This window comes from Rhyacophila brunnea, unplaced genomic scaffold, assembly GCF_057557595.1.
Source record: "Rhyacophila brunnea isolate RB1 unplaced genomic scaffold, BYU_Rbru_1.0 scaffold_201, whole genome shotgun sequence".
In the NCBI taxonomy this organism is placed as follows: Eukaryota; Metazoa; Arthropoda; class Insecta; order Trichoptera; family Rhyacophilidae; genus Rhyacophila; species Rhyacophila brunnea.
This window is the reverse complement of record NW_028232862.1, coordinates 142,209-214,297: the sequence shown is the minus strand read 5'-3', so window position 1 is coordinate 214,297 and position 72,089 is coordinate 142,209. Positions and strand designations below refer to the sequence as shown.

General features: G+C 33.9%; 1 protein-coding gene and 3 long non-coding RNA genes across 4 annotated transcripts; 3 read left to right on the top strand and 1 right to left on the bottom strand.

Annotated features, from left to right (window-relative positions):
* Window positions 1-4,120: 4,120 nt before the first annotated feature.
* On the top strand, window positions 4,121-9,302 carry LOC147071014 (uncharacterized). Its single transcript, XR_015070860.1, has 4 exons — window positions 4,121-4,229; window positions 4,630-4,761; window positions 6,730-6,882; window positions 9,182-9,302. It is a non-coding gene; the product is annotated as an uncharacterized LOC147071014 (long non-coding RNA).
* Window positions 9,303-41,245: 31,943 nt separating this feature from the next.
* LOC147071013 (uncharacterized) lies at window positions 41,246-48,671 on the bottom strand. Its single transcript, XR_015070858.1, has 5 exons — window positions 48,408-48,671; window positions 48,092-48,277; window positions 46,589-46,720; window positions 45,245-45,397; window positions 41,246-43,815 (listed from the first exon to the last, which is right to left on the bottom strand). It is a non-coding gene; the product is annotated as an uncharacterized LOC147071013 (long non-coding RNA).
* A 293-nt stretch (window positions 48,672-48,964) lies between these two features.
* LOC147071012 (uncharacterized) lies at window positions 48,965-54,308 on the top strand. Its single transcript, XR_015070859.1, has 3 exons — window positions 48,965-49,183; window positions 51,331-51,483; window positions 52,496-54,308. It is a non-coding gene; the product is annotated as an uncharacterized LOC147071012 (long non-coding RNA).
* Window positions 54,309-61,648: 7,340 nt separating this feature from the next.
* Window positions 61,649-62,068, top strand: LOC147071011 (uncharacterized). Its single transcript, XM_085948689.1, has one exon. The coding sequence runs from the start codon at window positions 61,649-61,651 to the stop codon at window positions 62,066-62,068; it is 420 nt and encodes a 139-aa protein (XP_085804815.1).
* Window positions 62,069-72,089: the final 10,021 nt, after the last annotated feature.

The following is a 72,089-nucleotide window of genomic DNA, read 5'->3' as shown; positions in this document are numbered from 1 at the left end:
AACAAAGTGTCTGAAGACGTCACCCGAATCCTTTGTGGAAAGCGGGCAGAGTTAGTTCAGACGAGGCGGAAGAAAATCCTCTCCGGTATAAGAGACACCTTCACCCGAGAGGCTCTTAACAAGATCCCACCTACCGCCGAACACATCTTCAATAAAGATAAACTGGCGGTATTCCTAGTGAGAGGTGGGGGTCGTGAGAAGGTCTTCGATCAGACCACCAAAGTGGTTGACCAGGTCAGGGAGAGTCAACCTAGCACTTCGTCAGGTGGACGCAAGGACACCTTTCGGAGGCAGGGATATACGAGAAGGATACCAGACCAGGTTAGGGGTGGCCTGCCGAGAGGCCCACGCCCATCCAACTGAGGTTTTCCCAGAGATAACCGAGGTGGTGCAAGGGGCACTTACCCAAGACGCAGGTGACCGGGTCTCCCTCACCACGTTCAAAGGGGGACGCCTCCAGCATTTCCAGGAAATCTGGCAGGCCAAGGGTGCACCACCACCATTATTAAAAATAATAACGGGAACCCGTATTCCGTTTATAAAGAAACCCCCTCTAATAATGCCTTCCGTGCAATTCCAGAAGGATTTCCAAACGCGACAATCGCCGGAGATCACTTCACAAATCGCGGAACTGAAGAAATCGGGAGTATTGGAATTGGCAGAACCATCTCCAAGCTTCCTCTCAACCCTGTTCCTAGTAAGGAAGCAAGACGGCAGTCAACGACCCGTCTTCAACCTAAAACGCCTAAACGGTTTCCTACAACCAAGGCCGTTCAAACTGTTCCACCACTTCAAGGTCCCAACATTCCTGCAAAGACTGACTGGAGAAGACTGGTTAGTAAAAATAGACCTAAGCCAAGCGTACCTACATGTACCTTTAGCTATACAACATCGTCGATTTCTTCGGCTAGTTTACCAAGGAGAACTCCTTCAATTCACGTGCCTTCCATTTGGACTGTCGGCAGCACCAAGACTGTTTGCCTCGTTAACAAACTGGGTGGCCGAACACCTCCGGGGAAAGGGTATGAGAATCGTCACTTACTTAGACGACTTTCTGATGGCAAATCAGTCCAGAGAGATTCTCCTGTCGCAACTGACTTATATGATAGATTTCATGCAAGCTCTAGGCTGGATAATCAACAAGAAAAAATCTTGTCTGATTCCAAGCCAACAGCGGGAGTTCTTGGGTATCACGTGGGATACTCACAACAATCGGAAATATCTATCAACAGAGAAGTGCACATCACTTCGTCACCACCTGCAATTGCAGATCCAAAAAGGCAGTTGGTCGCTCAGGCAGGCCCAACGCCTCCTCGGGCGACTCAACTTTGCAACCTTCGTCACTCCACAGGGGAGGTTGCATTGCCGACGTCTACAACGTACGAGCGCTCAATTATCGAGGAGCCACCCTCACAAATCAGCATCGATTCCTCCACAAGCTCGAGAGGACATCATGTGGTGGATTCGAGCGGTGGGCTCCTCAGGAAAGATTCACAGGGCAACCTACAATCACTTCCTCACCACAGACGCAGCCGATTCAGGCTGGGGAGCGCAGTTAGACGAGTACCACCTATCAGGTACATGGACAAAACGCCAATCCACGTGGCACTCCAACCGAAAAGAGCTGTTTGCGGTACTTTCAGCCATACAACTCCGGGAACAAACGCTCAGGGGATCAGAATTACTCCTACAAACCGACAACAAAACAGTGGTGGCCTACATCAACAACGAAGGGGGCACAAAGTCCGCAAGCCTACTAAGTCTTTGCCGACAGATCCTGGAAATCGCCAACCAGGCCAGTATATCATTGACTGCACAATACCTTCCAGGAAAATACAACTGCGTGGCAGACCATCTCTCACGCAGCAAAATTATCCCAGAATGGCACCTAGTTATGGCGGCTACAGCTCCCCTACTTCAAAGATGAGGACTCCCAGACGTAGACCTGTTCGCGTCCAACACAGCCCATGTTGTCGCAACGTATGTCTCACGAAATCCGAACGATGCTCTTGCACTGTTCCACGATGCCTTCAGTCGACAGTGGGACTTCAAACTAGCCTGGATATTCCCGCCACCGAATCTAATTCCACAAGTATTGGCACACCTGAACATGGCAAGGGGAAAATATTTACTAGTGGCCCCATGGTGGAAGAAGTGTTCTTGGAGCGCAGACCTACAGCAGAGATCACTGGAACCCCCCTACCCGATCCCGCACTTGGAGTCATTTCTAGTGGATACAGTGACAAACCATCCACCTCCACAAGTCCGGGACCTATCACTCCAGTTATGGATAATTTTGGGTGGGCAGAGTTAGTTTCTAGCTGGTCGGTAGAGGACAGATCACTTCTCACTTCTGGCTGGCGACCATCCACTTTGAAGACTTATAGACCGGCATGGGACAAATGGAAGACATGGTGCATGGCCAACACGATAAGCTATAATACCCCCGAGCCGATTGAAGTGGCTAGATACCTGGGTCACTTATACAATAAGGAAGGTCTTTCGTATAACACTATTCTTGTACATAAGTCAGCCATAGCTACCTTTTGCAAACCTATGATCAGTAAAGACATCAGCAGTAACATAGTTGTGCGTCATATGTTAAAAGCCATATCCACCCGCAAGACTAGACCTACAAAACCACCGATTTGGGATCCTAGAATAATCGTGGACTACCTCAAGAAAACAACACCACTAGTATACAACCTATATGAGGTTTCACGCAGAACAGCTATACTATTATTACTCGCATCGGGACGACCGGTTCATGACCTTACCCTACTCAGTATAGCGGATAATGGCCTAGTCGATAATGGCGACCATATAATTCTATGGCCAGTGTTTGGTTCCAAGACGGACACATCAAGGCACCGCCAATCTGGATGGTAATTAAGCGCTTCCAGTTGCCAAAACATCGATCCAGTTTTTTGGCTACGAAAACTTATCTGCGTTTCCAATGAGAGAAGAGAAGAGGGTGGTAATATTCCGGCATTATTTATCTCGTCAAGAGGCCCCCCAAAACCTGCGACTCGAGCAGTCATTGGAAATTGGGTGAAGTCAGTACTCGCTGAAGCAGGGTACAGGAATCACCAGGCAGTACTCGATCAGCAGTCACCTCTCTAAATTGGTTAAAGAACTACCCCATAGATGACATCCTGCAGAGAGGTAATTGGCGCCAAGAAGCTACTTTTAAGACATTTTACCAGAGACCGATAGACACACAGACTTCTACAGCGGGGGAACAAAATATGTTGACCTCTCTATTCAGCCCGGTACACTGAGCCTAAAAGCAAGGAGATGTTATACCTAATTCTCATGTTAGGTTCATCCACCTTATCTTGCAGGATCTATCTTGCTTTACCAGGTGATAACAAACAGATATCTCAAGGGACTTCAGAGTCAATAGCGAATAATGAAAGGAGTTTTACCTACCATTAAAACTCTTATTATTCTTGTTGACTCTGAAGTCCAGAGAACACCTACCTGGTTTCCTTGAGACATATCAAATTGAATACCAAAGACAAAGCACGCCACGATACAAGCGTCAGTCCTGCCAGCCGGTAAAAAACAAGATGAACAACCAGAGAGGTAAACAATCGAGAAGAAAAGGGGGTAAAAAGGGGCCAGCGCAGAAGAACACAAGGCAAAAATACGATCAACATCTCAAGGGACTTCAGAGTCAACAAGAATAATAAGAGTTTTAATGGTAGGTAAAACTCCTTTCATTATCTATGATGTAGTTTTAGGTAGGTAATGATTTTTTCATAATTACATCAACAGCATTCAGACCTACAAACTTATCTGAAAAATGGGATGGGAGAGACATTGTCAAAACAACCCAACCAAGACTCGTAACTGGGCAAAATCTGACATTCGAATGGAATTTTCAGAGTTGCGTCCTATTAATTGTTTGTAGTTCCATTTTTGGCCATTCAATAGATAAGTACGTACGTCTGTAAAATTGTCGCAGTGACAGTGCAGACGTTTTGTCTATGGCCGAGAGATGAATTAACTTTAGTCAACTGTCTATTGTCACGTCTGTCAATCTACTTACCGAGTCTTGTGAAATTTTTGCTTCAATTAAACTTCGTAAAATGGATATAAAACGTGAACTAGATGATGGGGAAGTGCAGCATTGTTTTGGTTTTCCCATTATCCATCCAAACAATCCGCTTACAAACATTTCTATAAAGCAGGAGAATGCGTACGATGTCAACAGGACTATTGAGGTTAGGTTTTCCAAACTTATTAATCATTGTAAAAAAATGTTTATTCTAAGTTGAAGTGGTTCCTTACTGATGCAAATAAAACAGTTGCGTGACATACCTATTGGACTTTACTAACTGAAACATCCAATAAAACTTATACACCGTTGTGTTGACACTTAAGTAATAACGATTGTTTTACCAAGTAGGTACCTACCTACCTATAGGTCCTGCGTCCCTATGGCTGCAGGCTAACTACTTTCATTCATCTGAAGACAGCTGTTGCACGTTTATTAATAATAGATAAACAGTATCAAACCGTGATAATACCTATGTCACATACAGAAACCGTGTGTGTGTGCTCAACGCATAATAATATGGGTGTAAACACGTATTATAAAATACCTTATGTCTTGTGTTTCAGAGCCCTGTAACCAGCCTTGTCAATGTTAAAACTGAGATTGATCCTCTGCGAGTTGATTTCAAAGAAGAATTTGTAGAAGACAGTGATCCGCAACCTAGCTGCTCATATTCAAAATGCGAGCCAATAAATCAGGTGCTTACATACTTATACAATATTGTGTAATATACATACATCGTGCTTGTAAGTGATCATGTCTTTTTGGCTCGGTTATTATGATAACATTGAATACAGCGTATTTTGTAAGAATATGTTGTATATAAATTTATCGTAACCAACAAAACGGTACATAATATATTATCAATGTTTAGATTTTAGCTTCATCGGTGCTTTGTTTTAGGTTAGGCAATGACATATTAATGTCATTGAGGATAGGTACTAGATTTGCGAAAAGGACTCCTGTTATTTAGTATATTTTGTATTCTGTTATTGACATTCATTAAGTGCGTCTCATAAATGTGTTGCATATTAAACCCGGTGTTGTGCGTATCTACAGCGATGTTTTGTTCTGCATATTTATTATTTAGGAGCAATGTTTCATGTCAGGTATTTAGTATTATTGTTTACTGTGTGGAAAGCAGCGAATTGCAAAATAAAGTCAGGTCTTGTGTTCAATACGAAGGTACCTATCGAAACATTTTATATTTTTTATTTTTATTTAAAGCTCCTTTTCCTATGCCACGAAGCGCATAAAAAGTAAACAAACAAACATGATACACAAATAAACAACTAAAGTCGTAAAAACATCATTTATTTGAATAAAGTATATAGTGATTTCCATGGCCCCCACATCCTTAAGCGGGCCCCCAGTCCAAGCTCTTTGGTGGCCCCCCTACACATCACTAAGATTTAAGACAGTGTGGCGTTCTATAGTAGCGTTTTTTAAATGGTGTTAGAGGTAAAATTAAGGGTATTCAGTGTATCAACAAATATGCAATTTCACAACCACATATTTTAAAACGTTAATACGCCTGAAGGAATTTAGCCCCGCAGGCGATTTCTTTTTATGATTAGAGCAAATTTGTGATGTGCGTTCTTCTCACGTATCTTGTCAATTCCCAGGCTAGAGCCCTGTCAGTCCGCCCTTTGTGGGGGCCATGGTGATTTCCAAAGGTCAGTTCAATTTTCGTCTGGCAAATCGTCTTAATTCCTTTTCTTAGTGTTAGATTATGGCCAAATGTCTTCCACTGAGTAACCACCGATAAATGTATTTTGAAGGACCAACAAGTGTCAAAGGTGGTCCGACGAGTTTGATGACCCGAGACTGTTTTGGTCTTCAACGAAACTCTTATTGGTGTAATAATTAGATTCATTTGCGAACATTTGCGTTCACATTCACTTGAAGAAATGGTAATAGAATTCAATGCGTACATCAAACGCGATAGTTTTCCAGATATATTTGTCTTTTCGTATGAGATGATTCAGGAAAATTAACTTGTACTATGTGAGCGCGAACATTGTTTTGTCTAATTGCTTTTGAAACTCTAAAAATGGGTATCATTGTCACCAATTAAATTTTATTGTAGATGCGCTAGAGACTTTCAATGTGTAATACGCAAACAGGTGTTTGTGTGCTGTGCTGTTGCCATGCGTTACAGACAGATGACACATAACATAATATAAGTATAATATATTATTTAGTATTTGAAAATGTCAGTGATTAATTTATTCATGCTCATAAAGTGTTGTGAGTTATATTGTGGAGTACAAATTAAAATAAGCACATGTAATGGTACGCAGGGTAGCGAAAATTCGGTTAGTCGATATATCTAGTTAATATCACTGTGTAAGGATTATGACAATATATTTCTGTACTAACTAAATGACTATGCGATCACAGATTTTTCTGGTTTGATTTCTTTCTTGACTATCTTTATGGTAGGTATGTTTTTGTCGATTTTTGTTTAACAAAAGTATTAATTGGTCGAAAACAGTTGATTTTTTGACATCTCTATTGAGGTGTAACTTTTTAATAGAAGGCAAAAATATTTTGATACACTATGTCACTATTCTACATACACAATTTTTCGATACACTATATTATATTTTCAGAAGAAGACACTGATATGCTTTTATATTTATAAAATTAATGAATTTTTTTAGATCGCTTCAAAATACCCTTCCGATTTAAAATCGGAGACTGATTTCGAGCTAATTGACTCAGAGAATGAGATTGTTCAAGAGGATGTAAGGCAAAGCAATGATGCTCACCCTCAACCTAGTTGCTCTTATTCCGAATGCAACGCAGGAAATGAGGTATATAGAAATCTATTAATTTAAAATAATCTACTAATACTGATAACACTTAACAACTTATATCATATTGTACACTTATTTCTTTTAAATTCGATCCTCCCAGATGGTCAAAATTCCTACATAATATATTATTTAATAAATCCTTCACTCTGGTCAATTTTTTTCAAAACGTATTAGCTTCTCTGATCAAAATTCTGGACTTTCTTGTAGATGTTTAAAGTAGAAAACTTGCGATGTTTATATTAAATAATAACTTAATACTTATCCAGCGAGTGAAAAATGTCAATAAATTTGTTTGTTGTACCTGAATATACAAGAAAAACTCATTTTTCTAAATTTGATATTTTAAAAAAAAAACTTCATTAGATTTAGAACACCGTGTTTGACAATTCGTATAACTATTACAGACTGACGAAATGGTTTTTGTTACGATTTGCAAAAAAATGCTTTATAGGATTTAAATTTACTAAAAGTAATACGTATGCATTTAATATATTATTGTATAGTATTATATATTACCCATATATTATGTGAATAGTTCAGAACACAGGTAACATAACCGTAAATGGTACTTCAATTCTTGGAGCGGTTTCTTTTTAATTATCCTGCGACTCATTGCAATTTCGTTCGCATGCAGACTCTTAATTGGCTGTAATATTCAAGATGACGTCTGGTATTAATTTGTGTATAGGCTACTTATGTAAAAGGGGCGTACCTTTGGGTCGAATGTATAAACAAGCGATTCCACTAGTTTTGATCACTGTACATGGTGTTTAACACATAATATTTACAATGTACTTAATAAATGATATTTGTTTTAAATTTTGTTATAACAATAAAAATAGTTTGCGATTTAAACCTTTAAACCAATGGTAACGTGCGTTAATCAGAATATATTTTGAAAGTATGAATTTTTTTAAAGCATCCGCCCACATGAAGTGCCGGCTTGTTTACCCAACTGAAAATAGTCTATGGGGTCCAAACAATTTGTTGGTATATTTGCCCCAACTATTCTATTCTTTGAGGTGAAATGGTGGTAGACAATGAGTACCTACCATGTTTTCGATGAGTTACATGATGTGGTAGGATTAATGGGTGTTGAAGGTCTTATATCTTCTTCATCACTATCATCGCTGAGATATGCACTTCTCCTTATTTTGGGCGGGATGATATCGCTTTCACTATCTGTATCATTATGATAATTAACGGCCCTCCCGATCAAACTATTTTCTTCACTTTTTTCGCTCAAAATCAATTCTATCAAATGTATACAATTAATATTCGTCGGCACTTGTATCGAAATGATCATTGACATTTTTGGTGTTTTCCATGGTGATTGTTATTTAATTATTTTCTAATCACGTCAATTACTGTAGTTATTTTTAATTATTAATAGATACTGCTATGGAACGGCGAGATGAACTTCATTAAACACAAATTTATATTAATTTAACTGGCTTTATTAGAATGTAATATAATTATAATAGATTATATTGTGTTGGACATTGATTTCTTAACCATTACTAGATGCACTTATTTACGGTCGAGACAATACTGAAGTTGAAAGGGTACTAAGATTATATTAAATAATCATATTATTCAGTGCATTGTTAGATATTTACATTAATAAGAGAAGTGTAACTCAACAGAATATACTTAATTCATACAAAAATAATGAGGCGTTCAAAGGACATTGTAAATAACAATAAAACAATTAAGATAAGCAATCAAAAGCGTTCTTATAGCCCGTTATACATTGATTGTTTGATTACACATTCGATATTAGCTAATTTAATTTAAGTTCAAATTATTAAATGTATTAAAAATATCATATATATTAGAAAAATACTAGTTCTATAATACAATCAAATATGGTCACTGTCAGTGGGAAAAGCATTGTAATTCCGCCCCTTATACGATGGACTATCTCAAAATTATTTGAAAATTAAAAATATTTATTCAGTTGGATAGATAGGTACATCAATTTTTCCAAGAATTTATTCAACCCAACGGTGGATACTAACGTAAATTTGATGATTTATCCTGCATGTTACAATGTAGTTAAATTTGTCGGCAATAACATTTTGTAGAATTCGTTTTCGATTTTGATAAATCGGGGAGTAAATGTATACCTGCTCTGCAGCTGAGCTTCTTACTAGAATCGTTCGGGCCAGAATGTCTGGCCAAGAGAGTGCAAAGAGTTGATTTGAAAGATTTTTGATTTTTTAAATATTATTCTCTCATATACCTATATCGCGTCTGCCTGTGTTAATGCGATACTTCACCTTACCTATTTTAGTTGATTTCTACAACCACTGCAGTGACCTATTTCGATAGTCTCGACGTGTCAGAGAGGATCATAGAGGTACAAGAGCCATACGATGAAATACAGATTGACTATCAATACAATAAAAAAGAATTGGGGTTATATGAAACCAATACAAGTACAGTCAGTCGCACTGCCAAACGTAAGCATATCCAATCTTACGTCACAGATAAAAAACTATTAGTAGCTGTCATAAAGTTGGAGAAAAAAACCTTCAATGACATAAATTTTGCGTGCAGTTTTTGTTTTGATTTTTTCGCATCGTTATCTCTATTGAAGCTTCACAAAGCTTGTCATAAAAAATCAATAGCGCATAAAATGGAAAAGTACAAAAGCAGTCTATCTGATTCCAAAAATGAAAACATAGTAAATCATTCTGGTAAAAAGTCATTTCAATGCGACCAATGTAATTACTCATGTATAAAATCTAGTGTGTTGAAAACACACAAAATGACTCATTCTGGCGAAAAGCCATTGAAATGTGACCAATGTAATTACTCATGTATAAGATCTAATAATATGAAAATACACAAAATGACTCATTCTTGTGAAAAGCCATTTAAATGCGACCAATGTAATTAATCGTGTATAGGATCTAGTGGGATGAAAACACACAAAATGACTCATTCAGGCGAAAAGCCATTTAATTGTGACCAGTGTTATTATGCATGTATTACATCAAGTACTCTGAAAATACACAAAATGACACATTCTGGTGAAAAACCATTCATATGTGCCCAATGTGACTATTCATGTAAAACATCTAGTTATATGAAAATACACAAAATGATTCATTCTTGTGAAAAACCATTTAAATGTGACCAATGTAATTACTCTTGTACAATATCTCGTAATTTGAAAATACACAAAATGACTCATTCAGGTGAAAAACCATTTAAATGTGACCTGTGTGATTACTCTAGTAAAACATCTGGTAATCTAAAATTACACAAAAAGACTCATTCTGGTGAAATACGATTTCAATGTGACCGATGTAATTACTCTTGTATAACATTTTCTAATATGAAAAAACACGAAATCACACATTCTGGTGAAAAGCTATTTCATTGTTAACAATAAAATTACTGTTGTATTCGATCTAGCGATATAAAATTAGACAAAATAATTCATTCTGGTAAAAAGCTATTTAAATGTGACCACTGTTATTACCTTTGTATAACATCTCGTAACATGAAGAAATACAAATAGTTTTTAATATGATCAATATAATTACTCGTGTATTGTTGCATTATAAAGTACACAAATTTACTCATTCTGGTAAAAAGCCTTTTAAATGTGATCAATTTAGTTACTCTTGTATCACATCTCGAAATATGAAATTACACAAAATGCCTCATCCTGTTGAAAAGTATTAACGACTATTTCTGGTGAACAGCCTCTTAAATGTAACCAACATAATTTATTGTGTGGGTATATCATCTGATGCGATAAATCAATAATAATTCATAATATATTACATCCGGTGCGATGAAAATAAACAAAATGACTCACTGGTGAAAAGTGGTTTAAAACTGATATTATTAGTTTTTCGTGTATAACGTTCGGGCGAAAGTTTTAAATGTAACAACTGTAATTTCACATGTATATCAACTGTTGGATGAAGGCACACAATCAAATTCATATTGGCTCATATAAGATATTATGATAATTTTGTTGTTATCTTATATATAGAAACTGTATCATTCATGTATCTTAAATTAGTCCAGAACTAGAGTCCAGATCAACCGATTGAGTCAATTTTAATTCTGTACGCATGGCATCAACATTACATGAAAATTGAGATGTTACTGCATTGTTGTATTATCAGAATTTTTCGTAAAATTTAATAATAAATAAATATAACTAAACTGGTAGATTTAATATTCATATAAACAACAGGTTTAATAAGGGAAATATACCATCAATTTTATAATTCATTACTAAACCATGATCGAGCTACTCTATGAAGAAGTTGTAACATTATTTTGTCTTTTTATCTTTATTTTTATATATTTTTTTTGTTTTAGAAGGATTTTAGTATAATACAATAAAGATAATAAAGAAAAATGTTATAATAAAATAATTCAACAATTAGTTTGTACAATTATAAATTCTTTCTAATTTTGTCAATCTGTTCATCAATATGTTATCATGTCTAGGATATTTTTTTGACAATAAAATTTAGTTGTATAGTTTTTTGTTTTATTTGTAGTGTACTTTTGTACTTGCCATAATTTTTTTCATAAAAATAATGCTATGATACTCGCATCCGGAATAATTAATATAATATTAACCTAGCTAAGTATCTAATTTTATGTGTATCTTATAAAAATAAGTGTGTCAGTTTTTGTTATAGGTAGTAATATGGCATATTTATCTCAGACGGTCAAGTATTTTTTCATGAGATGACGGAGCGATAATTTTGGGGACCTTATGAACCGGGACAGAGCTCTCTTGCGCTCCGGTCCATTTCAAGCCGTGTCTGGGTTCGATTCACACAGGACAAAACTCATAGCCTGTGTGTTTGTGATTGGCTGCGTTTGGCGCTGTTCGGGTTGCCAGTCGTAGGATTTCAGGTATACTCAGTGGGTCAAGTATCATAACAATCTTGATGAACCCTTTTGCGCATATCGGAGAAAGCACTATAATCATTCGGGCACTTCCATCATTAATGATAGATGGTTTTCAAGCCGATGGATTTAATAATGTCATGAGTGGAGCATTACCAGTAAGTACTTTATTATAAAGCATTCCAATCAATACTCTACCTTAGAATAAATTCCATTTATTAAAAAAGGAAGTCTCCGAGTTAACAGAATAGAAAATATTGCTGTTTCTAAGATGACTATTGGAAAAATTGTGATAATCGACTGGCAACTCAACTAATAGAGCAGGATGCTAAGCATCTTCCTGAACAATGAGATCAACGCAAGCATTCACCTGTGCGTTACAATCTGCATCTGCCAAGACCAAGTCCAATATGCGTAATTTCAAATTTTTAATTTGAGAAAACTGTTAACAGTGCACAGAGATAGCGCGCAGTCTTGTGGCCAGGCTCTGCGTTATGATGAGAGATCCATCTAATTTTTGCGAGTCGCGTCATTGCTGTCAAAAATATGGTTGATTGTCGAGTATACCTAGTCATTTATGGTATTATTATTGGTTCTGTAGCCAGTGAGACTTGGCAGGTTGTTGGGCTAGGTAGGTACCTCACTTTAGCCTCAGATCAAAAATGTTGAGGAACAGGAGTCCGGAGTAGGTGGCACAAGTTTTAAAAAGGCACAGATAATAAAACACTGAAATTAAACTCGAGGATTAATTTGTATATTATTTTTATTTGTTTATTTATTTAGAAAAGAGTATTACGGCATTACAGCGATTGGGCAATGCGCCATAATACAAAATTATAAAAATGGTTTAATTACAAAATAACAACCAGTATAACAATAAAGTAGAAAAGACAGAATATGCTTATGTAGATATTAGAGTAAAATAATAAATATAATTATAAATTTACCCTATTTAACACGTCCAAAAACATGATTGTAATTAATTAAAAACAAACCAACCTTAATGGTGCCATCAAATAAGACAAGTTAATCGCACGATACACAGCATCATGAAAAAGCACATCAGTTTTGCGACGAGGTATCATGAAGACCGTAGTGTTACGAGTAATATTGGTGGGAACATGAAAATTAATATTTGCAAGTATATACGGATTGTAAACGAACCCACGAAGAAGTAAAGAGAAATGCTTTAATAGAGCAATCACTCTTCGGGTGGACAGAGATTGCATTGATAGCATACCCAAAAGAAAACTATTATCTCTGTCATAAGGAAAGAATCAGTATGTTTTTAAGTAGAGAAATCTAAGAAATCTATTGTGGACTCGATCCAACTTAATTGTGTGGACGAATCTGTTAGGTCTCCAAATAATGCTGGCATGTTCAAGAATACTCAACACAATTGATACGTATAATATACGAGGGTGGGTCAATAATTCCTTAGAAAAAAGCATTAAAACAGGTTTTATTTTTGTATTTTTTTTTTATTTCTCAACATAATTTCCTTGGAGCTCAATAGACTTGGTTAGACGTTTCTCAATTTTTTTTAAACCGTCAGAAAAATAAGTTTTCGGAAGGTCCTCAAAATAAGCATTTGTCCGATCGATGACTTCTTCATTTGAAAAAAAAACGTTGTCCACTTAGCCATTTTTTTAAGTTTGGGAAAAGGAAAAAGTCACTGGGGGCTAAATCTGGCGAATACGGTGGGTGGTCGACCAATTCGAACTTCAATTCTTCAATTTTAGCCATTGATCGTAAACATGTGTGAACACGGGCATTGTCCTGATGAAAGAGGATTTTTTTCCTGTTTAAATGAGGCCGTTTTTCTTCAATTTTGTTTTTTAGCTGGTCCAATAAAGATGCATAATAATCCCCTGTTATTGTTTTTCCTTTTTCCAAATAGTCAACGAAAATAATTTCACGCGCATCCCAAAATACAGTAGCCATAACCTTACCAGCTGATTTTACGGTTTTCGCCTTCTTTGGACATGGTTTGCCTTCGCAATCCACTGCTTTGACTGTTCTTTCGTCTCGGGAGTATAGTGGTGTATCCATGTTTCATCTACAGTCACAAAGCGACGAAAAAATTCATCCGGATTGCGTTGCATGAGCGACAACAGAGCTTTAGAGGCCACCACCCTACTGCGTTTATTGTCGACTGTGAGAAAACGCGGCACCCATCTTGCAGAAATATTTTTCATGCCCAATTTGTCATGTAAAATAGAAATGACGCTACCTTTTGAGATCCCTGTAACCTCAATTATCTCACTCAACTTTAATCTTCGGTCACTTAACACCATATCGTGGATTTTATTGATCATTTCTAGTGTAGTCACCTCTACAGGACGTCCTGAGCGTGGTTTATCCTTTGTTGATGTACGACCACGTTTAAATTCATTTAACCAGTTATAAATAGTTGCAAGTGAAGGAGCAGATATGCCGTGAACTAAATCCAACTCATTTTTTATTTCCTTTGCTGTTAACCCTTTTATATTAAAATGTTTAATAACAACTCTAAACTCAATTTTCTCCATTTTCCATTTTTCCATTTTCCACAAGCAAATTTTTTTTTAAAATGTACGAGAAACACACAACAACCCGACCAATCTGATTGAAACTTCGCAGCATACTGAATCGGTAGTGCCGCTGCATGAAAACAAACCGCTTGCAGTACTAGTCGCGCCACCTGTCGGCTTTTCTAAGGACTTATTGACCCACCCTCGTACCTACGTAGCACTCGGACGTTTGCAAATGATTTTGAAACCTTCATAACAAAACCAAGCATTTTGCTAGATCTAGTACTGATGTGAAGAAGAAGCTGATTTAAAGTAAACTTTGCATCATATAATACACCTAAATCATTTACCTCCATTACCCTACTCACTATTATACCAGACAATGTATATGGGAACAATAAGGTGTGCCTTGAACGACTGTATGAAATAACATGACATTGGAGGTAGCAAATTCAAGTTTATTCAAAATAGACCATTGCGCGTTAGCATCTAGATCAGACTGCAGAATGCTAGTAATTTTTGAAATATCAGTGTATGAAGTTATTGGGTTTAATATTAATATTTATTTATTATAACTAAGTTACAGAGATCGTATCGTGAAATAGACATAAAAAAGAAAGGAAATGATCAATATCATTTACATCGATACAAACAATCAAAACCTAATAATGGCGCATCTGGACTCTAGGGAATTCCGCCAGATGACGGTGGTTTGAGAACCAAAGTCGCGAAATACAAAACGGAAGATAAAAAAGGAAATTAACGATATAGTACAATAGAGATAATATCTATGTTATAAATTATCGAGATAATATTAAAAGACTTAATCCTTGGTCAGACTAACAAGGAATCTTGTTCTTAAACACACAAATTAATATTAAATAATTACCAACACACTTTACAGTTATATTGCATGAGAAAAACACTATTATAATATTCAATAAAGCTATGAGAGAATGTTCGTTTTATAGAGATTACTTTAAAAAGAATCGCAGGTTATACAGAATACAACGACAATAGGTTGTAAATTCTTAATAGATATGGAAATGGGAGAAATATTTGAAATAGTAATATTAAGATTAATTAAAAGATGATGTGGATGATAATGGTACTCAATGTTTTTGGCGGGCGGGTAGCTGAGTTCGGGGCCTTCGGGCGGTGGTGCAGAGGGAGACCGGCAGGTCATGCAGATCGTCAGGGAGAAAAAGAAGCCTTCTCCTCCTCGTGGAAGCTTATTTAATGCCTCCTTGGCGTGTGTCATAGGGGTGGGGGGTTCGGTCAACACCTGTGGGGACTCTATTCGCCGCTTGGGGGCGAATGTCGGCGGGTTTTATATTCAAAGTTTATGGATTGGCTTTAGGTGATAGTCAGATCATCGTAGTGTTTATCAGTTTTCTATTAATACGTTGATTGGGGTGGTTATTTGATCGACGAGGTCGGGTTTGTTCTTTCCGCTGGGGTATGGTTGTTGCTCGGGGTACGTACAACTTTTATGCAGGGGGCGCTTTGTTTTCCGAACTAACGCAACATGCCAGGTACCTGTCGTTTAGGGTGCTTTGGCCTTGGGAGGCCGGACCTTGGTGCGTCGCGCTGTCTATATGACTGCATCGGACGCATCCCGTTGGTCAAGGGGTTACCATTCGTACTGTGGTTTGTTAGGTTGGTAAATTTTGATTTGGTAATCGTACATAGTGGTTTACAATAAATTATAAATCGACAATCTAACTTTTTGTCATTTGAAAGGTGTTTTCAAGGTATGTATGTTCATTATATGGAATATTACATTATCAAATCTTGTTAAAAGAAATCGTTTATTAAATATATACATGTCCTTAATTTCTTAAACATTAGATTGCATGTAAAAAATAATTGACACTCTTGCTATTGTGTATCTTATGGATTGTTCTAACTCTTTATGAAACAATTGATAAACCCTTTAGGTGAAAAATGAGACCAATCGCTTAACACAATTTTGACACAAACTGGTTCGCGTATTCGCAATTGAACGAATCGACGACTGATATTAAAAGTAACGTTTTATAATTTTTCAGTTCGCTATGAACACATTTAAATAGCTTTTCACCAGAATGAGTGATTTTGTTGTAATTTTATGAAACCAGATGTAAATGAGTATTACATTGATCACTTCTAATTGGCGTTTCAACATAATGAGTCATTTTGTGTTGTTTCATATATTCCGAATGTGCACAATATAAATAACACTTTGACAATATCGAAATAACTTTACATCAGAATGAGTCATTGCGTTCTTTCTTTGAATCAGATTTTATAGATGCATTGCTACATTAGGTACACTTGCATGGTTTACAACAGAATGAGAAATTTTGTGTTTGTCATATAACTAAACCGCATACAAGTGTAATTAAATTTATCACATTAAAATGGCTTTCCACCAGAATGAGACAGTTTATGTAATTTAATCTTACCTGATGTTGCAGAGCAGTAATTACATTGGTCAAATTTAAATGGCTTTATAACAGTGTACCATTTTGTGCAAATTCATGCATCACATTTAATGCATGAGTAATTACAGTGATCACATTTTTAATGTTTTTCATCTGAATGTTTAATTTTGTATATTTTCGTATCACCAGATTGTATGCAAGAGTAATCACATTGTTAATAGTCATTTAAATGGCGTTTCACGAGAATAAGTCCTTTTATGTGTTTTTAAACCACGTGATACACATACAAGTGACATTCGTGAAAGACATTCGTCACATTAAAAAGGATATTCAATGTGTAATATCAGATCTAATACATGTGTAATTAGTACTGATCACATTTAAAAGGCTTGTGTAAAAAACTGGTGTTATTTAAACGGCCTTTCACAAGAATGAGACATTTTATGTGATTTCAAATTAGTAGATGTTATAGAACAGTAATTACATTGGTCACATTTAAATGGCTTTTCACCAGAATGAGTCATTTTGTGGTTTTTCATCGTACAGGATGTAATACACGAGTAATCACATTGATCACATATATATGGCTTTTCACCAGAATGAGTCATTATGTGTTTTTTCATACCACCAGAATGTATACAAGAGTAATCACATTGTTCACATTTAAAAGGCTTTTCGCCAGATTGAGTCATTTTGTGGTTTTTCATCGAATAGGATGTAATACAGGAGTAATCACATTGATCACATATATGTGGCTTTTCACCAGAATGAGTCCTTTTGTGCCTTTTCATCGCACTGGATGAAATACACGAATAGTCACATTGATCACATTTTGATAGCTTTTCACCAGAATGAGTCATTTTGTGCCTTTTTATCGACGAATATGAAATACACGAATAGTCACATTGATCACATTTTAATGGCTTTTCACCAGAATGGATCATTTTGTGACGTTTCATGAAATCGCGTCTCTTGCATGAATGATTACATTGATCACATTTAAATTACCTTACATCAGTACTAGTCATTTCATGTAGTTTCAATGAATCAGATCGACTGCTATAATTAACCATCTTTTCCGGTTTTAATTTTTTCTGACAAGCTGTGTGAAGCCGTAATAGAGATAGCGATGCAAAAAAATCAAAACAAATACTGCATACAAAATTTTCCTTATGAAACTGTTTCTTTTCAATCTTTATAAAAGCTACTAATAATTCTTGATCTGTGACTGTAGATTGCATTTGATTACATTTGACAGTGTAATTGACGGCGTCTGTATTAGTACTGTGTTCATAATATTTCCCGAGTTCTCTCTTAATTTCTTGTTCGTCAATCTGTATTTCATCGTATGGCTCTTGTAATTCTGAGATTTTCTTTGACAATGTGACACTAGCGGTATCGGTCAATGCAGAAGTTGCAGGAATCAACTAAAAGAATATCAAAGTGAATAGTAAAAAATGTATTTAAAAAAAACAATTAAATAACAACCACTGAATACGCATGAACCTTAAATATATTATTTCAGACGATTGCTAAATGTAACCACAGGATTTGATCATGATGTATTTTGTACGCATGTGGCTTAAATATAAAAGAAATGCGAACCCAGCTACAGATACACTCATATTGCGTCAATTACATTGAGCTACTTTACGAGCTGTTTGTTGGCGAATGTACAATCTGCCTGAAAAGTCGCCAAGTGTCATCATTGAACAAGCTAACAAGCAGATTGTAAACAATATACCGAGAAAAAATAAAAGCCGGTCAACTTTACACGCTACATGCCAGCGTGTAGGCCTACTGCATCTGCGCAGGAGAGCGTAATAGCAACCACCCGGTAAAAAAACGAACTACGTTTTGTCAAAATAGTCGCTGGCTTGTGTCTTCTCAGCGAGTGAAAAGTTTTGTGTGTCATCATCATTATCACAGTAGCTGAATCGCCCGCTTTTAAATTCGCCAACAAACAGCTCTTAAAGTACCTAGCTCAATGTAATTGATGCCTAACACTGTGAGGATACCTAATGCGCAAGTCTGGAATTCATTTCTATCAGAATTGTTTAATCCAAATTAAACATATTCGTTGACGACCTCTATATCTTTGAGCAGCAGATTAGTGGGTAATATCATACCTATATGAATTTTTCTTTTAACAATGTAGACTTTGAATGAATTTAAGTTTCGTATGATTGCATTTGAGTCGTTTTTTGCGACCTAGATTCGCCTTTCGGCATCTTCAAGCACCACGTGCACTCGCCAATAAGTAAATACACATTGTGATATTTGGTATCAGTACATACTATGAAACTATTTATATAAAGCATGTATTTTATTCATTTATACACTAACACTTTCTTAATAAATTTGAAAAAATATCACCAATTATTATCTTCACAGTAAATGCTGCGTACGTTAAAATCATACACTATGACAGCATATACACGAATTGTTGAAGTTTTATAGAGTATTGTGTTGGACATACCTGATTTACTGGTTTGCATTTTACATAACAGCAACTCGGCTGAGGATCCTCGTGAACGGTCTGGTTTATCGTGTCTTCAACATTGTCAGCATTTAAATCTACTCCCTGAAAATAAGTATTCAATTTTGTAGTGGACAGTAATTATTCTTTTAAAGAGTTCTGAAAAAGAATGATTATTAACGAAACTTTAAAATAAAGCAAATGGAATGTGTTAACAGCGTGAACCCTTACATCATTACATCGGTAATGATAAGATAAATGACAACTAATAATAACCACAGCAAGTAAAACGTGTATACACTGAGGACATTTGACGGAAGTCAAGCAGTTCGTTTTGTTTTGACTATAAAACAAATCAACTTTCATTTATTCACGTTATACAATCGGGTCAGTAGGTTAATCGATAGAATATTTCGTTTTTTTGATGTTTTAACCTCATGCGTTAAAATAAGCATATTACATTGCATTTTTTTATTCTCTAGTGCCTGTACATTGTTAAATTTCCTCGAACACCATTTGTAAATTCACCATAAAGGTGCTGTAGTCGAAATTTGCACTAAAGATAGACAACCATGACGTTAAATGCGGATTCTTTGAGATTAAATTGGTAGCACGAGACTGACAAGATATTATATTCGTTTTACTATGCATTTTGAATTAGGAAAGTGAAGTGACATAATAATCAATTTTTGAATGGGCATAATAATTAATAATAAGCCCCGCCTGCAGCCGCGAGGTCACGAAGTTACAGCCTCACAACTATGAATTGATGTCCGACCGTTTGACGGACCTATTGTTCAAAATTTTCTGCAAACATTCGCTACGTATGTATTACCATTCTTCGAACAAAACCTCAGATAACCGCTAAAGAGAAAATTGCCTGGGAAGCGAATAGGTAGTGTCCAAATATACCATCCCCCCTCAAAGAACGTTTCAAATTCAAAATCAGCAACTTAAGCACAAATTTAAAAACAACATAAACATATTCCTGATAAATATCACTAAATAAATATTACGCAAACGAACACGCATTTGGACAGCGTTCCTGCACACAGGGCTACGTACCTGGACGCCTTTCTTACAAAATGCATTCAAATTTGAATGCTTCGGCCGAATTTACCGTTCAGAGTTTCAAAAATTTGTAAGTTTCCCCTCACGCACTTCCGAGCGTGAAAGTACCCCTTGCCTTAAGGATTTTCAGATATTTGAAAGTAAGTATCGATACGACATCGAAGACGAGATATACGACCTCTCGTCCGCCCACGGCACGGCGGACGCTCAAAACTTGTTTCAGTCTAGAATTCCCGTGTTAACAAATATTTGTATAACCCCTACCACGCAAGATCATAATAAATAAAAGATGTCCAGTGAAACAACAAGTGAATACTGTGAAATGTGACAATAATAAGCTCACCTTAAAAATGCCAGCGTCGTGCGAAGTGAAAGTTTTTGGCAAACCGTTTTAAAAATCAATGTTTATCCTTATGTATTATTACCAATGCTTGTCTATGCTTCAGTGTAAATAAATCCAGCTCTGTGCGGTGGTTTCAAATTGAAAATCTGTGTTATCAATATAACTAATTGTGCCCGTTATGATGTCCCTCACTCTCCAAACATAAATAAATGCCCGAAGGAGGACTACACAACACACACGTGAGTTCTATAAGATATTATTAGGCATGTGAATAATAAAATGACATAATATTGGATACGTTTAGTCTGCTAGGTATTATCTCACAATTACCAGTACACAATCCACCCCAGTGTGAGTTCTATTGGCATTATAGGTACCTACCTAAGTAAGGTAAATTGTTTTATCGCTGTCAAATAGTACCTATAGGTGGTTAGAGGTAGTTACTGGTGACTTCATTCCGTCACCAAATCATTCCAACGCTTCACACGAATAGTATTAATATAAATAAAAGTACTTACCCGAATCATTTGTTCCGAATAAGAACAAACCTGTTGCGGATCTTCATAATTGAATGGGGGGATTGTGTCTTCAATAAGCTCAGTCTTGATATCAATTAGCTGAGTATCTGTCTTCAAAGTAATTATTGTCAGGTCTGAAACAATATGCTGAAAAACAAAACATTATGTTATGAAATCAATAATATTTTTTAACAAGACCGACAATAGCGGCCTTTACACGCGCGTTCTTTACCGCATGCTCAGGGGAGTACACGTCAGATGTCTGCTGCTGCAATGATTTACATGTCAACTATATCCTGCGCAGCACAACGTTTTGAGGAGCGCGCCGGGATTGAGCGTCTGAAGGCATTTCGTGCGTTCATTACCGCGTGATCATAGAAGTCGCTGGAGCGTAGAACAATTCAACGGTTTTAGCTGTCAACTCATATGAAGAAATACAAAATTACAGCTAAAACAACTATTGGTAAAATGATGGCATTATTATTTGTTGATTCTCTGGAAAATGTTTATCCCAAGAAGGTAATACATTTTTAAAAACTAACCTCGTCAGCGTGGCATTGATCATCAGCATACTCTTGTTTGATGCAAGTATTTAACTCTGGGTTATTTCCTTCTAAGGACACATCGAACCGACGTTGCTCATCTGCATCAGGCTCGAAGTGACCCGTTTCACGTTTAACGTCCATTTTACGTTTTGAAAGCGTTTGTTCTCAACGATTATCGAGTCACACTAATGAACTACTGACACACCGGTATATTCTGGCGGCCGTGATAGTAGACAATGATTGCTTGTGCCATAGACAAAAGATAGAACAGTATAATATGATTGCCACATTACGAAACTTATTATTTTGATACTGTACATTACTAATCTAAACTAAATATTATTATAGTAATAAATTAACGCTTTCGCTGCTGAATAGATAATGAGATTTTAATTGCCCCCTTTAAAATGCACGTTAATTACATCGATCGGCCGCCTGGTCATTACGCACCGTGTGCGTCTTCCGCGTCCTAAGTATTAATATGCATTCTATCAATTCTATTATAAAGTGCAAAAATATTATGAAACATTTGACTGGACATTTTGTCTGGTCGGGTGTGAGTTATATTAATTAGTGTGTTATATTGAATTTTATCAATACACGGTACATATTTTATTATTTCGCTTCGATTCTTGGAAATACTTAAAATAGGTAGCTCTTCGGTTCGGGAATAATTATTAAAATCTATAAGCAGATACTAGGTATATTAATAGTATTTACATTGTTTTTATCCGACCATGTCCGATCCTAATAAGATCATAATATTATTGTCTTCGGGCTTGACGTTTTGTATTAACAGATTTTTGGTTTACGAGAAAATGGATATCGGATATATTTTCAAACACCAACTGAAGGTCGGCGTTTTTGTCTGTGTCAACTACTATTATAGTCTGAAGACGCCACCTGATGTTAAGATGACGTCAGAATTCAGTAGGTATATTTTTAATTTATTTTAAAGCATATTCACGGTCATTACGTGACACATCAGAATCAGCTAAGGATTCAATTTCAATGTCACTGTACACACGTATGTACTATAATATTGTGGCACCAATTTATTAGGATTACGGAAGTGTTAAATTAAAGGTCCAATTAATTAACGTTTAATTATTTATTTAAATTTTATAATTAAAATAATTTTTATACATAATTTTATTTGGTAAACTTATTCACAAATATTTTATTTACAATTAATTCGAAAGTATTTATTTTATTACATACGTCACACAAATTCATGAGGTGAGAGTCTATGTCCTCGTAAGATTGAGGACTATTGGTTTGAGTAATTGGGTCCTCGTAGAGGTACTGGAAACCGGCTGCTATGCGCGGCTGATAATGAATGACGTCTTCGTAAGATGATGCAATTGTTTACATCGAACGAATAACGAATCAAAATTTTAAACTTAGTAACCTGGACGCTGTCCGGTAGAGGGGGGTACGGAGGGAAAAATGACAACATTTCTGGCGAAACACACTATAGATATAATATGTCGAAATCTACGTTCGATTATATATACTAATCGCCCATTGATCGGAAATGTTTTCATATTTAGCCAATCGTATGCTAACCAAATGTCTTCATTTCTAATCAATTGTACATTGTTCAAAAATAGATCTTTTATTTTCTTACGAAAGAACCAGAGTTTATTTCATATAATAATCCTTACCTACTCATGAATTCTTGCGCGTATATTTATTTTGCAAAAATAATATGTAAAGTAGATAATCTTATAATTCTCTTTCTAATACATTATATATGTGTCCTTCTTTCATTGAAGCCTTAATATAAACCAAACATCACATTATTTAAGGACATCGTTCAACTAGTTAAAATATTTATGAGGAAAAAAAAAATAAAAAAAATATTCGTAATTATTTATGATATTAGCAAAAAATTATTTCTATGCATTACATTCGCTTGATTCTATTCAAAAGTTAGTTTATTTGAATTAGTTATGAATTTACAACATTTGGATGATAATGATAACACACAAATTGTTTACATAGAAGTACTTATTTAACCTTATAATCTAGAGTAGACCCATGGTATGTTTACAATAACATGACTCTTACGATTGTACGTCATATTATTATATTACTAGGTATATAAGTATTAAACATATATAGTAATCCGCAGTTTAAAATAAGTTACGAGGGTGGATCAATAATTCCTTAGAAAAAAGCATTAAAACAGTTTTTATTTTTGTATTTTTTTTTTATTTCTCAACATAATCTTTTTGGAGCTCAATACACTTGGTAAGACGTTTCTCAATTTTTTTTAAACCGTCAGAAAAATAAGTTTTCGGAAGGTCCTCAAAATAAGCATTTGTCCGATCGATGACTTCTTCATTTGAAAAAAAACCTTGTCCACTTAGCCATTTTTTTAAGTTTGGGAAAAGGAAAAAGTTACTGGGGGCTAAATCTGGCGAATACGGTAGGTGGTCGACCAATTCGAACTTCAATTCTTCAATTTTAGCCATTGATCGTAAACATGTGTGAACACGGGCATTGTCCTGATGAAAGAGGATTTTTTTCCTGTTTAAATGAGGCCGTTTTTCTTCAATTTTGTTTTTTAGCTGGTCCAATAAAGATGCATAATAATCCCCTGTTATTGTTTTTCCTTTTTCCAAATAGTCAACGAAAATAATTTCACGTGCATCCCAAAATACAGTAGCCATAACCTTACCAGCTGATTTTACGGTTTTCGCCTTCTTTGGTCATGGTTTGCCTTCGCAATCCACTGCTTTGACTGTTTTTTCGTCTCGGGACTATAGTGGTGTATCCATGTTTCATTTACAGTCACAAAGCGACGAAAAAATTCATCCGGATTGCGTTGCATGAGCGACAACAGGGCTTTAGAGGCCACCAACCTATTGCGTTTATTGTCGACTGTGAGCAAACGCGGCACCCATCTTGCAGAAATATTTTTCATGCCCAATTTGTCATGTAAATTAGAAATGATGCTACCTTTTGAGATCCCTGTAACCTCAATTATCTCACTCAACTTTAATCTTCGGTCACTCAACACCATATCGTGGATTTTATTGATCATTTCTGGTGTAGTCACCTCTACAGGACGTCCTGAGCGTGGTTCATCCTTTGTTGATGTACGACCACGTTTAAATTCATTTAACCAGTTATAAATAGTTGCAAGTGAAGGAGCAGATATGCCGTGAACTAAATCCAACTCATTTTTTATTTCCTTTGCTGTTAACCCTTTTATATTAAAATGTTTAATAACAGCTCTAAACTCAATTTTCTCCATTTTCCATTTTTCCATTTTCCACAAGCAAATTTTTTTTTTAAATGTACGAGAAACACACAACAACCCGACCAATCTGATTGAAACTTCGCAGCATACTGAATCGGTAGTGCCGCTGCATGAAAACAAACCGCTTACAGTACTAGTCGCGCCACCTGTCGGCTTTTCTAAGGACTTATTGACCCACCCTCGTATATTAAAAAAAAAACAATAAAGAATTTATTTAATATTAGCTATATAAATTATGTATGACTATTTTTAATACTAACATATACTATATACTTATAATATTACTAACTTTAATACTTACTTTAATTTTTTACTTGATTGATTCTATACAAGAATATTCACATTGGTCACATCTAAATAACTTTTCACTGGAAGGGGTAATTTCTGCCAATATCGTACTGGATTTAATACAAGACTAAGCACACTGATTACATTTATATTTTTTTTTACCAGAATGAGTTGATCTGTGTAATTTCAACGAATAATTTGATTTACTGGAGTATTTTCATTAGTCACATTTAAATGGCTGTTCACCGGATTGAGATAATTTGTGTATTTTCATGGTGGTAGATAGAATACACGAGTATTCACAGTGTGCACATTAAAATGGTTTCTCACCAGAATGAGTCATCATGAGTAATACACGTGTATTCACATTGGTCACAACTAAATGGCTTTTCACCAGTATGAGTTAATTTGTGTACTTTCATGGTGGTTGATCGAATACATGAGTATTCACAGTGGGCACATATAAATGGCTTTGTATCAGAATAAGTAATTTTGTGTATTTTCATATAATATGTTGTTGTACTTGAATAAACACATTGATCACATTAAAATGGCTTTTCACCAGAATGAGTCATTTTGTGTATTTTCATGGTGCTTGATGAAAAACAAGAGAAACCACATTGATCACATTTAAATGGTTTTTTTTTACCAGAATGAGACATTTTGTGTAACTTCAACTGACTAGATGTTCTACAAGAGTAGGCACATTGGTCACATTTAAATAGCTTTTCGCCAGAATGAGTCATTTTGTGAATTTTCATATTACTTGATTGTATACAAGAGTAATTACAATGGTCACATGTTAATGGTTTTTCACCAGAATGGGTCATTTTGTGTAATTTCATCTTATTTGATGTTATACAAGAGTAATTACATTGATCACATTTAAATGGCCTTTCCCAAGAATGAGTCATTTTGTGTATTTTTATATCACCAGAATGTATACAAGAGTATTCACATTGGTTACATTTAAATGGATTTTCACCAGAATGAGTCATTTTGTGTATTTTCAAAATACCAGATGTTCTACAAGAGTATTCGCATTGTTCACATTTAAATGGCTTTTCACCAGAATGAGTCATTTTGTGTATTTTCATATTACCAGATAATATACAAGAGTAATTACATTGATCACATTTAAATGGCTTTTCACAAGAATGTGTCATTTTGTGTTTTTTCATGGTGCCCGATGAAATACAAGAGTAACCACACTGGTCACATGTAAATGGTTTTTCACCAGAATGTGACATTTTGTGTATTTTCATACCACCAGATTGTATACAAGAGTATTCACATTGGTTACATTTAAATGGCTTTTCACCAGAATGAGTCATTTTGTGTATTTTCAAAACACCAGATGTTCTACAAGAGTATTCACATTGGTTACATTTAAATGGCTTTTCACCAGAATGAGTCATTTTGTGTATTTTCATATTACCAGATATTATGCAAGAGTAATAACATTGATCACATTTAAATGGCCTTTCACAAGAATGAGTCTTTTTGTGTATTTTCATATCACCAGATCTTATACATGAGTAATTACATTGGTCACATTTAAATGGCCTTTCACCGGAATGAGTCATTTTGTGTATTTTCATATCACCAGATCTTATACATGAGTAATTACATTGGTCACATCTAAATGGCTTTTCACCAGAATGAGCCATTCTGTGTATTTTCATATCACCAGATTGTATACAAGAGTATTCACAGTAGACACATTTAAATGGTTTTTCACCAGAATGAGTCATTTTGTGTAATTTCATCTTATTTGATGTTATACAAGAGTAATTACATTGGTCACATCTAAATGGCTTTTCACCAGAATGTGACATTTTGTGTATTTTCATACCACCAGATTGTATACAAGAGTATTCACATTGGTTACATTTAAATGGCTTTTCACCAGAATGAGTCATTTTGTGTATTTTCAAAACACCAGATGTTCTACAAGAGTATTCACATTGGTTACATTTAAATGGCTTTTCACCAGAATGAGTCATTTTGTGTATTTTCATATTACCAGATATTATGCAAGAGTAATAACATTGATCACATTTAAATGGCCTTTCACAAGAATGAGTCTTTTTGTGTATTTTCATATCACCAGATCTTATACATGAGTAATTACATTGGTCACATTTAAATGGCCTTTCACCGGAATGAGTCATTTTGTGTATTTTCATATCACCAGATCTTATACATGAGTAATTACATTGGTCACATTTAAATGGCCTTTCACCGGAATGAGTCATTTTGTGTATTTTCATATCACCAGATCTTATACATGAGTAATTACATTGGTCACATCTAAATGGCTTTTCACCAGAATGAGCCATTCTGTGTATTTTCATATCACCAGATTGTATACAACAGTATTCACAGTAGACACATTTAAATGGTTTTTCACCAGAATGAGTCATTTTGTGTAATTTCATCTTATTTGATGTTATACAAGAGTAATTACATTGGTCACATCTAAATGGCTTTTCACCAGAATGTGACATTTTGTGTATTTTCATACCACCAGATTGTATACAAGAGTATTCACATTGGTTACATTTAAATGGCTTTTCACCAGAATGAGTCATTTTGTGTATTTTCATATTACCAGATATTATGCAAGAGTAATAACATTGATCACATTTAAATGGCCTTTCACAAGAATGAGTGTTTTTGAGTATTTTCATATCACCAGATCTTATTCATGAGTAATTACATTGGTCACATTTAAATGGCCTTTCACCGGAATGAGTCATTTTGTGTATTTTCATATCACCAGATCTTATACATGAGTAATTACATTGGTCACATCTAAATGGCTTTTCACCAGAATGAGCCATTCTGTGTATTTTCATATCACCAGATTGTATACAACAGTATTCACAGTAGACACATTTAAATGGTTTTTCACCAGAATGAGTCATTTTGTGTAATTTCATCTTATTTGATGTTATACAAGAGTAATTACATTGGTCACATCTAAATGGCTTTTCACCAGAATGTGACATTTTGTGTATTTTCATACCACCAGATTGTATACAAGAGTATTCACATTGGTTACATTTAAATGGCTTTTCACCAGAATGAGTCATTTTGTGTATTTTCAAAACACCAGATGTTCTACAAGAGTATTCACATTGGTTACATTTAAATGGCTTTTAACCAGAATGAGTCATTTTGTGTATTTTCATATTACCAGATATTATGCAAGAGTAATTACATTGATCACATTTAAATGGCCTTTCACAAGAATGAGTCTTTTTGTGTATTTTCATATCACCAGATCTTATACATGAGTAATTACATTGGTCACATTTAAATGGCCTTTCACCGGAATGAGTCATTTTGTGTATTTTCATATCACCAGATCTTATACATGAGTAATTACATTGGTCACATCTAAATGGCTTTTCACCAGAATGAGCCATTCTGTGTATTTTCATATCACCAGATTGTATACATCAGTATTCACAGTAGACACATTTATATAGCCTTTCAGCAGAATGAGTCATTTTGTGTATTTTCATTCCACCAGATGTTTTAGATGAGTGGTGCCATTGGTCACATTTAAATGGCCTTACACGAGAGTGATTCATTTTGTGTAGTTTTAAATTTCCAGAATGAATGCTGTAGTAGTCACATTGATTACATTTAAATGCTTTTTTACCAGATTGAGTCATTTTGTTTTGATTCTTGAACTTGGATCGCATTCTTAAATAATTGACGGTCTCCGCTATTGATTTTTTATGACACGTTTTGTGAAGCTTTAATTGAGATAGCGAGGCAAAGAAATCAAAACAAAAACTGCACACAAAATTTTCCTTATTAAATGATTTTTTCTCCAACTTTATAACAGCTACTAATAATTCGGGATCTGTGAGGGTAGATTGTATATGCTTACGTTTAGCAGTGTGACTGACTATATTATTAATAGATTCATATACGCCTAATTCTTTTTGAATGTCTTGATAGTCAATCTGTATTTCATCGTATGGCTCTTCTTCTTCTCTCTCTGTCAATCCAAGACTACCAGAATAGGTCACGGCGGTGGTTGCAGAAATCATCTAAAAGAAGGTGAAATATCGCGTTACCATGTAAGCAAGCGACTTAGCTATATGAGAGAATAATATATAAAAAATCAAACATCTTAATAACACACATAGGAATCTTGACAAGCATGGTGGATTAAATTTAAAGGAAAATGGGTACTTATGTTGATCATTATTTTTATTTGAAGTCAATTCACATGGGAGTCAGTATTTAAGCAGTAGACTAGTAGATACTTTTCTTGAGTGGAAGTCACACTATCTTATTTAAATTTATGGAATATAATATGTTATTTTTTATATAATAATAATGAGATTCGATTGGGTGAGGTAATTATTAACAATAATTAATCGTTCCTTCAAAACTTACCTTATCAACATCAGTAGCTCTTGACATTTTTGGCGACTTGTTTATACTCGTAATAATCGGTGAAAGTATTAAATAGTTTTCTTTGACGGTCATTGAAAAATTCCCAATTCGAGTTCCGAAATGAATGCACTCTTCTTTTGGAAATACACTTTTTTCTTTATTACTCTTATCGTCGGTGTCATTTGTTGGTTGCCGCTGAGAATGATAATCATAAGAAATATTACAATATAATTTATTACATAGTACATAACTGTTATCGATTAAAAAAACAAACACTTACATCAGGGAACTCATAAATAATGGGAACTGAAATACATAACGGGTAAGGCGATAGCAGGTAACCGACTCAAGTAAGGAAGAATCCGGGTTAAGCTTACACACGTTTCAAGAATACGTTTTACATCGAATACTGAAAACTGCTCTCGGTTTATGCATTTACGCTCATTTAATGTTGGTGTTTTACACACACTATTGCACATGCATAATGCGTGCTTCATTTTCGAAGGACACTCACACATTAAAAACCCTGCATCAAGTAGCGGTGTATTGAATATACCCTATCGGCAATCTATTTATTATCTGTTCTGTGACTAACATAATAATAATATGTTGAGTAGAATCTAAAAAACTAGCCTCAAAAGCGTGGTTGGGATCACTAGCATTCTCTTGTTTGTTGAAAGTATTAGATTCTGAGATATTTCTTCGTAATGCCATGTCAAACCAATAATTCTTTCATGACCAGATTCAAATTTCGCGTTTTTTTTAGATTATCATTAATAAATTCGTGTCCGACGTGACAATAGACTTTTGCCATAGATAAAGGATATTGATAGTATTACCATATTAGAATTATCATAGAAGAGGTTTCGATTATTCGATAAATTAATGTTAACACTAAAACTATCCTATAAAATAGGCACCTTGTAAGTTTAATAGCGAAATCGTTTTAATGAATAAATGAAAACGACATCTACAACCACTGCGTTGATACAAAGCCTTGTCTATCTTTTTGTACAAGCGCAATTAGTAGTGGTCCCACTGTTCAGTTGTAAAAATCAGATCGATCACTTGACATATCGTCGTCATACAAGAGAAAGTGACCAAGTGTAAAATAGTAAATTGTTCAGGAGAGCCATTTTAACATTCGTCATCTGTCTAAAAAATCCTTATATTGCATTCACATTTCTGATTATTTTTGTGGGTGTAGATATGATATTTCCTTTTAAAATGAAATTATAATATTATAAAAAATCACTTTTGTTCTAGCTTTTAAAAATACAAAACGAAGTTGGTCAGTTTTACCACCCATGAATTAATGGAAAAATTGCAGATGGTCAGTTTTCATTCTTGGAATAAAGGTGAAACAAAAATGAAGTATAGGTATTTTTCTTTCAAATTGACTTGGTATTGAGCTGCTCTGAAGATGTTTATGTTTATACAATGGATAAGAAAAAATAGATTCCAACTCACCTCTGTCTTGGTTTTGATACATTTCCACCATTAATTTACTTCTACAACTCATTTTATGAACGAATTTTATCACTTTACAATGAGAAAAAATTGAAAAATCAAACGTTTCGTAAGAAATATATGACTAACTTCGCGGCGTTGAAAATAACTACTACAAGGAAAACTGCCCAACTGTCACTTGGTCATTTTTTATTGTAAAAGATTACAAAGAGAAATGACCATGTGTCCAATAGTCAATTTTGCTTGTCAACAAAATGTGTTTTAATGCAGATAGTCATTTTGATAAATTCGAGATAGTATGTTTCCAGGGTGAAATTCAGTTGGTCATTTTTTCCAGACAACCATTATGTTAGTAAGATGTCAAATAGTCAATAAAACCAATTTCGTAAAAAATGCACTTGGTCACTTTCTCTTGTATGACGACGATATTGATTTGCAAAATCACTTTACCATAAGCCTTTTTTCGTTTAGTGTATTCTATAATATTGTAGAGTAAATAAATAATTATTGTCGTTTTGAACTACACTGAAATTTAACCCATCGATGGCTCAGTTCTATAGTGGTACAACTAGGAGTTAGTTGTTTTGAGCAGTGACGTCCCGTGGGGGTAGGCAGATTGAGCGTCGCTTGGGGGCGGCAGTTAGTCAAAGGGCGGAATGAATGATTAGGTATATACACCCGATCCTCTTTTTGCACGAGGGATACGTTCCAAAGAATACCGTGCAAAACAAAACCATGTAAAAAAAGATAAGGTTCCCATACAAAAATGGTATATAGGTTCCATTACCTTAAATCAGCTCATAATACGAAATTCTTGAACTCAAAAATAAATCGAATTTATTTAAGTATTATTTATACATAATATACATAATTTTCGATTTAAAATAAATTTAGCATGATAAATATATTCATTCAGTGTCGGTACTCGACAGTAAACGAGTTCGTTTACTGTTTTTTTTTTGCTGGTGAAAAGGCACTTACATCGCTGGAAATATTTAATGACGCTCTCTTATCGAACCCGAAGTGACTGACTAGTGGCGCCATGTATGCACGCATGTATATCTGGGCGGCATCCGGTGATAACATATGTATGCACCAGTGGCGTGCGGTCCATTGCAACGCAATTTTATGATAAATATGTACATACGTAAGTACGTATTTGTATTCTTTTAAGTTTTTAATATAAATAAAAAATAATCGCTTCTTTTTTTAAACCGTGTTATTTCGAAACCGTGCAAAAAGAGGATCGAGTGTATAGCAATAGGTAAGTACCTAAACTTAGTAACGGAAATATCTTTCCATTAAAAAATTCACCTCACTGGTTGGAAACAAAATGTATTAATTAACATAAAAAGTTTATGTTTGTATGTATCCAGTTAATGTATGTATTTTTTGTCGGGTTCACGATGTCTAGTTTACGTCCGTTGTCATTAGACGTCATGATCTTGATGGCCAGCAATTAAACGGGCAGATTTTCAAATTATAGGTAGGTACATATTTACCTAATTAATTTATCCAAATATTTTTGCCAGCCACTCACGAGTTTTCAAAGTTGTCAGGTGTATTTTTGAATGTATGTATCTGAAACCGTGGACTCGCAATATTGTCTATTGAAGTAGAGATGGCGTTTTTGTAATGTATCCATACAACACATTTCTTAGATATTGGAGTCATGAAAGGATGATAAAAAATACTGTATAGAAAATGGGGTGGCATTTAGTCTAGGGACGTCACTGGTTTTGAGTGATGGCTCAGTTCTTTATTAGACGGTCCTGTACTGGCTGACCATAGTCGAACACAACCGAACCTCAAAAGGTTCAGTTTTATGTTGTCAGACTATAGTTCATAGATTGTTCTTCTTATTTACATTAATGCAGTACATTATATTACTATATAACCTGGGTTTCGCCATTTGGCATCTTCAGGCATTATCTGCAGTCACCAAAAGATATATACACACTGACAATGAATACAATTAATTCTAACTTATATAATAAACAAACACAGTAAAGTAGGTACAAACTTTATCAACCAACTATTGAGTCAAGGATAACATGTAACCCACCCCAACATCCACATCTACCATCATAATCATTCCACCAATCAATTACAGTCATCTATGAAAAGCGCAAATATTATATTTCGTACAATTCCGAAGTGTTTGAATTAACAAAATTAATATACTTAATATAGGTAGCAATGATACAATGACAATGGAACGTACCTGTGAATCGTTATTGAACATTGATGAATCCGAGCATTCACCAAACTCTTGGAAGGTTTGTGGTCGAAGAGCATCTTCATTATTAGCCAGAGATACGTCATGCATACACTTGTGATTGATCAGAATCTTTTTTGAAGAGAAAAATGCATAACATACATCGCATACAAAATTGTTGTGATAAAAGGAAGCTCTTGTCAATTTTAAACATATTTCTTTTTCGGAAGCATTCACTATTTCCTGCTTAATGTCATGTTCGTGTATTGTAATTGCATCGTACGGCATTGCGGCTTGCATATCAGGAAAGTCGTGTGATCCGTGCTAAAAAAAATGAAAAGAATGCTCCTTCAATCATTTTCTTATGAATATTGTGGATATAAATTCTCCATTATTACTTTTAAAATATTAAACTATGACCGTAAATAGGTATATTGTTGAAATTTCCTGCAATATTGTGTACCTACCTGATTTACTGATTCACGGTCCAAATACGAGCAGCCAGGCTGCGGGACTTCGTATTTGTTTTGGCGTATTGTTTCGTCAACAAACTCGTTGAAGTCAATTTCCTGAAAATTAGTACCCGACTTTATAATATGCAGGTCTTTCAAGGTGTCTGATAAACAATATAGCATTATGTTTTAAAACATAATAAATCGGTTATTTAATAAGGGTGCACCCTACCACTAGCATTGGTAAGATAAGGCAGAAAAGTGAGAGACGGACCCCCACCTAACAGTTCCAGATAGATTTTTGCATCCTTTCGATCGCCATTAAAGAAATATTATCTGGACCTGCCAAGGATTTCGGGTATAGTCTAGAAACCATAATTTCATAGCTGACTATTCCAAAGAACCAATGAGCCACCTAGAGTCATTTTTTTGTTAAATGGGTATAAGTACCAATGGGTATTTTCTTTACTTATCGACCGCTAAATGATAAAGTGATTCATTTTATCAAACTTAGGTTAGGTTTGTATCAAAGTATTAGCACAAGTTGGTTGTGATTGATGCAATAAGTGCTATATGTGCTGAGGGCCTATAACGTTTGGATCACAGGTTCGAATTATTGTGGGTCTGGCAAATAAATGTTTTTCATTTTGTGTTTGAGTCAGAGTTTGGACCTAATAATTTGAGCAAGTGGCTAACTTTCATTTCTTGTAAAAATAGTAAATAGTAAAATAATAATACTCTGTGAAGGTCCATAAAATCTGGTTAGGATCTGACATGGTCAGTAGTCTTTCATTGTATGCTATTACGAAAATGGCCCCGGGGTTTTCGCGGCCCGATTGGGAATCACTGCTATAATGCCTATGTAATTCTGCTCTCTATTTGCAATGACAACGTGTTTGCAGCATCAACTAGGAACTCCTAGGTACTGTAAGATATGCGTTGCCGTATGTTTTTTAGGTTAGGTACAAATAAAAGCTATTTTTATACCTAATGATAATGAGACACGCAGGATGTCGCAGATTAGTGGAGTGGTGTCTTGTTGTCTTATTTTGATTTCTTTTATTTTGTTAACTGTCAATTCATGGTGGAACTGCATTGTATTGTTGTTTTTATTTAATAAAACGCAATTTTTTTGTAGTACTTATTCCACTTTTAAACAATAAATTAGGACCGATTTCGTCTGCCTCAGAGGGACATTTTTGACGTTGTATAAAGCGTTTTTTGGTTTGATTTTGTACCTAATAGATTTCTTCATCGGTAGTAAATCTATTAATACGATGCACTGTGTTAACGAATAAAATATTTTATAAAATATGAATTCGTTGCAACACTAAGCCTTTGACTAACACTAATAAAACTGGTCGTCAATAATCTTTAATCGACACCACTGAACATGTAGGCATTACAAGTCTTTTGACTTTCACAGCACGGATTATTAAAAGTGAACTAAATTGATAGGTTATGAAAAACTACAAACTAACCTCGATGTTGATGTCAGGATCATCGACTGTCTCTTGCTTTATACAAATTTTGACATTCTGGGTATTTGGATGCAATAATGGCACATCGCACGCTTTGTGCTCGTCCGCATGAGAATCGAATTTGCCCGGTTCACGTTTTACATTCATTTTATACATTATTTAAAGCAAGACTTCTCTACGGAACGGCGTGGCAAAATAATATCATGTAGGTAGTTTGACAGCTGAGTCAACAGAAATAGATATTCGAGACCATAGACAAAATAAAGAGCCTTTATTGCGTTTAGTAATCTAAAGGACCAAAATACACTATATGACGATCAGATAAGTACATTTAATATGTGTCAAGAGCGTCTTAGTGTCTATGAGCGGAATGCAGAAACATTTGTCATAACTAAAATTTCGTTAGCAGAAAACACTATGCAGATACATTGTCCTTAGTTAAGATCTTTTCTGTTGAAAATAATACCATATTTAAAAATTCTCGTTAGGTAAATTATTTTATAATTGTTAAACGATGACAAAAATATGACAACTGCATTTTATAAATGTAATAACTATAAATACATATTAATATTTAATTATAATACTCTTATGTTTCCGTTATAAGTCATTATACGTGATTCGACAGGCACCGCAAGATATTTTTTTAACATGGTAACACTAGCTTCAAGTGTCATTCTTCACCTGGTATTTTGTATTTCTGTGGTTGGCGTATAAAAGTAAAATAATATTCTGCAAGTACATGCCAAACGAATTAACACTATCAATATCCTTATTGAGATACATTGTTAAATGAATTTGAGTGTATGGACTGTGTTATAGACATGCGAATTTATTTTGACAGCAGCTGTCAGTGGTAAATGGTAATACAGAAGGGGGCGTGTCCATAACAAAAGTAGTCTATGGTTAAGGATTCCTTAACCTATACTCAGGATTGTCTATAGTTAGGTCATGCTTTTCGGCGACTTATCCTTAGGAACGAAATCTTAGATTGTGCATTCCGCTCTATCATCATAATAATATCTATGGGCTTCTAATTATTTGGTAAGTATAAATATTAAAAAATAGGAAGTATCTTAATAAAAGTATTTTATTAATCTTTGGAAACAAGTTAAAATCAACAGCAAGTAAAAAATGCTCAATGGTAAGTATTCAAATAATATATGAGAAAGTATTTAAATAAGCACAGGGAATTATTAAAATGTTTATTGTCAAGTATAAATATTTGTGTGTCAGAAATTATTTAATTGGCCGCTTTTTTAAATTTAATAGAATAGTATTCTTCTCTGTCATTCCAACCAGGGTTATACCATAGACTAATATTCAAGTTAGTTGTATCATAGACTTATACCATAATCGTCTATGCCCTATGATTATGTTTTACTTTGACAGATGACAGTGGACTTCCTGAGCACTAGAAATCTAGAATAGTATTTTTTCTTTCTATTATAATGAATGTAGGTATCTAAAAAAATGACTCCACAATTCAATGTGGATCTTCTGAGCAGGTTTCTTAAGAAATTCGTTCTAGCCATCAGCTGTAACTGTTGGTTCTATGCTCTGGGTACAGCAGAATTAGTTTTCAAACAGAAACTGTTTTCAGTAGCTGGTATCTTCACTGGGCTAATGACCATTGAAAATACACGCTCCATTATAAAATTATATTGTATGCCTAGTGTGTATTATAATATATTTTTAACAAAAAAAAAAAAAAAAGACAGATAGGTAGGTACCTACACCAGATGTGTCTATTATAGGCTTATTTTTTCCACAAAAATAAAGAATAAGACAGACTTCAATTGTTTACAAAAAAAATACATGACAACTTGAAGGGTCGCTTGGCTTGTCATGTGAACGGTGTGACCAGGTTATTGTAAATTTTATAAAAATATATCAATATTTTCACCACAGTAAAAAATGCCTAGTCAATCAATAAACATTACTTGTATTATGTAGGTAAAAAAAATTGTTTAGTATAATTTATCGATATCCGTAATTTTGATATATGGAATAGGTAATCGGTATGTCTCAATTGTCTCGACATTAATAGGTTCGTTACCTATCTAAAAGATTTATACTACGAGGGTGGGTCAATAATTCCTTAGAAAAAAGCATTAAAACAGTTTTTATTTTTGTATTTCTTTTTTATTTCTCAACATAATCTCCTTGGAGCTCAATACACTTGGTTAGACGTTTCTCAATTTTTTTTAAACCGTCAGAAAAATAAGTTTTCGGAAGGTCCTCAAAATAAGCATTTGTCCGATCGATGACTTCTTCATTTGAAAAAAAACGTTGTCCACTTAGCCATTTTTTTAAGTTTGGGAAAAGGAAAAAGTCACTGGGGGCTAAATCTGACGAATACGGTGGGTGGTCGACCATTTCGAACTTCAATTCTTCAATTTTAGCCATTGATCGTAAACATGTGTGAACACGGGCATTGTCCTGATGAAAGAGGATTTTTTTCCTGTTTAAATGAGGCCGTTTTTCTTCAATTTCGTTTTTTAGCTGGTCCAATAAAAATGCATAATAATCCCCTGTTATTGTTTTTCCTTTTTCCAAATAGTCAACGAAAATAATTCCACGTGCATCCCAAAATACAGTAGCCATAACCTTACCAGCTGATTTTACGGTTTTCGCCTTCTTTGGACATGGTTCGCCTTTCGCAATCCACTGCTTTGACTGTTCTTTCGTCTCGGGAGTATAGTGGTGTATCCATGTTTCATCTACAGTCACAAAGCGACGAAAAAATTCATCCGGATTGCGTTGCATGAGCGACAACAGGGCTTTAGAGGCCACCACCCTATTGCGTTTATTGTCGACTGTGAGCAAACGCGGCACCCATCTTGCAGAAACTTTTTTCATGCCCAATTTGTCATGTAAAATAGAAAGGACGCTACCTTTTGAGATCCCTGTAACCTCAATTATCTCACTCAACTTTAATCTTCGGTCACTTAACACCATATCGTGGATTTTATTGATCATTTCTGGTGTAGTCACCTCTACAGGACGTCCTGAGCGTGGTTCATCCTTTGTTGATGTACGCCCACGTTTAAATTCATTTAACCAGTTATAAATAGTTGCAAGTGAAGGAGCAGATATGCCGTGAACTAAATCCAACTCATTTTTTATTTCCTTTGCTGTTAACCCTTTTATATTAAAATGTTTAATAACAGCTCTAAACTCAATTTTCTCCATTTTTGTAAACAAGCAAATTTTTTTTTTAAATGTACGAAAATAAAAAACAACAACCCGACCAATCTGATTGAAACTTCGCAGCATACTGAATCGGTAGTGCCGCTGCATGAAAACAAACCGCTTACAGTACTAGTCGCGCCACCTGTCGGCTTTTCTAAGGACTTATTGACCCACCCTCGTACCTAATATAATTGTTTTATAATCGACATGCAAACCAGAAAGTAGCTATTTTATTTGAATTAATACTAATATCACATAAACTCATTCGAGTATCGATTTATTAGTTCGATCAATCATATTAGGTATTTTAATCTCATTCAAAATGTATGAAAAATTTGGTTGAATGAATAATATTTCACAAAATAATATTTTTAATCAAATTTAACCTTAAAATGAGGTATTTTTTTATGATTACCTACCTTCTTTCTTTAAAAATATTTAAGTAAATATATTAGATATAGGTTGAAATAGTCCATTAACTATCACTTGACTTTAAGCTACTTAGTTATTGTGCACATAATTTCAATTGAAGACAAATTATTCATAATCGTTTCAATAGAATTAATTTATGAAACAGGTTATTTCAATTAGATAACCAATAGAAAAAATTTCTTATGAGGAAAATGCGACACCCAGCAGGTTCGAATTTGCATCTCTCGAATTTCGCGCCCATGCAAATTGACCACTCTGGTATTGTATGACCTACCAAAGTATTCTAAGAGCCATTATTTAAAATGTGTTGCAATTAGATATGATACCTATAGCATAGTGGTCAATGTGCATGGGTGCGAATCCCGAGAGACACAGGTTCGATGCCTGCTGGGTATCATATTTTTTCATTGGTTATATTATATTATTTTCTCAAAAGTGTTTTCATAATTATCTAAGTATGTACAATAAAGTTCAATAAGAAAATTGGCAATTCTTTCGTCGTATCGCATATTCTTTTGACAGTAGTCGGGGAGACGTGAATAAATTACGCCCGTTTTGTGACCTGCAGTTATCGCATTAAGCCATAATATAATATGGAAACGGCGATCATGTCTACATTGATTTGATTTATTTTGTCAATCGAATCGTTATCAAATAATACCAAATGCTTGGAATGCAATCATTAAAGATTGTTGCGTATAATTATGTTGTATAATAGCCATAACGATTATGGACGTATCCGAAATATCACCAAAGGACTCAACACAATATTATTATATAGGTATGGAAATTTTAATGACAGCACTATATAGCTACCTACTAACACACATTGGAGTTTCAGCGAAAACATATTGTAAACATTATTTTATGAAAAAAAAATCAATACACTATGTCACATTATATAACGAATTATTACTACGGTCGTGAGCATGGAGCAATGTAGGATTATTTAAAAGTTTGTCTTTTTTACTCACTATTATCGTTAGTTCGCACTTTCCTTATTTATTGACTATTATTGAACACCAGTTCTGATGAATACAACAATGCACAGGGCAGAATCAACTTAGGGAAGCCTTTGTCTAGCAGTCGATTGATTAGGGATGATGAATATTATAATTATAGCGGTATGTATCTTTATAATCTTATAAATTTTGATAATTGTAGGAATTCATTAGACCAGAAGGAATGGAATTAGCTTGGAATTCTCTGTAGTGGAATATAGTAATGCACAGAACCGGGAAGAGTGAAACTATGTTGGATAGGTCTTCATCCAGCAGTAAAATGATCCCCAGGCTGATGATGATAATGATGAATTCGTTTGATATATAATCGATTACTGATTTTCTACGTAAATTCGGTTAATTTCGTAACATTGTTCAAGCCTCTATAGTCTATGATACGTCACGATGATTGCTAAATTATACTGATAAAAAAGTAACATTGTATAAGAATAAAATAGGGCACACAATCGTTTGTCAACTCAATACCAAACAAACAAGCATATTTTGTATTAAGTATACACATAGATGATTAATAAATATTATAGACCAGTGTCACACAGGATAGAGAATTAGAAAATGTTAATGGCATAATCAAATCATATTAATTATAGTTTTGAAAACGATAAGTAACAACCCAAAACTAGAAGCATTGACTATTTAAGATATTAACAACTGAATGACGTATCTTTTTATGCAATTTCATGCTATAATATGTTCGACATGAGTAATCACAATGAACACGTCATTTAAATGGCATTTCACATAGTAAGTCGTTTTGTGTATTTTCATATTATTAGATCTAACACAAGAGTTATTGAAGGGTAAATTAATTAGCAAAACAAGAAAAATCACAAAACCAAAAGTGGTCATAATTCACTATTTAATTTCGGGTAATAGGTACTTGAGTAGCAGTTTTCATATATATTGGACATTTTAATGCTCACCGTTAGAGTTGATGTTTGACATTCATTGATGCAAATCATTAAAGGTGATGGGAAGTCCCACTTATGGACCTGTATGGAATATTGAAAAACCGTTGTTGTCGAAGGGCTATGATTTGTTTTATACTTGTTCATTAAGTTAGATAAAAGTACACGTGGAAATGTAAGTTTTCCAAATACCTAAGTTATTTTTCAGTTATGGGCGACATTTCCTATTTTTGCCGTGTACACTTAATTTATATTGTTAATATTGGCTTTCCACCACAATGCATTATGTTGTGTATTTTCATATCACCAGGAAAACATGAGAAATTACAATAGTCATATCTAAATAGTTTTTAACCGTAATGAGTCTTTTTGTGTATTTTCATACTTGTATACGTATTTTTTATTTTTTTTTCCATTCGTTATATATTTTCTCAGAAGTGTTTTCATAATTATGTAAGTATGTACAATAGAGTTCAATAAAAATTGGCAATTCTTTCATCGTTTCACTTTTTATTTTGACAGTCGGAGAGACTGGTAAATAAATTATGCCCGTTTTGTGACCAGCAGTTATCGCATATGCCATATAATATGGAAACGGCGATCATGTCCACATTGATTTGATGTATTTTGTCGATCGAATCGTAATCAAATAATACCAAATGATTGGAATTCAATCATTAAAGATTGTTGCGTATAATTATGTTGTATAATAGCCATAACGATTATGGACGTATCCGAAATATCACCAAAGGACTCAACACAATATTATATAGGTATGGAAATTTTAATGACAGCACTATATAGCTACCTACTAATACAAATTGTTTCAGCGAAAATATGACGCCTAATTCGAAATCCGATACTATTAATGGGTAGGACTACTTTTTTGCGAGGAAAGATTGATTTGAAATTTGTTTAGAAATTAATTATTGTATCAACATTGGAGATACCTAGGTAGATTGTCAGCAGAGCGTACCAAAACCCTAGAGCTCTTCCACCTCTTCCGAGCATATTGTATCTCAGCATTAAAATAGGTAAACTCCGATGGGAAGGCCATGTAGCAATTATGGACAGTGCTCAACCTTTCGGAGTCTTTCATTGTGTACGTCATTCAGCAAGAAAAGAAAACACATGGTTGAAGTCTCCGAGCGAGTTGGGTAGGTATATTACTTTTAAGAAATATTGGAAACAATATTTTATGAAAAAAAAATCAATACACTATTGCACATCATATAACGAATTATTACTACGGTCGTGAGCCAATAAGGCTTCCAAGTGTAGGAATATTTACAAGTTTGTGTTTTTTACTCACTATTATCGTTAGTTCGCACTTTCCTTATTTATTGACTATTATTGATCATAAGTTCTGATGAATAAAACAATTCACAGGGCAGAATCAACTTGAGGAAACCATCTAGCAGTGGATTGATTAGGGATGATGACTATTATAATGGTAATATATATAGTGGTATGTATCTTTATAATCTTATAAATTTTGATGAACGAAGGAATTCATTAGACCGGGAGGAATGGAATTAGCTTGGAATTCTCCATCTAGGAATGGATTGATTCAGACTGATGGTAATGATGATATAAATAGCGCATAATATGTAATTTTGATGAATATAGTAATGCACAGATCCGGGAAGAGTGAAACCATGTTGGATAGGCCTTCATCCAGCAGTTAAATGATCCCCAGGCTGATGTTGATAATGATGAAGTCGTTTGATATAGAATCGATTAGGTACTGATTTTCTACGTAAATTCATTTTTAAGTTATGGGCGACATTTCCTGTTTTGCCCGTGTACACTTTATTTATATTGTTAACATTGGTTTTCCACCACAAAGAATTATTTTGTGTATGTTCATATCACCAGGAAAACATGAGAAATTACTATGGTCATATCTAAATAATTTTTAACCAGAATGAGTCTTTTTGTGTATTTTTATACTTGTAGATGAGTGATTACAATGGAAACATTTAAAAGGCTTTTTACCAGAATGAGCCATTTTGTGTTATTTCAAAGAACCAGATTGAATAATTGAGTCACATTTAAATGGATTTTTACCAGAATGAGTCATTTTGTGTTATTTCAAAGAACCAGATTGTATAACCGAGACACATTTACGTGGATTTTTACCAGAATGGGTCATTCTGTGCCTTTTAACATCAGAAGATTTTATACAAGAGTAATTACATAGGTCACATTTAAATGGCTTTTCACCAGAATGAGTCATTTTGTGATTTTTCATTTTAACAGATGTTATAGAAGAGTAATTGCACTGATCACATTTAAATGGCTTTTCACCAGAATGGGTCATTCTGTGCCTTTTCAGATCAGAAGATTTTATACAAGAGTAATTACATTGGTCACATTTAAATGGCTTTTCACCAGAATGAGTCATTTTGTGTAATTTCATCGTATCAGATGTAATAGACGAGTAATTGCATTGGTCACATTTAAATGGCTTTTCACCAGAATGAGTCATTTTGTGCCTTTTCATCGTCCCGGATGTAATACTTGAGTACTCACATTGCTCACATTTAAATGGCTTTTCACCAGTATTTTTTTTCAATTCTCTTAGATTATTGAAATCAGCACGAATACTTATGGAATTTTCCGACTTATCTGCTGTTGAATTTTCGTGACACGCTTTATGAACCTTTAATAGAGATGCCGATGAAAAAAATTCAAAACAGAAACTGCACACGAAATTTGCATAATTAAATGATTTCTTCTCCATCTTTATAACAGCTGCTAATAATTTAGGATCTGCAACGTTATATATACAAATACAAAACGTTGCAGATCCTAATTTAGCAGTGCAACTGTCTATCTTTTTATTGGTTTCATATACCCCCAATTCTTTTTTAATGTCTTGATCGTTGATCTGTATATCATCGTTTTCCTCTTGTAGTTTAATTCTCTCTAAAAAACCGAGACTAGCGAAACAGGTCATCGCAGTGGTTACAGGAATCAACTGAAAGGTAAAATTTCGCATTAACATAATATAGACAAACAGCATAGGTATATCAGAGAATAATATATAAAAACTCAAACATCTTAAAGATATAATGTAAGAATCTTGACATGCTGGAAGATCGAATTTAGAGTATGGTTTCCGAATAAAGAACGAGGGCAGTGAGACTGAAATAAGAAAATCAGATAGGATGCGTGTAATTGAGAAACCTAATAACCATGCTACTTTGTAAGATAGTCAATAAGGCTTATACTATCAGTTACGAAATCTTGTTAACGGCACGTACTGAGGGCAATCAACCCGCCTGAGTTATTTTCCAACGACAATTTCATAATGACACATAATATTTTCTTGATAATTTAGCTATTTGCAATAATTTAGAATGCGAGCAGAATAATACAAATCATTATTGTCACAAGTAGGAATGCAGTCATAGCAACTTTGCATTAGGAAATGTATTGTTAATTATTTTATAATGCAACGAGAAAATGCTGAAAGTGTCATATTGCGTGAACCCTGCTTAGGTCATGCAATAAACCATGACATGCCTCTTCAAGTCGTGTGCCCAAGGCCATCGATGGATTTTCTTTGTTTAAAATCGGTATAAAAGCTCGGAGCACGAGATATCTAAAAACACACTTCAGAAAATCATTCGTACAGTCTAATCTCTGATCAACGAATAGTAATTTTTCTCATAACGCATCTTCGTAATCTAATTGTCAAACTCATTTTTAACTATCAATGTACTGTCTGTAATTTTTGTATTATTTATTGTTGAGGAAAATAAATCGGATATTTACTTCATCACGTATCCACCTTCTATTCCTTCAAGTCAACCTACCTACCACATCCAACACCCCCCTCTACACCTCACGATATAAATATTATTACAAAAATGAAATTCACTATAAACTACGACTGCGAATCATATAACAATAAATAACATAAATATGATAGTCGAAGTCAAACAAGCAAATTCTATTTTACTATGAAATGGCGATGAGTGACGTAACAGGAGTGAAGCGGTGTTGTTAATACAAATGCTATTGAGAGAGTATCTGAAAGTGCATGTTTGTATTGCATAATAATTATTGTAGATTGAAAAAAAATGCAGTTTTACTATTTAGAATGACAATGGCATGTGTTTGATTCTTAGTTGCTTGGTCAGGTATGTGTTTTTCTTTCCGAAATTTTAAATAAATATGAATATCGCTTTTGACATTTAATTGACCTACATAAATGACTTGTTTCACCATGAGTATTGTTTTGCAATTTTAAACAATAAAATGTTGCGATATAAATCATAGTTAGGAAGTAATGGTTTTCTGCCAGGTCATTCTGGATGATAGGGTATTCACCCTACAAGAGTATATTGATAAGTTATATCAGTAACAGGTAGATTATTTTAAAAGAATAGATTGTTCTATACCTGATTTTCTTGGTTCAATTCGGAATAAGAGCAACTAGGTTGAGGCAAATCATAATTGCTTTGCTCTACATCCTCTTGAACAATCTCATTCTCTGAGTCAACTCGCTCAAAATCTGTCTCCAGTTTTACAGTGGTCAGGTATTTTGAAAGTATCTATAAAAATACATTGATTTTATAAATAATAAGCTGAAGTACCCGGCTTCGCACCAGGGTCGCTTCGTGGATACATTTATTTTAGATATTTAAAAAATAATAAAAAGTAAATATCTTTTTATATTAAAATATATTATGTGCAATACAATATTGCAATATGAAAATAATTCTAATAGGAGTAAAGGTCAAACAAAAGAACACTGAATTAAAATCGAATCCAAAATATGAAAACGTTATTAATAGTATTAATATGTAGTAAAAAAAATCAAAATTGGATGGAAAAAAAAAACAATAAACTTTGCATGTTATATAATACTGATAAGAAGCATTCGCGGGTGTGGGCATAACAACTGACGAAAGTTTCATAGCAATCGGATGGATGGCATAGGAGCCATACTAATAAAAGAAGATAAAATGAAGAAGGAGAAGGTTATATTAATTCAGAAACCTTCGCGGGTGTTATATATACTATATGAATAAATGAAGATAGAATGAAGAAGAATAAAAAGATGATTTTTCTAATTCAGCAACCACGAAAGTTTCATCGCAATCAGATGAGTGGTATAGGAACGCACACGGGACAGACAAACAGACAGACATTCATTTTTATATCTAAGATAATTATAGCCTATAACCTTTGCGCGAGTGCAAGCAATAAGTAGACAAAGTTTTATCGCAATCGGATGAACGGTACAGCAGCGCATAAAATACGAACAAACAAACAAATATTGATTTTCATATATTAGATATAAAGCATATCAGTATCTTACGACAACTTATGATGACAAAATGAATATAGTGTGATATAACTTTGTTATTTAGAATATAAAAGAAGAATACACAATATTGCAAATTAAAATAGGTATATATATACTATGAGTATTAATAAAGAGGTACCTCAAAAAAACAACCTAACCTCAAACATACATAACTACTAAAAATAAAAGAATATAAGCGTTTTTTAAAGTGATATATATCTATGATTATGTACGTAATACAAATATTGTACTCGATTCAAATTGTAGTACCTAAGTTCGGGACTTCAAACATCGAAATGAAAGTGTTTGCTAATAAATTAAGAAATTATTGTGTTATCCAAGATATGTGAGTGTAATTATATATGTAGATAATAGCATAATAGAACCTACCTATTTAAAATAATAATAAAATATTGTATAAGTATGTAAGCACCTGATTTATTGGCTCGCATTTTGAATATGAGCAACTAGGTTGCGTATCACTGTCTTCTACAAATTCTTCTTTGAAATCTATTCGGAGAGAATCAATCTCAGTTTTAATATTAGCAAGGTTGGTTACAGGACCCTGGAAAACAAGACAGAAGGTATTTTATAATACATGTTTACACCTATTTTAGTATTATGTGTTCCTACCTGTGACCTATTATATTGTCTAGCTATTATTAATTAATAAACGTTCAACAGCTGTCTTCCGATGAATGAAAGTAGTGAACCAGCGACCACAGAGACGCAGAACCTGTAGGTAGGTACTTAGTCAAACAATCGTTATGAAGTGTCAATACAACGATGTATAATTTATTACATGTTCCAATTAGTAAAGTTCAATATGTCACCCAACTGTTTTATTTCCGTTAGAAAGAAACCACTTCAACGAAGAAAAAACACAATCTTACAATGATTAATAGGAGTTTGGAAAACCTAACCTCAATAGTGCTGTTGACATCGTAAGCATTCTCTTGTTTTATACAAATGTTTGTAACCGGATTGTTTGGATGCATTGTTGTAACATCAAAGCATTGATGCGCTTCTGAATCATCTTTAAAATCACCTAGTTCACGTTTTACACCCATTTCACGAATTTTAATTGAAAATGAAATTTAAAAATAACACAGCGTAGGTAGATTGACAGGCGTGACAATAGATTGCCTATAATTTGCCTAAAACTTAAAACACCAAGTAAAGATGTTTAGAAAATCTAACCTCAGATGTGCCGCTGGTATTATTTACAAGCCTCCTCTTGCCTAACACAATCACTACTGACCTGTTAATTAATATTTAATTACCACATTACAATATCATGTAAATTATATCTAATGGCCAGTCGCGGTGTCTGTTCTAAATGAGTTAATATAAAAAATGTCATAATGTTGGCATCTGGGCTATTTGTATTCAACGTTAGCACTTCAATACATCTATGCTGCCCTTCAGTGCTAGCGTCGAATTTATATTCATTGTACGTATTTACCTAAGAAAGTATTGCCAGCGATAAACTTATGCTAGAGTTATCTATCAGTGCTGTCATCGTTGCTGTTCAAATAAGTTAGGTACAACAACAAATCTTTGACGGACGGATTTGTACGTGATACTTGAACTAAGTTGTTATTTAAACATAACAATGTTAACAGTTCAAGGAAGGTAGGTTGCTACAACACTAAAATATTTTTGCGTGGTCCGTGACGCCGGCAAGTAATTAAATTAATATCCACTGATTTAGAATACAAAAGCCGATCGCCAAAAGTATCTCAATTTGGAAAGCGCTTCAGAGAGTATTAAGAGATATTAGTTAAAATTTGTCGCAATGAGGTAGGTATTGCATCTGTAGCATAGTTTTTCAAAAATATGTATTATGAATAATTAGAATGTTACATTCTTAAATCTTGTAAATTATTCTTTGAATAAATTTTTTTATTACCTTATTTAATTCAAACGGTTTTACCTTTACTGGCGACTCATTTACAGTAATTATAGCCGGAGTAATTGTTAAGTAGTTTCCCTCCACGGCTATTGAAAAATTCCCAATTCGATTTCCGAAATGACCACATATTTCTTTCGGGAATACACTTTTTTCTTGTTTACTTATATCGTTGGTGTCATTTGTTGATTGTCTCTGAGAATTTTTATCCTAAGAAAGATCACAATATATTTTATTACACAAATATTATCGATAACAAAAACAAATGCTAATTTATCAGTTATCTGCAAAGAGATTAGTCCAATCTCTTTGGTTATCTGTGTTTTTAATAATAAACAACCTTCGAAAAACTAACCTCGGCATACTCTTCTTTGATGTAAATATTTGACTTTGGGTTATTTCCATGTAAATACATATCGAACAAATGTTGCTCATCTCCATCAGGTTCAAAGTCAATTGCATGGCTATTTACGTCTATTTTATGCATTGAAAGCGTTCTCGAAGATAATCGGGTCAGAATAGATCAATTGTGAGCAATCCTGACAGACAAGTATTTACAGCAAAACTGGCAGCCGTGATACTAGACGATGATTGCTTATGCCATAGAGAAAAGATAGTACCTAATATTATTGCCACATTGGATGTATTAATAATATTATTATCGATAGATGCTACCTAAATAAAATGGGTCTCGGTATTTCTCATATTCTCTATTATTTTTTTTTTTTTTGGTGTGAAACAAAAAACCAACACATTTTCAACATATAACAATGTGTACCTACTATAACTTTTGCCAAAATACTACAATAATTATTACTTGAACCAAATACTTTATTTCGGTGATAAAAAAAGGCAACACTGACTACGCAGCCTTGTTTGCTTACTTATATTGTCTATGGGGATCTTACACTCATCCATCGCACGTCATTTACATAGTAATTATTGTCGTTTGAATATTTGCGCAGGATGGATGTTAAATGTGAACAAGAAGGCAGCAAATCTAATGTGGATAAAGGGCAATGGCTTGATCTACATAATATGGATAATTCAAACGGCCCTGGCTGCGTTATTTCTGTGAAACAAGAGAACGCCGACGCTTTTAGATGCATTTTTGAGGTTAGTTTTTCTTTCACGAAAGTATTCATGAACTGATTTGCAAATCAGTACCTACATTGTTTTATAAATTTAGTTGACTTTTGTGTACGCATGTGCGTTGTTCTTCAGGACATTTCCGATCCGTATAGGATTAAATTATGGACATCCACAGAGTGGAGATTTATAGTAACAATTTTTTGTTTTTTTACAAAAATAGATGTTAGATTAGCCCACAAATGTAACAGATTAATAATTAGAATTCAGAAAGGCAATGCCCAAATACTCTACTTAAAGCAGGGTTTTGAATAATCGAGTGTCCTACGAAAATTAAACACATTATAGACGTGGAATAGTGTATGTTACAACTTTCAAATACCTACACCAATATTGAATGAGTGTCAGTGCATAAACCTAGAGCAGTTGTCAGAACGAAAGACAAACTTAGAATGACTTATTTTTGACACGTTTTTAAGTTCTGTTACTGCACATTCGTTAGGTATTTCAGTTAGGTACCATTCATTCTGTATTCCATGTGTTGGCCACTTGCGAACCCTATTAGATCCATAATCTGACTCCAAAACCAAATTGTATTTACGATTTAGGATTCTAACCTGGGACTCACGACATTATAAGCCGACGCGTAAGCCGCATGGCCGTCGTGATGGCGCAAAACAGTTTACTTGCCGTTTTAAATGTGGAAGCTTGGAAAAAAACAGGACAGATTCATAAATAGAATTCCGATTGGCTATATTCCATACACTACATTTGACACAGGGTTTTGAATGTGTGAGTGTTGTACGCAAATGAACCACACATTATAGATGTGCAATAGTGTATGTAATACATCAATATTAAATGAGCGTCAATGCATACATCGAAAGCAGTTGTCAGTGTGTGAGTCAGTGAGTCATCATCATCTGTGTCAGTGACGTATGTCGTATTCTTGATACCACGTGATTAGGTAAGTTTATCCCGTATTCTTCCGTACTCGAGATCGGTTGTCTGCTTCTCCTTACCTGTTAGGTATTTCAGTTCCCATTATTTCTGAGTTACCTGTTGGAAAATGTCATATTAATGGTGAATTATGTGAAACTTCTCCATAAATATATTGGCGTTAAGCTATTTTTCAATTGTTCTCAAAGCATTTGAATCGCTTTTCGGAAGGGTGGAGGTAGGCAGTTAGTTTCTGCCATAAATAGTGCACACTAGACTCTGTCCGTCATAGCAATTTGCTTTCATTGAAATCAGACTACAATTTACAGATCGTGTTGGTTAGTTTTTTTATAATTCAATTAAAACCTGCGAAACCTAGCCATAATAAACAATAGTCAAAAAATACTCGTCTCTCAAAAAATTACATAAATTATGCAATTAAATCTTACATAACTTTGATTATTTATAGATAGAATAATATTTTTTTATATAATTATTATAGTTTGGAGAAGGCATGGCTTAATGAATTAAATAAAATGAACCAACAATATGAATTATTTATGTATTCTCAGTCCAACGAAAACAAATAAGTATGAATAAAAGAGTGTGCACAATTTTATTGTATCGCCTAAAATATTCAAGGAGAGTATGGTTTGGCTTAGGCAGGACTTAATTGATTTTTTATACTAACCACCACCTATCTATCTGTAAATAATTGTAGTCATTGTTCAATAAAAACAAATAAGTAAGTATGACTAACAAAGTTTGTTGTGCACTTTTTTATGGCAGATCTTAACCCAATGCTTACGGGCCCTTTTAATTAATTTTGTAATTAACGTGTTAATTTGCATTTGAAAAGCAATTAGCAAAAACACAATTTTGTGCAGCCCGTAAGCATTGGGTTTTAACAGCCTACCTTCACTCTTCGCTACTGGGTATGTTTACGTTTAGAGGAAGCCATAGAAAACACAGTTTAAATATAGCCGATATACTGGATTATTTGTTAGGTTAAGTTATTTTTCTGGTTATGTTTTCATTCTCGAATTCATGAATTTTGCAAAAATCAGAGATGGCCATAATATATTATACGGTCATCTCTCTCCGAAAGCCCACGGCGAACTGTGTTACGGTGAAATGTAATAGCTACAATTTACATGTAACCGAATACAACTGCTATTTAAATGCACTTTCTACATACTTCAAAACATGCTTAATTTTTTTACCTTTTTTTACAGAACCCCTCAACGGATCTGTTCACTGTGAAATTGGAGACTGATTCTCATCAAATTAACGTCAAGGAAGAGCTCATTGAGGATACAATAGTCCCAATCAATTATGAAGATCCTCAACCGGGTTGTTCTAATTTGGAGTGCAGACCAGTAAAACAGGTATTACTATCCTTTCGCATAACTAGGGTTCCCGTATTTGACAATGATAAAAAAGAACATATTATATAATCAGCCGGGGTGCGACGCCTTGTGATATCTCAATATATACACGTGATTTTCACAATTATGAGTATTTCTGTGATGTACTTTGCCACGTAACTGAACCCGTGGTATGAATGCCAATGATTGCCAGATCTCCTTAGTTTACCCCGAGATGTAATAATTTTATAATCATATTCATAAACGACTAAGAATTAATATTAATACTATCGACCGAAGGTACTTTATGGAATTTGAACTTAAATTCTAATGGATTTTAGTTGTGTACTATGGATGCAGATGTAGGTATGTATACATGCGTTTATAAATATGTTAGGCGGGTTTATTTATGGAATTTTTAAATTAAAATAATAATAAAAAATTAGGTATCATGTAAGAATATTATTGAATATTAATTGTTTAACTAATAACTTTTAAAGACTGATATCATAGATATATCTCATTTGTTATCTCCATTAGTTCCCAATTCGTTACCATTGTCCCCAGAATGGACGATTTTACAGCTCGTGCGTGTAGTATTATTATTGTTTATAATTATTACTAATGATCTATTAATCGATTTTGTCGAATTATTACGCTTATCGAGTGTATTATAAATAATAAAATATGGGTTTTTTACAGTCACTTCAACTATTTATAATTTGTTTGTTATATTTTCTACTGTGGCCCTTGAATTGATAGGTAGGTAATAGAATTTTTACTTACTTTATTCTATTGATTGGTTATATAAATTAGAGTTAATGGTATTCGTTGTCACTGTTTATTTGCCTTTTGGTTAGTATACACAGTGCTTGAAGATTCCAAAAGGCGAAAACCGGGTCGCAAAAAACGACTTAATTGAAATAGTACAAATTTTAATTTCATTAGAATAATAATTAGTATTAGTCAGGTACCACAATATTTTTTTGTCTTTATTATATTTATTAAATCCTTCACGGTTTGTTTTTTTTAGTTTGACCCTGCTACTACCATACCGGTGAACATTTCGAGCCCCAAATCGTCTCGGAGGATGACAAAGGAACAAGCGACTTGCGATGATATCCAGATTGACGAGCATGATATTAAAAAAGAGCTCAAAATATATATTGAGAGGTACACAAATATAGACGCTGTCACGGATAAGCGAAATATTATTCAAGCAAACACTTTTTCTCAACGACTAAGATTTGTGTGCGAAATATGTCTTGATATATTTGCAGCATTAGATTTATTGAACCTTCACAAAATGTCGCATGTCAAAACAGTTTTGAAAAAGATACATTCTGACATCAAGGCATATAACTGTGACAAATGTAATTACTCAAGTTGTTTACCTAGAAATATGAAATATCACAAAATGAATCATTCTGGTGAAAAACCATTTAAATGTGTCCAATGTGATTACTCTTGTATAACATCTGATTCAATGAAAAATCACAAAATGACACATTCTGGTGAAAGTCTATTCAAATGTGACCAATGTACCTTCTCTTGTATAGCATCTAATTCGATGAAAAGACACAAAATGAGTCATTCTGGTGAAAAGCCATTTAATTGTGACCAATGCAGTTATTGTTGTATCCAATCTAGCGATATGAAAAAACATAAAATGGCTCATTCTGATATTAAGCCATTTAAATGTGACCAATGCAGTTACTGTTGTATCCAATCTAGCGATATGAAAAAACATAAAATGGTTCATTCTGGTATTAAGCCATTTAAATGTGACCAATGCAGTTACTGTTGTAAATCATCTTTCGATATGAAAACACACAAAATGACTCATTCTGGTGAAAAGCCATTTAATTGTGACCAATGCAGTTACTGTTGTATCCAATCCAGCGCTATGAAATCACACAAAATGACTCATTCTGGTGAAAATCCATTTAAATGTGACGAATGTACCTACTCTTGTATAACATCTGGTTCGATGAAAAGACACAGAATGAGACATTCTGGTGAAATGCCATTTATTTGTGACCAATGCAGTTACTGTTGTATCCAATCTAGCGCTATGAAAAAACACAAAAAGACTCATTCTGGTGTAAAGCTTTTTAGATGTGACCACTGCAAATACTCTTGTATAACATCTCGTAATATAAAATTACACAAAATGACACATACTACTGGTGAATGGCCACTTTAATGTGACCACTGTAATTTCTCCTTCATAACATCTGATTCGATGAAAAATCACAAAATTACTCATTCTTGTGAAAAGCCCTTTAAAAGTAATCACTGCATTTACTCCTGTATAACGTATCATGGGATAAAATTATACTTACGAAAAAACTCCATATGAAATGGATAATGCTCCATCAGTAACGTAGATGTCTTCTCTACTGTATAAAACTATTAGTTCATTTTTAAGTTTAAATTTGTCAATAATGTCGTATATTGAGGTTACCGTATTAAAATCTGTAGTTGGAAAATTTGTATGGTAATCCCGGAACATTTCACTAAAAAATAATATGTCTATTACTAATAGACCTTTATATTCGAAACGATCTTTCGCTTCGTTCACTATAATGTTGCATACTTCATTGCATATCACAGAATGAGGTAGATAGTTTGAAACTGCACATGCATCATATTGTCCTCTAAGAGCTAATTCAATGCACCACAGAACTTCACACAGTCAATTAATCTGGATAAAATATAACGATTTTTGTCGACACGTTCATTAAATTGTTTCACAGACAAACGGTACCCTGCATCAAATTGTAAACGTATATCTATTTCTACCAAGACTGCAAATTCCATTTCATTTAAAATATACTTTTCAGAACAACTGTGTTTTTTTGATTTTTACTGATAGGTGGACCAAATATTTAATTCCATTTTCAGTCCAATTAACGCCGTCCCGAACAACAGATACGGAAAACAAAATAGGATATTAAGAATATTACACCCGCAAAGCCATTGTGTTTTTGAGTACATTTGTAAATTAAATTTCCGATAAACAATCTTCGTTTTTTATATTAAATAGCGCTGCAGGCGACTTTTCTTACTAATATAGGAAATGTATGATGTGTATTTATCTCATATAACTGATCGACGCGCCAAGCGGACTTCTTAAGCCCGGGCCCCTAGGCTAGAGCTCTGTCAGCCACCCCTTTGTGGGGGCCATGCTCGCCAACATATTGTGAAAATGGAGAAAATTTTGTTTCCATTGCCCTCTTATTTACGAACCTAACATTGTGGACATTAAAAATCAGGATTTAAGACGTTCAAAGTATGGGATTTATATTGAAAACAAAAGCTACTTCTAATCAAACATGTTCAATAAAAATATATACCTACTTGTCAAATATAATATAGCAAATATGACCATCATACAAGTAAGGGGAAAAAACATAAACAATTCAATACAATAATAATTGTTCTAACCAAAATACACAACACATCACAGGTATTAATGTATTGACTAGTCTTGCACCCAGGAAACTCAGAAATAATGGGAACCAACTGAAATACCTGACGGGTAAGTAGTAGTAGCAGGTAACCGATCTCGAGTAAGGAAGAATTTGGGATAAACTTAAACACGTGTCAAGAATACGTCATAGGCCGAATAATGACAACTGCTCTCGGTTTATGCATTGGCGCTCATTTAATATTGGTGTGTTATACATACTGCTGCACGTGCATAATGGGTGTTACATTTTCGCAGGACACTCACACATTCAAAATTCTGCTACATAATGTGGTGTAGTGAAAATAGCCTATCGGAATTCTTTTTATTATTTGTTCAGTGATTTCAACCCTCGCTAATGGTGCCTGATAAGCTCCACACGGGGAAACTATTTTTACCTAGAATAGGTAGGTATTTGCATATAAATTCGATTTCAATAAAATTGTCGTCAGTGTCGAAAGTATTTTTCAATACTTTCGACTGCCGGCGACAGAGAAAAAGAACTGATACTTCCATGCTGAACTATTTTGTTATATTATATAATTTAGAAAAACACTTTCTGAGAGAGTATGTTATAACCAATAGAAAAAATCTTTTTTGAAAAAAGTAAGCCACCCGGCCGGGAATCGAACCCAGCATCTGCTACGGGTAAACGCCCCAACCGGCGCATTTTTATTTAAAACTAATTTTTAAAAAAAAGATTTTTTCTATTGGTTATAACATACTCTCTCCGAAAGTGTTTTTCTAAATTATATAATGTTCAATAATCCGAATGATATATTCTTAAAATCTTGTGAATTATTCGCTTGAAATAAAAAAATAGTTGATTATTTTTTTTATATTTCACATCTACAATTTACAGAATTACTTCAGTTAAGTTACCCACTCGAACTATGTAGGTAGATATGACAATATTGTTTGTATATTTTCACAAGGCGTTACCATACTTTGAAAAGGTTCTAATTGCACTTGACCATGTTTTGAGCTATGAGCGTTTGAAATTTGGAATGGTCATATTTTGAATACGAAAAATTAATAGATTAAAAAGAAAAAAGGTAGGTAAGTACTATTAATGATTTTTCAATATGTTTATAGATATTTTAAGCATTCTTTCTTATAATTCATAGCAATATAATTGGAAATAACTAGTACATATTTATAATAATTATAATTAGAACCTTGTCATTGTGAATTGACAACAATAATTTGTTTGAAAAGGTTTAATAATTGCAAAGGCTTATATTTAATAATATCATTTATCCCACAAAACACTAATTGTGCAGGAGGCTAAAAAAACTATCTAGAGTGTATTATAGATCGTCCCCTTATTGCAGAACTACCCTAACTGATTTTTAGACATTTTACAGGAGAGCACTTTTAAACTTTATTTCGTCATTAATTTAAAAACTGTAAATATAAAAAAAATGATTTAAATATATGATAATGCATTGGTTAAATGCTTTGTTTATGTGAAAAAAAATACCATAAAGTATATTCCGTCACATATTTTATGCAGATAGGCTACTTTTGCACTACAGTATTTGAAATCAGCACTATCTTATTTGAGTTAAGCTTGTTCTGCATAACTATTAGGATATGGTTGTACTACAATAATTCAGATCAGAACTATCTTAATTGAGTTAAGGTATTTGAACGTGAACATTAGGCAATAAAAAATGGTACCTTAAGCGCATTAGGAAGTTAGGCTAAATTTGTATAGCACTAGAAAATAAAAATTAAATCTCACGACATAGTTTTTTTATTCACAAAATCTACCAAACACTTCAATGAACATAGGTACTTATAATATACTGTAGTTATTAATGAAAGTTAAAGTTAAAGATGTTATATAAATGAAAAGGCAATAAAATCTATTACTCATAAGCATTATTTTTAATTTAATCAAGTCAGTTTCATTCCTATTCACTTCTTGTGGTGAGGTGATCAGTCCTGTATAGAAAGAATGGTAGTCAACAGCGATTATTTTCTCCCGGCAAAGATACCTTAGGTCACAATGTTTTAGCTTAGCTATTGGTATGACCGAACTTCTTACTGGCATCAATTTGAAGTCAGTTATCTTTTGAATTAGTGGTCCACGGCTACGCTCAGCTGTATTAACTGGTGCAGGCGAATCTTCAAAGTTGTACTCGATTTTGAGTCTGTGTGGATTTTCTGGCATTACTGAGATTCGTTTTATCTTTTGCCAAGAAAATTTGATTCCACGTTCATCCTTATCCCAATTTTTGGTTGTTGATTTCAAGCAATGTAGGCGTAGGGTCTCTTCCTACATGCTGATGGTGCTATTGAAAACCACTAGCTTGGTGTATATACTGGTATTTTCTTGGCAGCCCTTTCAATAACACTATGAAACGAATCAATTTCATTATGCGTGTGACCTTTTTCTAAAAAGATGTGTTATTTTACAAGAGAAATTGGCCGCACAGAACATGTACATACAGTACATGAAATGGATACGATTTTTTCCAGCACGATTATCTGAAAAAAATATGCATTCTTTTATCTTTTCCGATACCTGTTGTTTGATGAAATCAAAGACACAGCTTCCAAATTTCACACACTCCTCTCATTCCGATTAATTCATGCCACATAAAACAATGATCCCTTTGTGATCCTAGATCATAAATACTGAGATTGTATGTGGCATACTTTCGTTTATGTTTATAGTATAGTTATGCGGCTTCTGCTCTGGGATTTGTAAGACTTGTTGTCGCGCAATACGAACGTTTTATTTAAGTTTGCCTCCTCCTTGACATTTATTTTAAATTTCGGGTAGGTAATTTCTTTATTTATTAGATGATTATCATATTCTGCTTTCATCATATTATATTTTTCTTCATTACTGTTCTGCTCATATTTCAAGAAAAAGTCACACTGGTCCTTCTTCGGAGTAAAGAATTAATAATTAAATTCATTACAAAATATGCCTCTATATGTAGGTACATTGAAGCAATGGCTACTGTCAAGCTTTTTTCTTCGTAGTCCTTTTTATATAGGTCAAACATCTTTGTTATATTTAATGCTGCATCCAAGTACTGCTTCGTGGTCTTTTTTCGGCAATAATGGCTGCTTACTGTAGAAAGCTGTTAATGTGATCCCTCACGTTTTGCTTCATGTGATCGCTTACCGCAAATATCATCTGCGACCCTCTGCTGTCATCAGCAACCGTGCTTGAATTAATGTGGTATGAATTCTTTGCAGCAGTCTTAACCATTTGATAACGTATGCCCAATGAGTTTAAAAACAATTGGCATATTTTAATCTTGTTAAGATCTTCTGAAAGAAAATTTGAGTTGTCAGTCATTTTACGATGACTTCTTTCTCTACCTTCACTTACTTATATCAATTGTAGTTCTTTTTTTTATTAAATTCAACGAAGCGGTTCTAATGTAAAGTGGGCCACTGTGGCACTGATTTCTCCTTCGTTATTTGGAGTCAGCGGGATCAATCGATTTGGTGTTGATTGAACTCCAGTCGTGCCACTGATTTTGGTAGAAAATGTGTTAACTATCTCATCATCATCAACCGAATTAGATGTGGAAGGAGCCACTAGATGGTCCATAGAATGATTGCAATACTTGTCGGTAATTACAGCATCAGCGTAATTATGTTGGCAGTTGACATTGACAGCGAACTAGTACAAATAAATCCTAACTGCAATAGAAAGAGGCGATATTGCCAACGTGTAGGTGTACTTTTGCGAGCAGAACTAGCTTAACGTCAGTTAGGCTAATTTAATTCCAAAATATTTTTAAGATTGAATTTAGGCTTGGAATGATCTAAGCTGATAACTTTTTTTATATTTATAATTCAGATACGCCTGTTCCGACTCCAACTAGAGAATCAAAAAAAGAATTTTTCTGTCAAATAAAAAAAAAATCACAAAAAATCAGTTAGGCTAGTTCTGCAATAACGGGACGATTTGTTGACATTTGGTTTATGATTTTCGCCATAAATTTAATTTATTCACTGTTATAACGAGCAACTTATCGGATATACCGAGCTAAAATACTGTTAATGTGTCGATCGCTTTAAAACATTTCGACCCTAAGCAATAAAATCCGATTGGACAGGATGCCGCCAGGGTCGGATTACGTTTATGACACTAGTAAAGTGTCTAAGTACCTACCTTATTGGTATTTCGCCGACAATAATAAAAAAGTATCCACGCATATGGTTGAAAAATCCAAGGTTTGTTAAGTTCGTAGGTACCTACCAGAGTTCATTACAATAAACAACTTCTTTTGTAGTTTATGAATGCCATGCTCGTTTCGGGGATTTTTACGATGGTTTCCAAATTTTTTATTTTCGACTTTTTGTGTAATGTGACATGCTCATTTAAAAATACCTATTCTCTTATATAACGAGTAACGCTTATAACAAGCAAATTCAGTCGGTCCCATCTTCCTCGTAATAACCAAGTTCGACTGTATGTTGTTTTGAAATTTACTTGTATTCATCAACATAAAATGTAGCTATACAGGTTGATTGTAATCAAGACGTACTTTTCTGACATTTCGCGAATACCTACAGTTCCAAGTATTAAATCTAATAGGGTACACATTTCTGTTAAACGTGACAAAAAAATACTTTTTCATACATTTTTTTAAATTTCTATGCCTAAAATGTATGGAGAAGTTTTAAAATTTTGGTGGCGTATAACAGAAAGAGTATGACAGAGCCAGTGCTTGTCTCGCAATTATTTCAGTCTGGTGTTTTTTCTTTTCCTTCTGTTGTTTTTGTATCTCTCCATACTTTTATCTGCGCTAGTTTTGCGTATTCAGACACATACTTTTTTAATCTTTATTATATAGTCAGGTTATTTTCTATAGTTTTTAATGAAAATATTTTTGTTTTTCATACGAACAGACAAAATAAAACTTTTTTTAATCTATGAAGAACTAAACACACGATATAAACCCAAATTTATGCATTCCATTTCGTTACTTTTACATTTCACATATACGTTACCACCAATATAGTTTCGGAGTGGAAGTAACGGATTCTGTTTTAGAAGTGGTTGAAGCCAAAATTTAGCTTAGTTTTATTGTTAAACCTGCGATATGTTTTATTATATCTGTAGTATGAAATATAAGCTCCATATGTATAGTATGTGAAATAGAAATATGTGATTTCTTACCTTACAAATCGTGGTAACAGTAGTGGAACTTCTTAAATGACCAACCCAGAAAGCAACCTGTTCCGGTAGCGATACCGACACACCAACAATTTAAATTGTAAATGGCGATCAGTGTTATACAAAAGTGTTGCTACATTAAAAAAATATATATTTATAGTGGAAATTTTTCGCCTTCATGCTAAAATCATGGTAACGGAATGTGGAATTCCACTTTTTCAAATATCCTGGGACACACTTTAAACGTGATTTTTTCAATATTGGTCAAAATTTACGGAAAAACTGTATATTTTCCAAAAATATATAATGTAAGCTGTTGAAGACACTGCGAATTTAATTTTACACACTCAAAATTAATGACGAAATCAGACTTTCTTTATTTGAATTTAGGACATGGTAAAAACACACTACCTTTCGATCTAAATAATCAATTAAAAATATATACAGGTAAATTAATAAATTTGCATGTTAAAATACATAACTTTCCAATATTCTATAATATAATAACTATGAAAAAATCAATCAAAGTCATGGGACATGCCAAAAATGCAATGTACAAACTTTGGCGAAAATGCCCTAATACGTCAAAGTAACATGGATTCATACATGTGAAGATTTTTAAAACTCCTGACATGTCCAACCCACATGGACGTATTCTGACAATACCTATTGAAATTATAGTTTTGTCTAATTGCAATAAAAAAGCAGGATACATCCAAACCACATGTACATTTTCTGGATATTATTTTTTGTAAATTGTTAGTATGTGGGTTAGAAAAAACAGCGATAACTTTTTCTGGGTGTATATTTCTAGTTGCACGTTTTCGCCATATTAAAATATTGATATTTTTAAAGCATTATAAATGTAATAAAAAGAAAATTCTCAATTTGTGGGTTGGACGTTTACAATATAAATACTTAATAATTAATGGTTGTTGTTTTTTCGTGGTCATATTTGATTATTCTGTGAAATGTAATAGAAAGCTTTAAAAAAATATTTTTTCAATATAGGTACTTTGAAATTTAATTTTTCACTTTGTCTCACTCAAAAAATATTTTTATATAAGTACACCGATTATACAATCAATAATGTTATTTACGAATAGACAAACACAATTATTTTATATAGGTTAGCAGAAAATTTGCAAATTTTCAAGACACTTGTTATGATAACAAGCACAATGGAAATATTACAGATGCAGACATACATAAATACCCATTAAACAATTTCATTAATGGTGATAAATAACTCAATCCGTGGCACCATATGGATCGGCGATATTAAATATTATTATTATATTATATATATATTGTTTCGTAACTATGTAGACGAAATACATGAGTATAAGTAAGTCCCATATAGATGACAGAACGTGCACAGTGAATAGAGTCCCATTAGGGAGAACAAATTCCATTATATACTTGGGTTGCACTCTGGACGATGACTGGCACCATACCACGGAATTGAGATGCCGAATCGAGAAAGCCAGGGTGGCGTTTACTCGTCTAAAAAAAGTATTATGTAGCCATGATATATACACCTGTGAATCAGAACTAGAATGGTGAGATGCTACGTCTTCTCGGTCCTCTTATATGGAGTAGAGGCTTGGACGCTCACAGAAACGACTCTCAAAAAACTTAAAGCTTTTGAAATGTGGGTGTATAGGCGCATTCTTCGTATCAGCTGGAAGGACAAAGTTACAAATGTCGAGGTGATGTCAAGGATGAAAAAGACCAAAGAAATAGTCAAACTAATAAAAACCAGGAAACTGGCATACTTTGGCCACATGCGGCATCCCGAGAAGTATCGCCTTCTACATCTCATCATTCAAGGGAAGATCTCCGGTAAGCGAGGCCCTGGTAGAAGAAGAATATCCTGGCTCAAAAACCTCAGGGACTGGTTTGAGCTCAGCACTCCATCCCTATTCAGAGCAGCGACGGATAGGGGCCAAATGGCCAAATTCATCGCCGACGTCTGATAACGGATATGGCACACAAAGAAGAAAAGAGAACTATATACGTGAAATTTCAAAAACAGCTGACCGACTGTCACTCAATTCTTATGTCAGATTATTTTCCGTGAAATACATCGCGGATTTATACAAAAAAAATAAAACTCCTTAGTAAAACAGTTTTAAATATTTATTAAATTATCTTCGATGGATAAATTTGCTATAGTTAACATTTATCAATAGTTTAACATTATATTTTAATTTCAATTAATTATTTTTATTTATTTCATAAACTTATTTAATTAATTTATTATATAAAAACTAATTATAATTATTTTGATATTTATTTAATGTATAGTTGCAGACTTATATACTAAAGAGCCGCCGCCTATAAAGTTTGGGAAACCATGTTCCATTTATAAACGGTCACGAGTGTACCTATGACGAGGCACTAATGACGATTTCGTTTGTTTACGAATATCTACTGTCGACGCGGTTTACTACGTCATCCACGATGACGACACGCTAATAGCACGGCTTAATTTCCCGTAAAATATCCCGAGGATATTTTCAAAACTGAGTAAATTTATTCTGTGGCAGCGACACATCTTCGGTCAAGCTACTTAACTCTATTATAGGAGATCGGCGACTGACTTTGTATGAAAAAACGTGTTCCTTTATACCCTTTAGAAGGGAATTACCCGAAAATTGACGTCACAGATGCAAATTTCCCCCACTCTAAATTTATGTTTTCATCGAATATCTAGAGAATCGTCCATAGTTTCGATTAAGAAATTATGTCTACGCGTAGGGGTTCAAATACTTGACATTGAATATGGATTGTATTAACTTAAAATATAGAAAAGGGTCGGAAAAGGTCTTACATGACTTTTCGGGGCGTGTTCACACTCGAAAAGTGGACCAATGGGGCAGTTTTTATACCTCATCTATGAGACCAAGAACCAGACTCTTGGACCAATTGCAGAAAAGCAGTTCCTTTCCCGGCTATTCCGGAAATATATTAATATTTGATTAGGTAAAAATAAGCGGCCTATAGATGTCTATAGGTGGAACAAGTTTCGTAATAATCGCATAAGTCCTTTTGGTACTTTTGACACAGATTGGTTAAATATCTTCTGATTCATTTATCAGGATCGCGATTGTGGAAAATGAAAAATTATCCGTTCGAAACGGTGCGTATTGCTAATACGAATGATAAAATCAACTGCTCGGATATGTCAGTGTAAACGGAAGGTAAAATTTAATTCAGTCGTTTCTTTTATACATGGTACTTTCGCGCCGATTTTACTCAGCTGAGAGATAGGTACGAATAAAATTTATAAAATTACATTTATGAGGTACTTTAAACTAGAGATATGACTTTAGATCCAAATAAGATTCCTACGACAAGTATTGATTTATAAGGTTTGAAATTTACCTGTTTAGGGTAACTTTTTACAATTTGAAAATGATCCGTCGGGCTTAATTGGCAGAACTAAGGAATAAATTTTATTTGTAAATTAGCAAAATAATTGTTTCCTCGGACTTACATTGTTAGAATTTCTATTTTGAAATTCAAAAGTAGGTACTTAAACTCGTACGTACCTTATTATAGTTGATAACATTAATTTATTATTTAAATTAAGTGTGTGCAATCAATACTTACAATGTACAATCATTAGATTTTAATTACGACGTTATCTTATATCATAATTTATGTATTTAAGATATTTTATAATAGTCAACGGGAAATACATCGCGACACAATTTCAGATCCTTTCACGTAAATAAAATTGATTTTATATAATTCAAAATTGGAATAATTATAAATGGGCATTTGTTTACAACATTTAGCAAATGATATCACAATAGTCGTTTACATTTTATTATTTATTTTTAACCTTAATTCTAGTCATTTTAATTACTTACATTTATCTTACAAGAACGTTCGCATTTTTCAAATAAATTCTTAAAACCACTTTATTCCCCTTGAACAACTGCTCAGCACGTCAGACATTCGTAAAATAATATTTAGGATAAATTAAAGAAATAGCGAGAGAAGTACCTAGTCACTTATGGACCGCGTGTTAATGAGAGGCCGACCGAAAGGACTCCCAGTCCAAATTCAGATAATTATGAATGTGACAGATTACATCGACATTTAATATTACCCAACTTTATGATGGCGCAAGATTGTCATGGCCCATGGGTAAGATAGATTTACTCAGTTTGACAACTGAACATGTAAATCCTTTATGTACAAACATTCACTATGAAAGATTAAAAGTATTTGAAGGGAATATAATATTGAAATAACGTCTACTTCACTTGAATTGTAGATTTTGACTACTTCACCTTGAACACATTGAATACATTTAAATGGCTTTTCACCAGAATGTGTTTTCAAGTGACTAAGATGTCCTACATCAGTAATTGTATTGAACGCATTTATACGGTATTTTACCAGAGACCTGACACTAATTACTATACTGTAATCACGGTAATACAGCAATAACGGTAATAGCACACATAGTAATTATTACACTGGTCACTTTAAATGCTTATTCTCAGAATGGGTCATTTTGTGTACGTGCAAGTAACTACGTGATGCACATGAGTAATCACAACGATTACATTTATATGGTTTTTCACCTGTATGAGACTTTTTATGTATTTTCATATCATAATATATAATATTTCATATCATTATACTTGAATAATCACATTGATCACATTTAAATGACTTTTCACCTGTGTGAGACCTTTTATGTGTTTTCATATTATGCGAAGTTATACTTGAATAATCACACAGGTCACATTTAAATGGCTTTTCACCAGAATGTGTCCTATTGTACCTTTTCATCGTATCGGATAAAATACATGAGTAATCACATATAGTACATTTGAATGGTTTTTCACCAGAATGAGTGCTACAATTGTGCGTCTTCATCGCATTGGATGTAACACATGAGTAATCATATAGATCACATTTTAACGGTTTTTCACCAGAATGAGTGCTATTGTGGTTTTTCATAGAATCGGATGTAATACATGAGTAATCACACATATCACATTTTAAGGGTTTTTCACATGAATGAGTCCAATTGTGCCTTTTCATCGCACTGGATGTAACACATGAGTAATCACATTGATCACATTCAAATGGTTTTTCACCAGAATAAGTTATTTTGTGTGTTTTCATATTAGACGATGTTGTACTTGAATAATCAATTTGATCACATTTAAATCGCTTTACACCAGAATGAGCCATTTTGTGTCTTATAATATCACTAAATGTTTTGTATGAATAGTCACATTGGGTACATTTAAATGGCTGTCACCATAATGAGTCATTTTGTGTTTTTTCATGGTGGCCGATAAAATACACGAATAATTACATTGGTCACATTCAAACGGCTTTTCACCAGAATGTGTCATTTTGTGTTTTTTCATATCACCAGATTGTATACAAGAGTAATCACATTGGTTACATTTAAATGGCTTTTCACCAGAATGAATCATTTTGTGTTTTTTCATAGCAACAGACCGTATACAAGTGTAATTACAATCCTCACATTTGAAAGGTTTTTCTCCAGAATGTCTCCTTCTGTGAATTTTCATGTCACCAGATAGTATACAAGAGTAATCGCATTGATCGCATTTTAACGGCTTTTCACCAGAATGAGTAATTTTTTGTAGTTTTAACAAATTAGATCGACTGCTAAAGTAATTACCCGTCTTCTCCGCAAATATTTTTTTATGACAAGCGTTGTGACGCTGTAATAGAGATAGCGATGTAAAAATATCAAAACAAAAACTGCACACAAAATTTTCGTTATTAAACGATTTTTTTCTTACCTAATGGATTAATTACATTGGCAGACGCGTAGACCCAACCCGATCCAACGATCCACGCCGACCGTCGTCGCCAACGTTTTAACACTATTTGCAATTACACGCAACGATTCAGTCTCGTTGTCCTTGCTTTTGATTGGTTTAAAATAAACATAGTGTTGCTATTATTAAAAATATAGGTTGACCGAAAACTAGATATTTCTTAGATTGGTGGCTACACTGAACGCATTCCCAAGCATTTTTAGGTCAAAAAAACTGAGCTGTCAGCTGTCAAACCTAGCGAGCATCTATTAAAATTTACGCTTCTGTTTGATATTTATAGAAAGTTTGTATACTTATTGTTAATTTACAAATTTACGTCATGAATAACTGGGCGAGCTTGAATCTCCAAACCAATTGAGTAATTCGAATATCGAAATCGAATAATCCAAAGACTAATTTATTGTAGCGAGTATGGCTATATTTCAACTGGCTCAGGCGTCAGGACTCGCCGTAAACGAAAACACTTGGTCAAAAGTTGAAAACTGAAGAACAGCGTGATCGCCATTGAATATAGCGGGTTTTTTACGTTCCACACTATATCTTTGGCGTGTATTAATTCGACGAGGACTGTGTCCTCGGTGATACTCCATATATATTTTTTGATTTTTCGCCATCTTGTAGTTGTTCAGTTGAAATCGACCTAGAATGAAATGAACTACCGTTTGCATGACTAGCGAGCAGGCGCGTATTCGGCTATTTTCGTACGCTTTCGGCAATCTTCGCTTGATAATGAATGGATCGCACGACGGAATAATAGAAAATTTTCCACTTTCGTCCCGATCGCTCACGATCCTTGAAAACCATAGATAATAGAGTTTGACAGTCGTGGCAGACGATCGGGCCAGACGCAATCTGCCAATGGAATTTGGGCTTTATAACGGCCTCTAATGAATCGGGATCTGTGACGTTAGTTTGTATTTGCTTGCGTTTAGCACTGCGACTGACAGTATTATTAATCGTTTCATATAGCCCCAATTCTTTTTTAATGTCTTGATAGTCAATCTTTACTTCATCGTATGGCTATTGTACTTCTACGATCCTCTCTGGCAATCCGAGACTAGCGGAATATGTCATGGCAGTGGTTGCAGGAATCAACTAGAAGAACGTGGAGTATATTCCATTAAAAGGGTGACAAAGAACATAGGTATAAAGAGAAAATAAGATTTAAAAATCAAACATTTTAACGAATCTTTTTACAGAATGAAATGGTGTGTTGGTAAGATATATCAGTATGTTTAGTTCAAGTAAATACTCATGGATCCTAAATATATTATGTCAGAAGATTGCTTATGTTCCTAATACAATATATTATCTGCTTCAGATTTCTAAGGTATGCGCAAACCCTAAAAATATCGCTTATACGGAATCTGGCCGCATACTGAATTCACTAGACTTTATGGGGATTCATAAGACACCAGCCTCGCATCTATGGTCAACAAAGAATCGTTATCCTATGTATGTTCGGTGTCGACCTACATATTTTTAGCAGCAGACTAGTATTTCTTCCTGAGTGCAAGTTATATTAACAATATTGTGTAATTAATTGCTTTACTGGTAGGCATCGATTACATCAATTGTATAAATTAAAAAATCATATAAGTTTGATCTTATGACGATAACAGAATTTATAAAGTGTTTATATTTTTATGCATTGAGGGTTTCAATGTAACTTTTTATGTAACATAGTGAACAAATTGAAAATGAATTTGTGCAGGTACAATTATACCCGCGCACATCTGCGTTTCCTCAGACAATAAAAAAACAGTGCGCCATTCTTAATGACCGTGACATATTGACTAATATTACATAAACTTTCACGTTTGTAGTAGTAAGCATATCATCTACATATCTCGTAATAATATCTCTTATGAAAAGTGGAAACAAACCCTCTGACATAAACTTCTTCGTATCAGAACGTAACGCATGTTCAACTTTCTTAGAATATTGTGTACCTACCTGATTTACTGGTGTGCATTGCGAATAAGAGCAACCGGGTTCTGGAACCTCATGAATGCTTTGGCTTATTGAGGCTTCAACATACTCTTCTTTAAAATTAACTCCCTGAAAATTAATATTAGATTGTTTAGGGGCCTTCAGAAACTACAGTAATTTATTTATAACTACATTGTAAAATAAAAAAAAAATCGCTTATTTGATAAGGGTGCACCCTATTAACGGTATTGGCAAATATAATAGGAGATTGTTCTAGAAAGGGCATCATGTGCGGGCCTTTATTTCGCTTGCACCCACCGCATGTAGAAACATACGTTAAGTGAAAGTAGGTACTGAATGTTGCATGGAAAGGTTATCAACTGAGGGGTGGGTACGTCCATTGTACATGGGATTCAGTATGGCCAGAACCATGGCAGTTAAAAACCATAGCGAACAAAATATTTACGTATTGAGACATTCAACGTTGGTCAAGATGTTCGTTTTGTTTTTATTAATAAAACATCGGCTTCCATTTATTCGCGTTGTTGAATTAAGACAGTTTAAATCAATGGGATATACAACGGTTGGACTCGAGCGGTTATACTATTTATACTGAGGCTCATTGTGATCGTATTAGTATCAGACAAGGTCGAAAGAAAAAAATTAGAATTCGAAGATTTTGTCTTCATTGGTATTACTGATTATTCATATATTCGAGTGTTGTCAGTTCAGTCCACCCTTTACAGTTTTCACACGATCAGTATTTAAAATAAAAGTACCTAACCGATGAACTCGCTCTGAATAAGAACAACCCTGTTGCTGATATTCATAATTGAATGGGTATTTAACGTCTTCAATAGACTCAGTCTTGATGTCAAGTAGCTCATTATCTCTTTTCAATGTTATTGATGTCGGGTCTGATACAATATTCTAAAAAACAAAATATTACAGTAAATATTTATACAGTACATTATAATAGTGCAGTTAATAAAAAAATATTATGACAGTGCTTGCAGCAAAACTAAGTGGGGTTATATACGGCTGACGTAGGCCACTCGGAATTGTGTCGCATTTGCACGCGGTTTTTATTACACAAAATACATAAACTGTTAATTAAGCCGTACGGCACGCATCTTAAAAAGAACAATACTACTACATACAACAATCCGATATGAAAAACTAACCTCAAAAGTGTATCCGGCCTCGTTGGTGTCCTCTTGCTTTATTTAGGTAAGCAGTTGGCTGTTTGGATCATGATCCACAGGTACCTCAAACCATTGCTTCTCTTCTGCAACAGGTTCGGAGACTTCTCGTTCGCGTTTAATATCCATATTATGCAACAATTAATTATTGGTCATCAAGTTGACCGTGGCACACTGAACGTAGTAGGCGTGACTTGTCGTAAGCAATTCGTCATAGTCAAAAATAGTTAACCGTGTTGCCACTTTTGCAATAGTATTATAAAAAATAAATACAAAACTAAACTTCCTTTGGTAGGTACATCTCCACATGCCACCTTCCCTTTATAATATTCCTAGTCCACATATGTCCAAAATGATGGGATTGGAGCTAGAATGCTAAATTTTTGATATTTGACCCATGTTGGTTGAGCATCAGAGTCAGTAAAATTCGTTCGGATTTAGACATTTTAAACGAGTTTTTTTGCTCATTGATAGATTTATGTAGGTAGGTACCAAATGAAAATAATTAAGTATTCATCTGTCCACCTGAGCAGCCGAAAGCAATCATATTATGCAATAATTGACTTTTGATCATTTTGGTTAACAACACAGTACGTACCTACATAGGTACCTGGGAAGGTACTGTGTAGGTAGGTGAGCGATTTCGAAAAATAATATCCCGAAAGATAATATTATTATCACGTCGTCATTATAATAATTATTATATTGACCTTACGTGAGTAGAGGTGTGGGCAGACACTTACCTATCTTATTTGTAGATCCATCCAACACTTTTACCAACTTTGAAAGTAGAATAATTATTCGTAAACTTAAGGTTAGGCAATATAATACCAAAGCACACCTATCTGTGGTTCGTTGAACCGTCAAACTTTTTCAGTTGAAAAACTCATTTCACCCATTTGAGTGTCCTTCTTTTGACCCAAATACATGTCACATAACATATTATGTTTGAAATACAAATGTTAACAACATCGCCATAAACCAACATATTTGTTTATATAATTTATGGTACCTACGCATAAATTGATATGATTTATTTTGTACTAAAGTAGGTACTTATCTTATATCATAATATTATAATATATGATGCAGGTGTAGGTTGGTAATGATTTTTTCATAATTTTGTCAACAGCATTCAGACGTACAAACTTATCTGAAAAAATGGGATGGGAGAGCCAATGTCGAAAACAACCCAATCAAGACTCGTAACAGGACAAAAGTTGACATTCGATTGAAATTTTCAAAAAGGCGTCATACTGTTGTTCGTAGTTCCATTTTTGGTTATTCTATAGATAAGTTTGTACGTCTATAAAGTTGTTGCAGTGACAATGCCGACGTTATGTCTATGGCGGCGAGAGATTAATACCGTTTAGCTAATTGTCTATTGTCAAGCCTGTCAATCTACTTACCGAGTCTTGTGACTTTTTTGCGTCAATGAAACTTCGTAAAATGGATATAAAACGTGAACTAGATGCTTTTGAAGATGATGCGGAAGTGCAGCAATGGGTCAATGCTACAACAATGCATCCAAACAATCCGGTTACAAACATTTGTATAAAGCAAGAGAATGCTTTCGATGCCAACAGCACTATTGCGGTTAGGTTTTCCAAACTTATTAATCATTGTAAAAAAATGTTTATTCTAACTTGAAGTGGTTTCTTACTGATGCAAATAAAACAGTTGCGTGACATATTGGACTTTATTAACTGAAACATGCAATAATACTTATACACCGTTGTGTTGACAGGCTAACTGTTCTCATTCAGCTGAAGACAGCTGTTACACGTTTATTAATAATAGCTAGACAGTATGTCACACACAGACACCGTGAGTTTGTGCTCAACGCATAATAATATAGGTGTAAACACGTATTATAAAATACCTTCTGTCTTGTGTTTCAGAGCCCTGTAACCAGCCTTGCCAATGTTAAAACTGAGATTGATCCTCTCCGAGTTGATTTCAAAGAAGAATTTGTTGAAGATAGTGATCCGCAACTTGACTGTTCATATTCAAAATGCGAGCCAATAAATCAGGTGCTTACATACTTATACAATATTGTGTAATATACATACATCGTGCTTGTAAGTGAGCATGCCTTTTTGGCTCCGTTATTATTATATCATTGAATTCAAAGTGTATTTTGTAAGAATTTGTTTTATATAAATTTGTCTTAACGAGCAAAATAGTGCATAACAATATATCACATGTTTAGATTTCAGCTCCTTAGGTCTTTTGTTTTCGGAGACTAGAATTTCTGAAAAGTTATTTACTTTATTTGGTATTATATTATTGACATTCATTAAATGCGTCTCATAAATGTGTTGCATATTAATCCTGGTGCTGTGCGTATCTACAGCGATGTTTTGTTCTGCACATTTATTATTTAGGAGCAATGTTTCATGTCAGGTATTTGGTATTATTGTTTAATCTGTAGAAAGCAGCGAATTACGATATAAAGTCTGGTATTGTGCTCAATACGAAAGTACCTACCGAAACATTTTATATGATCGTGCAAGTAAAATTATTGAGGAAGTCCCTAGATTTTCACAGCATTACTTAGGTGGTACCTACTTACGTGTGATACGGGATAAGAAATATCTTTAAGGTGAGTGTTATGATAGCTAGTTACTAGGGCTTTTTTAAAAAACAAAGGTGCCGGAACTCATTTCTTGCCAAACTTCTTACCTACTAAAGAAAATATATTCAAACATCATTTAAAGCTAATTTTCCTATACCGTGTAAGGATTATAATAATATATTTTTGTACTAACGAAATGACTATGCGATCACAGATTTTTCTCGTTTGGTGCATTTCTTTCTTGACTTTATGGTAGGTAGACTTCGTTTTTGCAACAAAAGTATTTATTGGTCGAAAACAATCGATTTTTTTGTGACATATCTATTGAGGTGTATCTTTTTAATAGAAGGCAAAAATATTTTGATACACTATTTAACTATTTTACATACACAAATTTTTGGTACACTATATTATATTTTCAGAAGAAGATACTGATATA

Coding starts and splice junctions, on each gene's coding strand:
- LOC147071011 (XM_085948689.1), top strand. CDS start 61,649: ATGGTGAGATGCTACGTCTTCTCGGTCCTCTTATATGGAGTAGAGGCT.